Raw genomic sequence first — 72,089 nt, forward strand, 5'->3', positions numbered from 1 at the left:
TTATGAAAGTACCTTCTTCATTTTTCTTGACTTGAAGTCTCAGAAAATAGATAAGTTCTCCCATCATACTCATTTGATATCTTGACTGCATTAGCTTTGCAAACCTTTCACAGAGTTTGGCATTTGTAGAACCAAATATGATATCATCAACATATATATGTACCAAAAGTAAGTCCTTTCCATGGTTGAGGTAGAACAATGTTTTATCAATTGTACCTCTGTAAAATCCACTTTCCAGAAGGAATTGAGCTAAAGTCTCATACCATGCTCTTGGAGCTTGCTTAAGGGCATAAAGTGCTTTGTCTAATCGGTAGACATGATTTGTAAATTTTGGATCTACAAATCCTGGAGGTTGTTCAACATATACCTATTCTTCCAATTCTCCATTGAGAAAAGCACTTTTCACATCCATTTGAAAGACTTTAAACTTCTTGTGAGCAACATAAGCTAAAAAGATTCTTATGGCTTCCAGTCTAGCAACTGGTGCAAATGTTTCATCATAATCAATACCCTCCTGTTGAGAGTAACCTTTAGCAACCAGCCTTGCTTTATTTCTTGTAATTATGCCATCACTGTCAGTTTTGTTTTTGAACACCCATTTTGTGCCAACAACTGATCTATTCTTTGGTCTTGACACTAGGGTCCAGACTTTATTTCTTTCAAATTAATTTAACTCTTCCTGCATTGCTTGCACCCAATCAGCATCTTGAAGAGCTTCTTCTACTTTCTTTGGTTCAGTATGAGATAGAAAGGAATGATAGAGACATTTATTTGATGTTGATGTTCTAGTTCTGACACCTGCTTCAGGATCTCCAATTATTAAGTCAAGTGTATGTGATTTGGTCCACTTCCTTGCAGATGGAAGTTGATTTCTAGAACTGGATCCTCCCCCATGATCCATGTTGTCTCCATCAGCATTTTCTGATGCTCCCCCTGTAGATATGCTCTCTGAGACTTCAGAATTAGAGTTGGATCCTTCAGGATTTGAAGAATCAGAGTTTCCAGAATTATCAGAGTTTGGCTCATCAGAACTTGATGAATCAGAACTTGAAGAGCAAGTGACAGGTTCTGATGCTTCTTGAGAGTCTTGAGTTGTGGTAGGATCTTCAGCTTGCTCCCCCTGAACAGGTGCAGTTTCCTTTGGAGTAGTTACCACAGTTTCAATGACATCAGAATTTAACCCGTCAGAACTTACAGGATCAGGATTTAATCCATCAGAATTTGCAGAATCAGAATTTAAATCTTCATTTTCAAATCTCAGCTGATCATGATCATTGAAATCTTCAAGTCCAGTAATATTTTTATCATCAAAAGATGCATTGATAGATTCCATGACAACCCTTGTTCTTAAATTGTAGACTCTGAAGGCTTTTGTGGAAAGTGGATATCCAACAAAAATTCCTTCATCAGCTTTTAGATCAAACTAGGGACCTTTGCCCGCGCGCTACGCGTGCTAGCCAAAAAAAATATTTTTATTATTTTTTACGATTAGCACCAAATAAATTATTTTACTACTTCTTTTTATAATTTGAATATTTTATTTTTAGCCGGATATCATGTTGTTGAGTTTAGTTAAAAGTATCTCAAATAATATTGTCACGAATAGTTGCAATATGATGTTAGTTAAACTTTTTTGTTGCTAATATATAAGAGAAAAACAAAATTTTCAAATTAGACAAATAACATGAATTACTTAATGTGGTTTAATTTTATGAAAAAAATGTATAGATACCAAATTGTGGCCAGATTAAAATACAATTGACACATCTCCTATTATTTTATCAGGTACCAAAAAGTTTTAGTTTTTATTTTTACTACAACTACAGAGTAACTATCACTTGAATAAAAACAGAGGTATTATTGTTATTCACCGGGTCCATTTTGTTACTTCCTCCTCTATATGCACCCTTACATCATTGATTTTTTTTCCACATATGGTATTACATATGATACTTCTGTGTATATCTTTAATTTTGTTGAACATTAGTGATGAGTGATTAAGTAATTGTTTGAATCTGATTTCATTCATCCATGCATGTTCTTCATATCATAAAATCAAATAACTATTAAGTAAACATATAATGATTTAACATTTATAGATGAAATGAATTATATTTAAAACTTGGGGATTGAGTTTGAGTTGATAGAATATTTTATATCAATTGTTACAATTATGCATTTGAGCAATCCATACTATAGCGACTGGGATTTTCGCGACGTGATTAAGTGAATAAAGTATAATTCAGTATTGTAATTATAAATTAAGTGCAAAATGAATTTTGTTGGTTAATTATCTTTATTGTATATTAGTAACCGGGAATGTAAAATGACCTTTCCAGTTTGATGAGTCAGCTATGCATGCTAGCATTTTTTTTATTAATTTTTACGATTCGCACCAAATGAATATTTTTACCATTTGAATAGTTTATTTTTCACTGAAATATAATGGTGTCGAGTTTAGGTAAAACTTTGTCAAATAATATTGCCATGAATAGTTTAGATAATACCAAAATTAAATAATGTGATTTAATTTAATGAAAAAAAGATATACATACAATACAATACTCACATTCATTCTTAGATGACATCACATATTCTGCATCTAAAAAAGTATGTACAGCGGCAAGTTATTAAAGATTTTCTAAACTTATGTACTGTATTGATATAAAGCATAATTATAGAATTTTTTTATTTTAATTAAAATACGTTAATAGAGCATTTATATTTCCATTCAATTTATAAGGAAAAGTAAAATATGAATTTAACATTTAAAATTAGGTTTTTAGGATGGACAAAATAGTTGAATAATACACAAACATAGTCCAAAAACAAAAAGAAAAAGCAAATCAGCATAGCTCAATTATAACTCATACACTCTCAATTTGAACCAGACAAAACTCACTTAAAATTCACAATTCACACACTCTCTCTTTCAATTTGAAGCTGATTCAAGTAATTTATGCTTAGAGCTTGAAGTGTTGCATTCAGTACAATAACTAATCCATACCATTTCATCGGGGGTACTCATTCCGAAAGAAGTAAGTTGTTCAATTATATTTTACGTATTCTCATTGTTAGAATAATAATTTGATGTTCGATTGATCGTTGAATGTAAATTGATGCAGAATGGATATAAAAGAAGTTCAGGTATATTTTGTTTGTACAAATATGGGTGATTTTTACAGAAAGGGGGAATTGGTATGTATTAGAATGTAGCTCTGTACTTTGTTAAAGTTCAATTGCTCATTATGTAATAATTGTAATTGTTATATATAAGAGTATCTATTTTGCTTACTTTGTTCAAATTATGCAGTTTCTGGCATTGCCATTTTATGTAAACTATGGGAGTCACCTCCCTGGTGAGGTTAAGTTATTAGGACCCTTGAATATTGTTTGGACGGGAAAATATCCGAGAAACTCTAAGAGCATCAAAAATCTGTCTGATATGATGAATTTCTACTTAATAAAGCCCTACCATATGGTTCTACTGGAATATGAAGGAGGAGCGCAGTTTAAATATCAAGTATATAATCCGTATGCGGTGGAAATGAAATATACAGAAGTGGCATGGGATTCTGACTTGACCTGGACTGATACCGAGTTAGAAAGACTGAGTACCACTTTTTGTTGTAATGCTACAACTAATTTATGCATTGTTCAGCACATACTTATTGAAGGCAAACATTTGTTGGGCATATCATTCACAGAGGTAACAAATAGACGTCCATATTTCAAAATTTATTTTAAAACATTATCATTTATTTAATGTGTTATCTCTAATAGTTTTGTTCCTTCTAGGTTATCAATTCAGATACTTGCGACAAATTGGGGTTATGTGAAAAGTCTCCAGTCATTACATTTTGTTTTGAGGATCAAGAATGGCCTATACATGTAAAATGGGTTACTGACGCAGTCCTTTTTACTAATGAGTGGAATTGGTTCATTCGAGATACACAAATAAAAATTGGTGATACCATTGCTCTCTACCATACTGATGAAGCACTGAAGTTTAAAATATGTGTTTTTGATGAATCCGTCATTCCAAAAGATGGAACTTATGGAGGTATCTTGTCATTAACAGCTTCTATTTAAAAACCTGAGATTTTGAAATTGTTTCCCATGTTGCATTTTAACAGGTGAGCCAGATGATGTTCAGCATTATGCCAAATTTTTCAAGGTTATTACAGATCATACGTTACAGTTCGGGGAACTGGTATGTTTGTACTTATATCTTGTTTTATAAGGAGTCAATCACTAAAATGAGTTCTTGTAGTAATTGATAATCTTACTATGTAGGAAGTACCACATGTGTTTTACTGTCTTCATGGTACAAAACTTGCCAATAACTTAAAGATTTTTCTCGGTGGGGGATGAGTGCAAAATTTAAATTCTGTTTTGCGGAAAAGAAGATTTATGGGATGAATCAGTTTTTACGAAAGTATGTTGTACGTGAGGGTTATATTATGTTTTTTAAATATTTCGGTAATTCAGACTTCCATATTTCTGTTTATGATATGGCATGCGTGAATCACGTTCGTCATTGTTGTGGAACATACCGCTTTGAAGATTTCATGTTTCCTTCATGTTCTGAAGAAGTAATTGAGATTGATGATAGTTTCGATGTAAAATCATAAGCACTTACTATTTTCTCTGTATGATACCAAAAATATAAGAATGGTTTATGCGTTTGTGTCATAGTACTTTTCATCATAAAAGTCTTTTTGTGTTTCATATTTGAACCTGTTTACATTTGGTCATAAATTTTTACATTTGTGAGTATTTTGATGATGAATTGGGAATTGTATGTTGGTTGTCAAAGACTCACTCACAGAGAACTGTTTATGGTGAGAGTTATGGAGACTTGCAGTTACCAAAGTTTTAGGTAATTGACTTGCAGTTATTTAACTGAACATTATAGAACAGGAAGTTATCAAAGTTTGATGCTTATATAAGGGAAAGGTACATGACCTCACACATACAATCACATTAACACAAACACCATTTCTTACACCTTCTCTTATATAGCGTGAAAAATGACTTCACGCAGCGCAAAGAGGAAACGATGGTCAGGGATTAAAAATGTGGCAATGGAGGAGTTGAACCAATTGGCTGTCACTTGCGCAGATTTCAACACTGATCTGGAAGATGCAAATATTTTCTTCTCAGAGTTGTATGCATCCATGGAAAGCAGGCAATCTGATTTGTTTGCTCGTTCGGTTGGCCTCCAGGAACAGTTAAAGTATTCTTTACATGTTTGTTTCTTTTCATGTCTTACCAATTTCTGGACATTTGCTTCATAATTTTATCTCTATCCTTTACAGCAATATAGAAGATATTTTGCAGAATGGATCAAGGAAAACACGCGGAGAATCATCCCAAAGCAGTGACGAAATTCCACCATCTTATATGGGAAATCCACTCAGATTCCTAGGTGATACGTCCACCTCCCTACGTGGTCATGAGACAACCTTGAAACTAAACGCTGCAGAGATGGTGAATGGCTTTCAAAAGTTTGGCGATGGGTGGAAGGAGCATCTTGCTAATTTGAATGGCCAGGCTGGTCAGTTGATTGAAGCAATTGGTAGAATTCGCATATTAGTGGATGATTATGGTCACAATATATGATTCATATTCCAGTGTATTATTAGAAGAATGTTAGTATGTTAATGTTTAATCAACGTTACTATAAATTAGTGACAATATTATTCTGCAGAAAGTGTTTGTAAGATTATTGGATCAAAGTGAACATTGTTGTTATCTATATTCAAATTACAACATTGTCTTCCAATCTACATGGAAAAGAGTATCATTTATTTTGTATGTTATTCCCATTTGTAATAGCAATATCAAAATTATATTCACATGTCATAAGTAAACATTGATTTCGGCAATGACATATAACAAATGATTAGATGAGTAAAACATTCATATGAGTCTACATTAAAATTTATTCCAATTCATAAGAGAAAGTTTGGCTGAATACTAAAATCTCAAAACAATTATCTTTAAGATGACAAAAACTCAAATGTAATGCAAAATAGCAGACATTTCAGAACACAATCTGGCTAAATCTTATTATGAATAAATTGATTGCAAATGTGTAGGGAAGACTTCACGCTAAAAGTATTTTATTTAGACTGCTCCACCAAGTATGTTGTAGACACAATAGTACACAACATGTTTATTAGAGTTTATACAATTCAATCATGTTTATATCTCTCCCAGTACTAAAAATTTACATTACCCAAAAAGTGTTTATACCTTTGCCTTAACACCTCAACAGCCGGATGATTAATATTGAAATAAATCTGTGAACATGATGAACTTCTTATCTGCAGTGAACCTATTAGAAGCAATTTACCAATAAGAGTTAGTTTTCACCATGAAAAATAATTATAGTTTCTAGTAAAGATATGTAGATTGACAGTGGAACCATTATGGATTAGTGGCCTCATTGTTGTCAAGATCACTATTGGAGGATACACAACATTTCCTTCTAGCGCCGTTGCTACATGATCAGTAAATTGATCCCAAGCACAAATCTGAACCACGTTGCTGATATGGAAAACAAAGATAGACAATCATATTGGAATTGGAAAACACTGATCGAAACTACATTTATTGGGAAAGCATGGTTTTACCTGCCATCAAATAACTCAAAACGAAGAAACTTTTTCTCACCAAACCGTGTATAAACTTGCTTTACTGGTTCAATATTTTGAGCCATGCCAACATTATCTATGCAATGTCATCTAATTAGAATTTGTAAAGGATTATTTTAAATAAAAACAATTATGTGATAAGATACAGAAATACCTATAGCATGTACAGGGACCTCATGCTCAGAAAGTGACATTGCAAGTTCAGAAATCTTAGGAATAGTCTTAAGCTCAAACTTGTGCCTTGGAATGGTATTTATTTCAAAAGGAACTGGATGGACAATGGTATCATGTGCGAAAACAATAATCTTATCAGAAGATACCGGTCTCAAAAGTCCTGCAGGCTCCATTACTATAAAGTTGTGAATATCATATGCATTTCCTTCAAGTATGATATTGCTAACATCATGCCAAATCACACGATTCACAAATGCAAAGACATGACAATCCTGCATAACATTGGCTAATTAAAAAACTCTTCTATATAAACATTGATCATATACTACTACTTTATAAACTGAACGACATTACCTCAGAATCAAGCAAAATTAGATTAACACCTCGGAATTGCTGACTGCCAGAAAATGAAGGCCACATCTGAGTAATACGTACACGAACCCTCCAATCATTCCTAGTGCTATCAACTGATGTAAGATTATTTTCCATGCCAGCCATGACAAAGATGAACAACAACCAAATGATTATTAAAAGGCTACACAATTTAAACACTCATAGAACATATGTTAACCATATATGTAGAAGGATTACTATGTCAACCATGAATTTAGGTACATGATTGATGTTAATCCAGTTAGCGTAATCTTTACATATGAGTTTGTTAGGATTAAGATTCTGCATAAGTAATCCAATATTCTGAAAATAATTATAATAACTTCACATGGTATAACAATGTCTACGACCTTCAAATTAGAATAAATCGTCTAGTACAATATTTTCGGTAGTGATTTCTTCCTAAACATCTATTGTAACAATTAAAAGCTTAACAGGAACGGAAATTAAGACAAAATATGATAAATATTTTACTTTTAATTCTACTTAGATTTTGTAATTCATCAATTTGATGTTACCATTTTTTTAAGTTAAAATACCAAAAGTAGAAGGCAATCAGACATGATTAAGTCTGTTTTGTTATGCATATCGTGTCTCATGATTTTCTTTCAATATTATCTAAAACCATTTACTAAGTTTTTACAGTTAAACGTTGAGAAAATATTAAGCATCAAATGTTACAATCAAGGATTTGAGCAATCCATTTAATAGTTAAACACAAAACAAACATGTTGTGTTAGATAATCATGCGAACAATGAAGAGTCAGTTGATTTGCATATAGAAGATGCAGTACAAAATACAGAAAATGAACAGGATGATAATAAGGCTAGGGAACTCCAACAATAAGCAGAAATCAGCAAGGGCATACATTCAAACCATCTACAAATCCAACATAAAGTTTTAAACATAAACAATGACTTGTCTCTAAAACTTATTTAGATATCCTTTACGAAAATTCTGATTGAAATAAAAAGTTTTCTTTCATGCGACATCTGTGTAATGCATTCTCTTTCCAAATATCAAAAACCACCTTCGACTATCTCCTCCTGCAAAGGAAACAATAAGAAATATATTAGAATATTTAATTTCATATATCTAGTCATTTGTGTTCAATCTTATGGGACATTACTTCTGTAACAAATGCTATATTTACCTTATTTAATTCATCAATCACTATTGGCACCATCATATCCCATGCCCTCAAGCCTGTAACACACATAAATGTATTAAGAGATTTATACCCAAAAACAGTTAACATACAAAGTTTTCAAAACAATATTTTTACACATACCAATGCCTAAAGTTAAAAACCTCCTGTACTCCGGGGTTAATGTAGAATTTGGAGGCCGGAGTATTAGTGATAATAGCGATGCCTTAACAACCAAAAATAACATGTTACAAACGTACAATGTGCTTGTCTAAGTAAATAATATAATAAACTATATTAACTCCATAAATTTAACCTTTGTACATGATAACTTTGGCACTTGACAGAACAATAATGATCGGTGTCTCTTCACCATCTTCATACAGTGAAGTCATACTTTCAGTCAATGCACCCCATATATCCACTTTGAAAGAAACACTTGTAACAAAACACATAGAAATAAACAAAATTTAAATTTAAGTAGATACATTAGTTCAATAAATTTCTACACGTGTAACTTAATTCTTACTCTGGTCCTTGAGTAACATTGAATCGTATAAGAGGCTGAGTTCCAAAAATTGTCTCAATGTTCACCCTTGGCCGGAGATCAGCAACAACTCCTATGATATCTGATAAAGAACAATGTTAGATATATTTGATAATGTCATGGCTAATATGATTTATGTTTAGTTTTCAGATTTTACTTAAACAGGATAAATCAGTACTTACTGGAAGTCAGGACTTAAGGATATCAGTACTTATATTATCAGGAGATAATCATCAGAAGATGGATATCAGAACTTAAGTGCTGAAGTATGTTCAGATAAGGATAGTAGCTGATTAAAGGAAAGAAGATCGAGATAAGCATAAGAAGAGATATGCATGAAGAAGGAGTTCCGTGAAGAATGGAATACTTGGAAGAAAAGATATCTGATTGATATATTTTAGGAAGCAGAATTATATTCCATATCAATTAGCGATTATCTTGTAACTGTGTAGTATATAAACACAGACATAGGGTTTACACTAGAAGTGTTATCATATTCGAGAAGATTATTCATTGTAAACCTATCAGCTCTCGTGATATTTGTTCATCACTGAGAGGTAACAGTTCCATACTGTAACAGAGTTTATTGTTTCAATAAAGTTTGTTTTATGTTACTTGAAATATTAAAAGTTCGATTTGATTGTATTTTACACTGTATTCACCCCCTCTACAGTGTGTGTGACCTAACAAACAATGTCATAAACAAATGCACTTTTTACATTGTTGTGTTAGTATAAAGCATATGAAATTTATTGATACCTATGGCGAATGTCCTATCGAGAGCATAAGATTCAGGATTTATAGCCAACTGAGGAAAACTGACAAATTCAAAATTGTGCCTCGCTATGAAAATCCGGTCTAAGTCGCTTGGATACATAGTTTGGACTGTGGTTAAAGGTGTGAAAACAATTTTTAGCGCAGAACGAACATGCCTCAAGATACTAGATGCGTGGGTAGTAATGAAATTTGTTATTTCATACATCTGACCCTCAACAATAGTGTTGTCAAGAGAGTTCCATATATCAGCTCTCACAAAAGCCTGCATATGATCATTCTTACAAACAGGAAAACATGTAGGTTACAATAGTATACTCGCAACTATAAACGTGACAACGTAAAACAATCTGTTTTAAACATCACTTACCCGAGGGTCCAAAAGAATCAAATTATATCCAACAAAGACTCCTTCTCTATTATTAGTATGCCACAATCTTGTGACTCGAACTCTTATCCTTAAGTTTCGGCTGTAAATGTCCAGTGAAGAAAGCGAATGAACTATAACTGGAGCTGAAAGAATTGAATTTTAAAATATATATTAAAAGAGAACATAATAGTAAACTCCAGAATTCATAATCGTTCACCATGTAATACAAATTGTATGCAGAATACTAGCCCATGATGCTTGCAAGATGTGGTATGCAACGTTTCTTCTGCAGCTCTGAGTTATAATACAGGAACAACTATGACAATATCGGAATTAAAACAAAATGCTATGAAAAAGATTTAGATGCATATCTACAACTTTAATTTAGAGATATGATCAGATTACATGTTTTATGCCGCCAAAGTTGTTATATGTGATATGTCAGGCTATTAATATGGAATAAAGTTAGTTACTCTGAAATATGTAAAGTCAATCGTGCAGTGAGAATATGATACTTCTTGATAATTTGATTGTACCAAAATATGTATATTTTAATTGTTAATTTTCTTTAGATGATTTCATAAATCAAATTATTAGTTGTTGCACAGAATCGTGAATATAATGATTGACGAATATTGAATATCATTGTCCTATTATTGAAAAAAAGGAATTAGTATCAAGTACACATACAATATATTTTTCAACCTTAGAAGTTCATAATAGAAGGCTTAATCAATTCATTTTGTAGATTTGATCGAAAGCATAATAATACATTGATTTATAACTTGGTAATTACTTATGCAAATCTGTCAAGAATATTATTTTACCAACAAAACGATTGACGTAGATAGTAGAAATTTATTATTACAATATAACATATCATATTCATATACCTATACAGTGAACACGTAAGTGAGCCGATTACACATTTTAATTTATTAACAATTTCAGATTATGCATGTCTATTAAAGTCAATGGTTATTTGTAATTTGCATTATGATGATATTATAGCGTGAAATACAAATGGCAAAACTTCATAAGAAAATTTATTTTACATATTAATTAGCTCGAATAAGCAGTAATGTCTGTAATCCGTAGTAAGAGCATATTAAATCTTAAAATATCCACAGTTGACAGTTTAATATGTACCAAAATTTCATAATAATATTTTATTTCAAAACATTGTGTTGATCAATAATTAATTTAAATATCTACATTTGTCTTAGACTTATATTATTATTTTTAATCCAATTATAATTAAAAAAACAAATTGCAAAAATATATATAATCCGGCTCCAAATAACGAAAACGATACCAATTGTATATTGGAAACTATTACAAATTTAGCATGGGAAGATAAGTGAACATATATAACAAAAGGGCACATAATAGTCTATTAAAGTCGAAGGACCTTAGTAATGTGTATAGTGAGAATATTATGCCGTAAAATACAAAATTTAAAACTTAATAACAGAATATTAAGAAATTAAAAATCTCGAATAAATAGTAATATTTATAATCCGTAATAAGGGCATATTTAGTCAAATAAACCTTTTGTAACAAAAACACGAATTGTCAACTTCTATGTTAAGATTGCAGCATATTGTTTAACAAAGAATCGTAGTTTTTTGTTATTCTTATATGGGCATAATATTGCGATGATTTTATGGCGTAGAAAATAAAAGTTAAAACTTATTATGCATATTAATTAGCTCAAAGTAAACAGTATTAAGAGCATTTAAGAGCCTGTCGCTTAAATGCGCTTTAACTTCGTTCACCTGGTTTGTCGGCTATTGCGTGAGCCCTTAATGTTTACCCAGTGCGCACCCGAAGAGTAGTGGCTGCGGGATATCTACGATAAAAAAAATATGTATAAATATTTGATAACAATATTTTAATTCAAAATAATTTGTTGATCATTAATTAATTGAAATATCTATGTTTGTTTTAGATGTCTATTATTTTTTTTAATCAAATTACACTTACAAAATATTTTTTTGCAAAATATATATAATCCGGCAAAGAATTATAAAAAAATCAATTTTATTTTTAGCATGGGAAGATGAGTGAACATGTATAACAAATTGACATATAATACTCTATTACGAATTCTGGTTATTTGAACTGTGTATTGTGAAGATATAATGGCGTAAAATACAAAACTGAAAACTTAATCACATAATATTGAGAAATTAAAATTCTCGAATAAATAGTATTGTTTATAAACCGTAATAAGGACATATTCAGTTAAATAAACTTATTGGGAAAAATAATTCATGAATTATTAACTTTTATGATAAGATTGCAGCATATTGTTCTAAAAATAATAAATATTTTTTTGTTAGTAGATAAATGATATTTACTTGCTCTTTTAAATGTTATTTTTAAATTATTAATATATTCATAATTATGTAACTAAATTATGTAATCTTACTTAATATTCATAATTTGTAATAACTTATAATTCTTTTATTACATCTTTCCAACTAATTAAACACAAATCATAATTATACATAGAGATGCGTGCTATTTGACTTTTTAGTGGTTCAATAGTTTTTGGTATATGGATCAAAATAAACCCTTGCATGCAAAGCCCCATTCAAAGTGAATACTACAATTAAACCGCAATACAACTCTGCACGGAGCATCGGCTGATAACTTTTCCATCGGATCATTCAACAGTTGTCATGGAGTTATGTTTATACTCTATCCTTCAATTAGGAACCTGATGATTGAATATCAATATCTAATAGATGTTTACTGTCTTCGATTTGTTCAATCATGCTCATGTTAATATACAAATATGTATAGTGAATAGCCTACATTTATGATTCTATGAAAATAGTTTTTAAGATTAGTTTAGGATTGACAATGTAATCTCATGATAACATTGTGTATCGATTAATATTGGGTATTTTTTTCATATAGTATCATCATATTGTATGTTGACTTATATGGTGAAAAATCAATCCAATTCTTTTAACTATGTCGTTGGTAGTCTTAATCTATTTTGCCTAGCAGTGTATGTTGTGATTTTGGTTATATTGGTTTACTACTGGGACAGCCATTATACATATTCAACTCTGCTGTATTGATTTGTAATAGTATCTGCCATGATTGTATTGAGAGATGTTTAGCATTGCGGCTGGACTTTACATCTGACCTGATTCACAGTATCAAGAGCTACTTCAATATTCTGTAATCCATTAACAAAATGATCACTCTTGGATTAGAAGCCAAAAATATAATAACATTATAATTGTTGTATTGCACAGGTAATATCTGTCGAAAATTGCCTCCAAAAACAACTGTAATACCACCAAAAGGTCTTTTTCCTCGTTTTACATCAACGGCAGCCATTATGTCTCGCAAGTTTCTGTCCACGGCTTCAAATGTATAGCGATGCTGCATTGGAGCTTCATCCCATATTATAATACTTGTGTGCTGCATCAACTCTGCAATGTATGTACCATGTTTTATTCCAGCAATAGAACTCTGTTCTAATTTAAGCGGTATTTTAAACCTAGAATGAGCTGTTCGGCCACCAGGAAGAAGTGTAGCAGCAATTCCTGAGCCTGCAACAGGAGGAACAATCTTTCCTTCTGATCGAAAACGTGAACAAAGAGTTTACCAAAGAAACGTTTTACCGCATCCACCGCTCCCGTAAACAAAAAACATTCCACCTTTATTTTTGTTTACATTATCAACAAGTGCATTATATATATCCAGCTGCCTTGAGTTCAGATTTTTATGAGCTTTGTCATGATTAAGTCTCAATTCTTCTTTATTGTAGCTAGTTTCCTCAACAATAAGACGATTGACAAAAGTGTGGAAAAATCGTTCGTCAGGAAATGACATCATATGAAAATCTCTTAAGGACTTACCAACATCATTTAACAACTTTTCAATCTCTGCACAAAAAAAATGGTAAATGTTCCGAAATCTAAATAAAAATAATAAAAATAATACTACAAAGTAACAAACGTATCATGTATTTAATATTGAACACACACCTGCTAAAGCATAGTTCTGGATTTCATACTCGAACAGTGTTAAATGAATGTTATCTGAAATCTTACGCCTAATATAAAGAACATCGTCTGACAATGTTGGCCAGTCTTTTTTCCATAGCGCAAGCGGATCAGACACTGAACAATATGCCAGTATGTTAACAAACATAGCCCGAATTTGGGTTGACATAGCTGAGAATGCATTTTCTTCCAAAGCATCATGCCATTGCCTGTCATTATTCAACAGACCAAGAGCACCACATGCTTCCTTAAATGTATCATATGTAGTTCCATCAATAGTGCGCAACTGAGAGAAAGATAAAGCACCATTACATCTTGTCACACCCCCAACTTAAACAGCAAAATAAATATAGCTATTACATCTTTTTAATGAAGAATACACAACCAAAATCCAAGATCTTACAGTTTAGGGTTTGGAACAGCCCAACACTACCAACTATTACATCTGATTACAAATACCGAGTGCTCACACAACTATTATTACTTATTCTACCTGAGCTCAAACATAAGCATCAGCATCACAGGTCTTACGGGCAGTCTGCTTGAATCTAACCATAGCTGCTAGCTGTAATATCAGGGTAAAGCAAGAAGTGAGCCAAATGCTCAACAAGTGCTAACAGTATGACACAAAATATAAATTGAGATATACTTTTAAGAATGACAATGGAAAGTCATAACCAAAGGTAACGAGAGATAAAAACTATGTGAGATGGCATCATTTTGCTTTCATCAAAACAATTTTAAAATCATGTCTTAATCAAAATCATTTTATGAAGCTACGGATTACAGCCGGTGATCAGCCGCGAAGTAATCCCGAACCTCGCTGGGTTCTAAAACATTAATGGGAATCCCTAGGCAACTTTTAAGCCTAATATAAGTGTGGAAAGGATTCGCGTCTCAGTCCAGATCCACCATTCAAAGAAAACATTTATCCCCCTTTGGGACTGAAAACCCACATTTTATTTATTTCAAAAGCTGATGCCGAATTGTAACAAAATCTCTTTTAACAGTAAAAATTTTTATTAAGGAATTATAGATCAACTCGAAACACGGGAAACAAGGTACTGAATATCAGAGCCATGATTCACAAAACTATTCTCTATTCAAGTAATTGAATGGTTTTCATATATCAAAGATTTGGACAAGAGGATTTAGTGAGGCTAATGGATAATATGAAGGGTAATGCCAATTTGGGCTCAAAGCAATGGTTTCTCATCAAGGTTCAAGTGCTGGATCATCAAGAAGGTAAGCTTCATGAATACTAAGGGTGTTAAGGTATGAAGAATGATCTTTAACTCAGGACATATCAGAATTGTCAAGCTTTAGGATAAGAAAGAGGGTATCAATCAATGAGGAATCAAGCTGGTAAGTATCTGACTATCAGAATTCAAAGTAAGGTTCTATAGGGGTTCAAGTATCAGGATGAGATATTAATACTTAGGAAACATCAACATGTTAATCAAGAGGATCCATCAAGTAATATATCAACTCTTCATTTTATCATGGCATTAAACTATCATGAAAGTCTTTTGAACTACTTGCAATACGTACTCGAGGGTTCATGGCATCTCTATGTAACTCAAAGATAAACAAAAGATACGCTTGATTTAAATATATCAAAATGACTCAGGATAATTGCATCAATATATAAGAACTATTTGTAGTAAATACGAAGGTCAAGTTGAATCACTTGCCTTGAGATAGGCTGGTCTGGTCTGACTGGTAGGAGCAACAACTGGAGCTTCACTCGACTTTTATGGCAAGTTTTCCCTCGTCTCGAGATCCTACATAAATAATAATAATCCTCATTATAATATATTCTCACCAACTTAACCTATTTACAACTCGAAATTAAACACGGATGGCACTTAGGCCTATATGCACTTAATTTATATTCTCCTTTAAATTATAATTGCACACACATAGCCACATATTCACATATCATATATTAACACCAAATAACACCATATACGTATACCATAATGCAACACTAGGCTTGGATGATCTCGACTCACAACTTAAGTCACTTGGTCGCTAAACTAGACAAGGTCTTCTAATTTTGGCTTCCTAACTCGATGTGCCTTTCCTAAATTATCCAAAACCTATTGACCCTCACTTGTGCCTTTTGCTCTACTGACCTTATACTATCTTAAAACTATGGTGGTCGACCTAATACTCACTTCTAAGTGTTCTAAAACTATGTGATAAGTGAAAGTGCTCACTGGTACAAATTTCAGAATGATAACTATGGTTTCTTGAGTACATTAGACACTCTTAAACTACAAGTTTTCCTTCAAAACTTTTACACAAAACTCTCCTGACCTAAGGGCATCTCACAAACTTGATGTGGCTCAAGGGCCTGGCTTGGGCCTTCTTGGGCCTAAGCTAAAAGTCCAAGGTTCCCCTGCTTTTCTGGGCAGAAAACGCCCTGACTTGAATTAACTTGTGACACATGGTTCTAACTCATATCCTATGAACTATGGTTGGAAAAACTTCTCTGATACTCCCTCTAACTAAGGCCCAATTGGGCCTAATGAGGGCCTACCCATGACATGGTCAAATCTCCCTATTTCTATGTTGCAACAAAACTGTCCCCTGCTGGACAGATTTTGTGATTCTACTTGTGCACCTAACCAAATGACATGCAAACCTCCAACCAACTCCTAAAACCTTTTATATACTCCCAATACTAACTTCTGGTAGCTTGGGCCTCAAAGTGCACACCAATGACATGGTCAAAACTCACTCTAAATCTCAGGGTGCTATACTAATTTTTCTGCAGAAACTATAACTCTCATTTTCCAAGGTTTTGACTTGACAAACTCAACTAACAACAACTCAATACTTAAACCAAGACTTATACATGGTAATCTACTGAACTAACTCCCTTATTCTCAAAATAAACTTGGGTGAGATCATCCATGCCCAAAAACAACAACATGTAACTAAATATATAACATACAACTCATGAAAAGCACATAACAAGATTTTGGCTAGGCATAAAGTTGTAAATGCTTGCAAAATCGACTTGCACCTAATACTCATCCTTAATAATCATGAAATATAACTTCTTTTAAGTATTAATAAGAAATTTATCATGGAAACAATCTATTTTAAGCACACATATTTCGAATTTATAGATTTTAAACATAACTACATGATTTCGAAAAGAGTAGCATGCAAAACATGGTTGATCATCATTTTAATGTCTTAAAACTAACATGCATGGCTAAACATAAATATATAATGAAATTTCAGTAGCATGCAAAGGATTTTAAAGCATGATATCTCCATAAAATACTTAGTTAGCACATATACATAATATATCTCATAGAGAGCTCTTGAATTCACAAGAATCAAGAGTTTCTCTTTAGAGATCACATAAGAACTACACATGCATCCATGGAACTTCAACTTCCAAGTCACAAAACACTTGGAAAGTATATAAGATGAATGTAGGTAAAAGATTTACACTTGGGAAGATGAAGAATGAATTGAAAAATGAAAGGGGGTGGGGAATTGGCTTTCGGCCGAGAGCAATGTGGGAGGGGGAGGAGAGAAAATTTGTGGGGTGTTGGAGTGTGGAATGAGAATGACTTCTCCCACTTTGATTTCTTTGTTTTATGCTATTTAGTTTACAAATAATGAGTGGAAGTGAGAACTTACAAAAATATCCCTTGGTTAAAGTTAGGCCATTTTGCATGCAAGGCTAAGGTAGTAATTTGGTAATAATCAAATGAGTTAGTGGGGTTGGAAAAGTCTTGTTTGCCCTTTGAGAGAATAGAAGGGTGATTTGCATGCATGGTCTCTTATGTAATTTGATAAATATGACAACTAAAATTTATAATGATTTATTTTTATAAAATAAAATATAAGTTCAAAAATTATAAAATTTATATCATAAAATAACTTGGATTTTTAGAGACTTTATAAAATCATTTTCAAAATTTGTGAAAAAAATACCTTTTAAAAGAAAAATTTTCCAAAGCTTAGAATATTCCTTATAAATCAAAAATAAAGAAATTAAATAAACTCTTGCTTTGAAAAATCATATACTACACAAAGCAAATTTATAATGCAGAAACTTTCACTCACACTAGCGTACAATCATTGAATATATTTTCATTTGACTTTAATATTATACCCAATCCCCAAATAATATTACATAAAATGCCGGTCGTAACATCCTCTCCCCCTTAAGGGATTCTGTCCCCAGAATCTAAGAGAAAAGATGAGGATGCCGGGAACGCATATCAGACTCTAACTCCCAAGTCGACTCTTCGACCTTAGGGTTCCTCCAAAGTACTTTTACTAACTTTACTGACTTATTTCTAAGACTCTTTACTTGCCAGTCGAGTATTTTAACCGGTTGCTCCACAAATGACAGGTCTGCCTGAATTTCTACAGGTTCATATTCTATCACATGGCTAGCGTCAGGATTGTACTTCTTAAGCAACGATACATGGAACACATTATGCACATGCCGATACTGAGGTGGTAAGGCCAACTCGTAGGCCACCTTTCCCACTTGACTTAAAATCTCAAAAGGACCTATGTATCTAGGTGCTAACTTCCCTTTCTTGCCAAATCTTATCAACCCTTTTCTAGGTGACACCTTCAGCAACACAGCTTCGCCAATTTGGAATTGAACGTCCTTACGCGCTGGATCCGCATACTTCCTCTGTCTATCTTGAGCAGCAAGCAACCTTTTCTGAATTAACTTGACCGAGTCATGCAACTGTTGTACCAAATCCGAGCCGAGAATTCTTCCTTCTCCTACTTCATCCCAACTTGTTGGTGATCTACACTTTCGCCCGTACAAAGCTTCGTATGGTGGCATGCCGATACTGGAATGATAGATGTTGTTGTAAGAGAATTCAATCAACAGCAAATGGTCGTCCCAACTTCCTGCAAAATCGATTGCACAACTGCGCAACATATCTTTAATTGTTTGAATTGTCCTTTCACTCTGGCCATCAGTCTGCGGGTGGTACGCCGTGCTCATATTCAACTTCGTGCGAAGACATTCCTGAAATTGCTTCCAGAATCTCGAGTTAAATCGGGGATCTCTGTCTGAAACTATTGATACGGGTATTCCATGCCTTAGTACGATTTCGCGCACATACAAATGAACCAACTTGTCCAATGACGACTTCTTGTTTATTGGAAGGAAATGCGCCGACTTCGTAAGACGATCAACTATAACCCATATTGCGTCATGTCCGGATTTCATTCGCGGTAGTCCTACTATAAAGTCCATAGCGATATTTTCCCATTTCCATTCTGGAATCTTCAGGGGCTGAATTAATCCGCTTGGTCGTTGATGTTCTGCCTTTACTTTCTGACAAGTATAGCACTTCGCAACCCATTCTGCCTCGTCTCGCTTCATATTTGGCCACCAAAAGTTCTTCTTTAAGTCTCGATACATCTTGGTGCTTCCCGGGTGGATTGAAAATTTCGAATTATAGGCTTCATGGAGGATCTCATTCTTTATTTCAGGTATATGGGGAATCCATATTCTGGATGAAAACCTTAGTATCCCTTGCTCATCCCTTTGAGTGATAATCTCCTCTCCAGATAACTGTTTCTTCTCTTTTTCCATTACTTCCTCTTGACACTTCTTTATCTTTTCCACTAGTGTTGGCTGAAAGGTCATCGCATGACAAACTTCCTCAACTTTTCCATAAGCACAAAGTTCCAATTCCAATTTTTCGATTTCTCCAGTTAAATCTTTTGATGTTATCATCATATTCAATCTCTCCTTCCTACTCAGAGCATCGGCCACTACGTTCGCCTTTCCAGGATGGTAATTTATCGAGCAGTCATAGTCCTTGATCAGTTCCAGCCATCTCCTCTGCCTCATATTGAGCTCTTTCTGAGTAAAAATGTACTTTAAACTCTTGTGATCCGTGTAGATTTCACACTTCTCTCCATAGAGGTAATGTCTCCAGATCTTGAGTGCGAACACTATGGCGGCTAGTTCCAAGTCATGCGTCGGGTACTTTAACTCATGCGGCTTCAACTGTCTTGACGCATATGCGATCACTTTACTGTGTTGCATCAACACACAACCCAAACCCTTATGTGAAGCGTCGCTGAATATTACAAAATTCCCTTGATCATCTGGAAGTACCAACACCGGAGCTGTTACCAACTTCTGCTTTAACTCTTGATAGCTATCTTCACATTCTGCACTCCATTCAAACTTTTGATTCTTTCTGGTTAACTTGGTCAATGGCGTGGCGATCTTCGAGAAATCCTTGACGAATCTTCTATAGTATCCGGCCAATCCTAGAAAACTTCGCACTTCCGTAGGAGTCTTTGGCCTCTCCCAACTCATAACTGTCTCAATCTTTGCCGGATCCACTTTAACTCCCTCATTTCTGAAAGGCATATGTCATAGCCTACTCGTTTATTCGAGTATTTAACTCAACTCAAATAAGAATGTAATAAGTAAATAGTGGATCTATCATCAGAGAGATCTCACAAAGTAACATCTGTCAAAGAATAAAGAAACATTGTTCATCTACAGACTTGAAGATTCACTGGAAGAAGTTCAAGAATTTGATCATGCCTCAGTGATATAAATCAAGATCGTGGATTTAATCAAGTGACAGAGATCTCGTCAGGGTATTATTTATTACAAGGATTCAATCAGAACAACAAAGTCAAGACATGAAGAAACGTCATGAAAGTTAGTCACTCATGAACCAGACAGTACATCGAGTGTCAGCATTGAAGTGGCGGAATTGATTCATAAGTCTCAGTGACTTTCAGAAGATTGTCAGAAGAATGGATGCTGCTCAGGGTTAGTATTAATTCTCTATTAATTAATTAAGTCATATAATTTAATTATGAAAATAAATTATATCTGCAAAGATTAATTTATTTGATTAATTAAATTAATTGATTAATTAATTCTGAATTAATATTAAGGTTTTTCAGAATTTTAATTGGTTAAAATCTGTTTTAATTCTAAAAAGACAACTGATTGTACTAGTATGACAATCGGTATGACAATTGATAGTCATACCGAATGTCATGCTAATTCAGTTGATTGTCTTGATAGAATTATTATTTAGATTAAAATCACTTATTAATTCAGTAAAACAATTTCATTTGAACTAATATGACAATCGGTATGACAATCAATAGTCATACCGAAAGTCTTGCTAGTTCATTTTAATTGTCTTGCTAGCTCTAAAAGATTGTCACACCGAAAGTCTTATTGGACAAAGGATTGTCACACCAGTTCATTAATCTCGGCTGTGTTGATTAAAAGAAGCAGAAGACCAATTCTTTCAAAAAAAGCAATAAAAACAGAAGCCAAGAACAAACAGAGAAAAAGCAGCCAAATATTTCATCTTATCTGCTAATTCAAGATCACAATTTCTAGCTTGTAAAGTTAAATCCAATCAACTAGAAATCACTCTCTTGTTCTTGTGTAACAATCTAGCGGATCAAAATCCCTAGAACTTAATCTCAAATCGCATTTAGCATTTGATCTTTTAATTACAAAAATAGAAAAAGTTCATGTCAAATTTATTCTAGATTTGTAATAATTGATTTGAGATTAATCCCTTGTAACCGATACCGTAGTTGTAACACCTTTCAAGTTTAATAAAAGTTTTATTTAACTTGAATTTTGTTTCACAATTTTATTCCGCATTTTATTCGACTAAACGGTATTGTTTGCATTCAACCCCCCCTTCTACAAACAAATTGGGACCTAACAATTGGTATCAGAGCCTTCTGATTAACGTACAAATCTAGATCCTAGACTTTTGTGTTTCTTTCACTTCTTGAATTTTTTATTCACTCAAAAAATTCATAATGACTACACAAAAAGTTGGAACCGTTAAAATTCCACTTTTCGATAAAGAAAATTATGTTATGTGGAAGAAGAAGATGCTACTGTTTTTACAGGTTGCTAATCCCAAATATTTGCAAGTGTTGAAGAAGGGTCCAAAAATTCCTATGGTTATGGAACCAGAGGTAATAGAAAATGATGTGGTGATCACCAAAGCGAGAACTTATGTGAAGGATCCTGAGGACTTCTCTCCTGCTGAAATAGAAGAAGCTTCCCTGGATGCTAGCCTTCAATTAATCTTAGTAGATTCCCTTAATCCCCTGATGAATAGACATGTGATGAATTGTAAAGATTCCAAACATATCTGGGAAACTATTGAGATTATTAATGAAGGCACAGAGGAAGTTAGGGAGAACAAACTAGAAATCCTAACCTCTGAATATGAATATTTCAAATCAAATCCAGGAGAAGGAATCACTGAAGTGTTTGAGAGGTATAATGCATTGATCAACAACCTGAATATTAATGGTAAATACTATTCCATCAGGGAGGTCAACAAAAAGTTCCTTTTAACACTGCCAACTCATCTCGAACATAGAATCACTGCCATAAGAGAAGCAAGAGATCTGAGTGAGATTTCTTTGAAAAGGCTCTATGGTGTGTTAAAGACTTATGAGCTGGAGCAGATTCAGCAGAAGGAAGTTTACGGGAAAGGAAGAGTGGTCAGCACGTCTACTGCTCTAGTAGCTGATGAACAACAACAACAATCACAATATCAACAACAATCTCAACAGTCAGATAGAATGGTACAGTCTTCCAAGGTTGAAGATAATGTGATAGTAGCAGAATTTGATTCTCCTACTACAAATCAATCAGGAGATGATTATTATTCCTTGGAAGAACTGGAGCAATTGGAGGATGAGTCAATGGCCCTGATTGTCAAGAGATTCTCAAATGTCAGATTCAAAAGGAATCCCAAGTTCAAGTACAAGTCCAACTACAACAGATTCCAGAAAGGTGGATCTTCATCCTCTAACACCAGCAGTGGTGGGTATAAAACAGGGATGGTTGATCGAAGCACCATTCGATGCTTCAACTGTAATGAGTTGGGACACTTTGCCACAGAATGCAGGAAGCCAAAACAAGCTAGGAAGAACTCTTACGATTCTAATCAGAAGAGTAAATCTGAAAGGGCGTACCTGGCAAAGGGAAGAAGCTGGGATGATACTGACAGTGAAGATGAAGAAGTTGGGAATCTTGCTCTCATGGCTAGTAATGCAAGCACCTCATCGTCAAGAAAAGAGGTAAAACTTTCTGATGCTGAAATGGTTTATCATCTAAGAGGTAACTTAGATTGTGCTCGTCGTGATAATGAATTGTTAAATCAACAAATCAAAGACCTTGAGAAAGAGGTCAATGAATTAAGACTTGTGCACATTAATCAAGATAAACTAAAAGAACAAGTATCTTTTCTAGAGAATAGAGTTGACTGTTATAGACAACTCGAAACTATTCTCAAAGACAAGATCACCGGTCTTGAGGCTAAGGTTAAAGCTTACTTTAATTCTCGAAGTCCAAAGAGTTTTACAATAAGCAAGCTGTTAATCAAACACATGGAATAGGTTATGATTACAATGCTGCTATTGGAAAATTAGGCATAAACTCCCCTCCTCATGTATGTGCTAAAGGCAGGGAAGTACCACATGTGCTTAAGGGTGTTGATGAACCCCTCTATAAAGAATCAATTGCCGAACCATTTGATGAGACCTCTTTTATTATTCAAGAAGAAATCCGTGCTGAAGATAATGCTAATGGGAAAGCTGTCTCCAAGTCAAGTGTGTCAAAAGTTCCAGTCAAGGTTGTGAAAGCAACTGAGACTAACTCAGACACACATGAGTTGGATAACACAAATGCCATGTCTACCATGCATAAGTTGCCTATTGTTAATCCTTCTCATAAAGCATGTGGTGTTCCTGATTGTATGTCTTGTGCTTTTAATCTGTTGTTTGCTTATTTTAATGGTAAGCATGTTTCTAATGATAAGACTACTCCTCGTCAGCATGTGAATAATAGAAAGCATGATAGGTCTAAGACTGCTAGTCCTCCTAAAGCTAGAAAGGAGACATTTGTGCCTAAGCCTAAACAGAAATTTGATAAGGCTGTTTTAAAGGTCAAATGTTCAGTCATTGAGAATGTTGAGAATAGTGAAATTAAGAATGTTGTTTTGCCTGATAAAGGCCAATTTTACAAGTATGCCGGACCCAGCCAAGCTTGGGTTCCGAAGAAGTTCTAATCCATTTGTATTGCAGGGCATTAAACAGGTACAACCGGTAGTGTGGATTCTTGACAGCGGATCGTCAAGACATATGACCGGAGATAGAGCCCTGCTATCAAATGTGGTTGAGAAAGTTGGCCCAGTGGTTACCTTTGGAGATAACAGCAAAGGTTTAACGGAGGGATATGGCTGTTTGCAAGCTGGAAATGTTATCATTGAAAATGTATATGTTGTGCAAGGACTTGAACACAATCTGCTTAGCATTAGTCAGTTCTGTGACAACGGCTACAATGTTTTATTCGACAAGCTGAAGTGTCAGATTCTGCACAAGAAAAGTGAAAAACCCTCCTTAATGGGAATCCGGAAAGGAAATCTGTTCGTAGCTGACATGAACTCTGGAAGCAATCTTGAAGTCAATTATTTCTATGCAAAGGCATCGTCAGATGAGAGTTGGCTATGGCACAAGAGACTTTCCCATCTCAATTTCAAAACAATGAATTCTCTTGTCAAAAGAGAATTGGTAAGAGGTCTGCCTCAGCTGGAATTCTCTCCAGAAGGACTATGTGAGGCTTGCCAGAAAGGAAAGTCAAAGAAAGCAAGTCACAAAGGCACTGACACATCTTCCATAACTGGTGTTCTGCAATTATTGCACATGGATTTATTTGGTCCAGTTAATATCCTTTCTATGTCAAAGAAGTGTTACTGTCTTGTGATAGTTGATGACTATTCCAAGTATACGTGGGTTTTATTTCTTCACTCTAAGGATGAAACACCACAAGTTGTGATTGATCATATCAAGATGATTGAGTTAGATTCTAACGTCCCTGTTAGAGCAATAAGGTCAGATAATGGGACAGAATTCAAGAATACACTTCTCAATGGATTCTGTACAGACAAAGGGATTACCAGACAATTTTCAGCTCCTAGAACCCCTCAGCAAAATGGAGTGGTAGAAAGGAAGAATCGTACATTGATTGAAGCTGCAAGAACGATGTTAAATGAATCAGGTCTTCCAATGTACTTTTGGGCTGAAGCTGTCAATACTGCATGTTATACTCAGAATCGAACTCTAATCAACAAAGACTTCATGAAAACTCCTTATGAGATTTTGAATGAACAGAAACCTTCTATCAAATACTTTCATGTATTTGGTGCCAGATGCTTCGTGCTCAAGGATGGAGATGATCGTCGTGGTAAGTTTGAGGCAAAGGCATATGAGGGTATTTTTGTTGGATATGGAAGAAGATCATATAGAGTGTATATCATTGATCAACACAAAGTAACTGAAAGTGTCAATGTTACATTTGATGACACTAAACTCCCTAGTATCCAAACTGAAGATCCTTCTGAGAAACTGAAGTTTGATGATACGTCAGATTCAGAATCAGAACATGGTCAAGAACCTGAAGTTGTTGCTGGTGAAGAACCTGTTAATCCTGATGATACTCAAGGTAATAGTGATGGAAACTTTGGCAACAATGGAGATACCACTGCTACTGACGGAGAATCTTCAAGTCAACATGGCAACAACTCAGGGGGAGATGCTGAAGGATCATCTAGTAGGACACAACATCACAATGAATTTCAAGGCGAATCATCAAGATCAAATCTTCCAAGACAGATTGTCTGGAATAAAGCTCACCCTTTTGAGTTGATTATTGGTGATCCAGATGTTGGAGTCAGAACTAGACGTGCTACTCAAAATGAGTGTCTGTTCTCAGGATTTCTTTCTGAGATGGAACCTAAGAAAATTGAAGAAGCACTGTCTGATCCAGATTGGGTGATTGCTATGCAAGATGAACTCAATCAGTTTGAAAGTCAACAAGTCTGGAAACTAGTACCTAGGCCTGTACACAAGAAAGCTGTTGGTACTAGGTGGGTATTCAGGAATAAACTAGATGAAGATGGTGTGGTTACAAGAAACAAGGCAAGACTGGTAGCTAAAGGGTATTCTCAAGCTGAAGGTATTGATTATGATGAAACCTATGCTCCAGTGGCTAGACTTGAGGCCATCAGGATATTTCTGGCATTCGCAGCATTTTCAAACTTTAAAGTTTATCAAATGGATGTCAAGAGCGCCTTTCTGAATGGAAAGCTGGATGAAGAGGTATATGTAGAGCAACCTCCTGGTTTTGAAGATCCAGATCATTTGGATTTTGTCTTCTTTCTTTTCAAGGCTATCTATGGGCTAAAACAGTCTCCAAGAAAATGGTATGACACTCTCTCTGAATTTCTTATTGAAAATAGCTTTATTAGAGGTGTCATAGACAAAACTCTCTTTTCAAAAAAACATAAGAATGATACTATATTAGTCCAAGTCTATGTGGATGATATAATATTTGGGTCTACTAATGATAATCTCTGTAAGAGATTTGCTAAGTTAATGCACAGCAAGTTTGAAATGAGCATGATGGGAGAGCTGAAGTTCTTTCTTGGATTACAAGTAAATCAAAGGTTAGATGGAACATTTATTTGTCAATCCAAGTATCTCAAGGAACTCCTCAAAAAGTACAATCTAGAGGATTCTGCATCAGCAAGGACTCCATCAACTACAGCTGTCAAGCTTGGACCATGTGAAAACTCCATTAAGGTAGATGTCACAAGCTACATAGGTATGATTGGCTTGTTACTCTATCTTACTGCAAGTAGACCAGATATTATGTATGCTACATGTTTATGTGCAAGGTTCCAAGCGGATCCTAGAGATATTCATCTCGTTGCTGTTAAACGAATCTTAAGATATCTTAAGGGAACACCAAATCTAGGTATTTGGTACCCTAAAGAATCTGGTTTTAACCTTGTCGGATATACAGATTCAGATTATGCAGGAAGTGTTGTTGATAGGAAAAGCACCTCAGGAAGTTGTCAATTCCTAGGAAGCAGGCTAGTCTCATGGTACAGCAAGAAACAGCAAACAGTTTCCAACTCAACGGCCGAGGCTGAATATATTGCTGCTGGAAGCTGCTGTGCTCAGATCTTGTGGATTAGGAACCAACTACGAGACTATGGCTCTGTATTGAACAAGATTCCTATTTTATGTGACAACACAAGTGCAATAGCCATCACCAACAACCCTGTGCAGCACTCGAGGACAAAGCACATTGACATCAGGTATCATTTTATTAGAGAGCACGTCATGAATGGTACTGTTGAACTATTTTTTGTTCCAACAGAAGAACAAATAGCAGATATTTTCACTAAACCACTTGACGAATCCACATTTACCAGATTAGTTGGTAAATTGGGCATGTTGAATAGTTTTAGTGATTAATTTAGTTAATATCTGGGATCTGTTCTTGAATGAATTTACAAATGAATTTTTCATAAATGAAAAATTCATTTGCAAATTTATTTTATCATTTTATCATATTTCTTGCTTATTTCTATGTAATATATATTATCTTATCTATTTTTATTTTCCCTTCTTGTTAATTTAAAATATCTCAGAATATTCTATTTCCTCTAAAAATATTTTTCTATGAATTTTTATTTGCTAAAATTCAATAGAAATCTATTTTTGGAATAAAAATAATAAATTCTGATATATTGTCTTTGATTCAGTATATTTAATTAGAGTCTGTACATATTTGATTGTCTTTCTACTGAAATGACAATCGGCAAGACAATTGAAATTATCTTGCTGAAAATCATTTCAGTACTTATATATATATATATATACTTATTTTCATATTAATTCTGTGTTTAATGCTGATATGACAATCGGCAAGACAATTGAAATTGTCTTGCTGAAAGTCATTTCAGTTTAAATTATGTTTATTATATTCTTCAGTATAGTTTTATACTGGCAAGACAATCGGTATGACTATTGGATTGTCTTGCCAGTTATAAACATTATATATATATTTCATTTTATTATTATACTGGTATGACAATCGGTATGACTATCAGATTGTCATACCAGTTATAATTTTAGTATTTATTCTGTTATTTCTTTTCCTTCTTTTGCCTGGTATGACAATCGGTATGACAATCCCGGATTGTCATACCAGCTGTTATATTAAGGCGTTTGTTGTTTTGTTTTAAACCATCACAACAGTTTCATTTCTTTCAAAAATTTCGAACAGTTTCTTCCTCATTTTCTCTCTTCTCTCTCTTCGAACTAAAACCATCAATCTGATTCCTTCCTTGCTCGAGTTTTTACTCAGCAAACTAATTCATCACTTTGTGATATATACATACAAGTATATATATACAGAGGTGCTGTTGGATTTTTCTTAAATAAAAACAAAAACAAATAAAAATCAGTTTGCCCCTTCAAATTCAATTTGTGTTTGTTGATTTTGAACTTTTTATTTTTATTTTTATTTTCAATTTCTGATTTGTGTCTTTTGGTTTGTCAAAACTATGTTTGTGAGTTAGGAATTTTAACGAGATACATTTCTGTCTAAATTTTTCGATTATAATTAATTTAATTCGAATTATTAAATTAATTTAATTAATTCGAATTTTCTTAATATTATTCTTAAAATTCTGAAAAGCGTGTGTCTTATTATTATTTTAAATGGCTCTCAATTTCCAAATTGTCGCGCATAATCAGGTTGGTTATTTTAATCCGGAAAAATGTGATGTTGAAAAATTTAAGCCATGGATTAGATTTTTAAATGACCATTCGATTGTTAGCTCTGCTATTAAATCAAATGTGATTTTAAACGTCGATCTACTTAGACTGATTTGCACAACTTCTACTGTGGCTGATGATTCAAAATCTTTTTCATTCACCGTCGCAAACACACAGTATGTAGTTGATGAAACAGTCGTCAACCGTGCGTTAAATTTTCCACTAGACAATTTCTGTAATTTACCCTCTGAAAATGATATCACAAATTTTTTCAATGCTATTCACTATCAAGGGGTGATCAATTTAACCAAACTTTCTAAATCAAATTTGGTGTCTGAATGGGATATTTTCTTCGATACACTTTCCAAAGTGTTTGCCAACTGCACAAAATCCAATTTTCATAACATCACTTCCACTCTGTAGTATATTGGTCTTGCGGTTGTTTTCAATCAAAGGATCAATTTTGGCAAACTACTTTTTCCCATTCTCTTGAGACGTCTAACTTCTGCTTTACGTGATCATTCTACAAATCGTAGGGTATCATGTTACTATGCTCGTTTTCTCATGCTTATAGCAGATCATCTACTCACCCCTGAACACAAAGCCCTTTTTGCTAACTCTGCGGTAACCGAACCCCCTCCAGTTAGCAAAAAGATTTACACTCGCCAAGACACAACCTTCAAATTTATGCAAGTTCCAGTACATGTATCTGCTTTCATGGCCAATTATATTCCCTTACCTATTTTCAATCTTCCCGGCCATGAACAGCAACCTCAACCTCCAGTGGTTCAAGCCACCCAGACTCTTCCATTACAGGTAGTAATTCCTCACTCTCACTCTCTTCCTACTTCTGTTGAAAGACCCCCAGTGGTTGATAGGGCTGACCATGAAGTTGTAGAACCACAGCTTCAATCCCAGGTCATAGAGCCAAACACAGAGTCTCATTCTATCTCAACCTCTCCCCCACTGTCTAAAATGTTACCCAGGAGATTACTAGGAAGTAGTACATTGTTAAATATGAGTGAACCCTCAGCTCTGCCTCCTCCTAAGAAAAGAAGAACATATTCGGAGGCATCTGAAAGCCCATCCTTGTCCTCTCAACAGGATATGGACTTTGAAATGGCCAATGAACAGTTACTAGAGGCATTCTCTCAACAGGATGCATCTATTGAAATTCGCCATAGGGCCATGGCATCTTGTACTGAGTCAAGCACAATTCCATTACTCACAATGGAACCATACACTTCCCCAGATCATACTCAGGACACACAGCGAGGAGTGCACGTAGAGTCGGTTACAGTGCCTGCCATAGTTACGGCAGAAGAGCAGTCACATGCTTCAGAGGGAAAATCTGACTCTCCGCCATCTTTAATAGAGTCATTTTCTCCCCTCCCAGATCCAACACCTCTGGCTCCCTTATGGGATTCTCCACTCGCAGATTTATCTGGAGAAAGTGGAGGGCAACTCGGTTAATCTATCCCTGAAGCAATTCAGACATCTATTCCAAAAGATTTGATAGGTTTGACTGAGGATCGGGACTCGCGAATTCCCATTGCACCACCACTGACCTCTCTTGAAGAGGCTAGGGTGATTTTTAATGCAGGTACAGAAGAACAGCAACTGGAAGACTCCTCACGAGCAATTATATTGAGAGAAACACATGCACGTGAGATGAGTGAACCAAACACGAGTGAAATTTAGGTGAGAGCATACACAGACACTGATACTGTAAACCTGTTAGCTCAGATTGATGCCCTAAAAGAAGAACTTGCTAAAAGCCAAGCTGAAGCTCAAGCATTCAAAGCACAAGTGGTTGAACGGTCTTCTTCTTCCACCTCTGTCAACAATCAGCTTGCAATCATAAGGAATGACATCTCAGATCTAAAGACCACTGTAATACCAAAGCTCAATTCTATTCAGGACACTCCAAATTTATCAGCTGATGACATATCCAACTTCTGCTCTCTACATACAAGAATGACTTCTCTTGAAGACTTCGTTGAGATGAATCATTCACTGGACTCCTCAAGATTTCTAAAGATAAAGACGGGCATGGAACATCTCAATGAAGGGATGAAGCACCTATATTACATGATCAAGAATTCTCATTGCCCTAATGAAGAACAAAGAGCTTATTTTGAAGGACCGTCTGGTGGAGGATCAGGCTCTGGAGGTGATGGAGGTTCCAAAGGAAAGTCAGTAGAGGATCCCTCAACTAAGGGGGAGAAGAAAGGGAGTAGTGCCAAAGGGAAGGAAAAAGATACCTCTGCTGGAAACAAAGGAAAGGCTGATGATGTCTACTACAGTGGAGAACAGGATGACTTTGACATTTTTGACATTCCCACTGAACCAGTTCAGGAAGATAAAGATGGGTTATTTGAAGCTGAAGAGGAAAGTGATTTTGAAGATTGGGAAGAGGAAGATACAGTGGATCCTAGGTTTGAGAAATAATTTCAGAAAGAGCAGTCAGAGATGCTAAGAAAAGAAGCTGAACTCAAGAAGGTCTCTCAGATCATTGACAGGAGGAAAGACATACAAAGAACAGAAACTCTTCAAAAGCAACGTCTTCATGACATTAAGGCTCAAGAAAGGAGAAGAGATGTCAGACTAAAGATTGGTGAAAAATGGGATGAAGCTAGGAGAGTACTCGATATGCCTCAGCTAAGCACTAACAATGATAGGCAGTTCTTACATCTTCTTGACAAGCTGGAAATCTCAAATCCTAACAATGACATGTACATGAATGCTATCAAGACTGAAGTCTCAAGGATCACAGCTGCTTTTGATAGATCCCTAAATGAGATGAGCATTTTTGTATATTGTCAGAGTGAAGGATCATTCAAGGTGTCACTTCATCTATTTGAGAATCGTTCTTTGTCAGAGATTTGGATTCTTTTAAACAAAGTCAAAAGAAGCTCAGAATTGAATGAAGTTCTTCGAGAAAGGCTTAAAGAGTTTGCCAGCAGGGCTAGTCCTCAAGTGGTCAACAATCCTCATCAGGTGAGATTCTTTAAGTCTGATTGTCTTCAAATCTGTCAGCTAGATGTACAATCTCTTAAAGACTACTCAGCTAAGCATCTGGTCTGGATGGAACATCATTTGAGAACTGTTGGATATTCATCCATGTTGAAGACTCAAGCTGCTGACTTGATTTAAGCTTATTGTGAAAAGAATGTTAAAAGGTACAATCAACTCAAGAATAAGCTGAAGTCAGTTGGAGTTCAACCAGTCAGACCTGCAAGCTTCATTTCAGAAAAGGATCGTGTCTTTGACAAGGAATTGCTTCAAGATTTAGAAGAAGGTGAAGTCAGAAGAGAAGACAACTGAAGTCAGTTAGCTCAAAACTCAATGTAATATGATTAGAGCTTTATGAATCAAGATAGTCTAATGTAGTTATATGTTCAGGCTAGAGGAACATCTATCTTGTATTCACTTGTAAATTTCATTTGGAATCTGGAAAATGTTAAATATAATCCAGAACTTTTCTGCTATTTACGTTACATTACTGTTTATATCTTTTTCTTATTTGTTAGTTGAGTTATCCTCTAGGTATTTGTTGTTATTGTCTAACAAGCAAATTGAAAGGCATATGTCATAGCCTACTCGTTTATTCGAGTATTTAACTCAACTCAAATAAGAATGTAATAAGTAAATAGTGGATCTATCATCAGAGAGATCTTGTTAGGAATATATGTGCATTAGTTTGATGATATGTTTAACAAAACACTTAAGTAGAAATTCAGTGTCTGTAGCCTCAACGGATAAGACCACTTTGGCTATCCGTTGATGGTGTAGCTTTACTTAGAAATAAGTCTAGTGTTGTAGCATATTTCAGTCTCTGTATTTAAGATGTAATTCTTAGAAGTTGAGAGAAACTATGAGTCATGTTGACTACTAGAAGATATGCAGATAGGAAGGCCAATTGTAAATATTTCATGCCTTGTAATTTTGTATAAATGAAGTGGTATCAACGGATGACTTAAAGACCTTCAACGGATGAGAAGTTAAGCTTCAACGGATGTCTCTAAAGCTTCAACGGATAACATCCTTCAACGGATGAGTGCATCAACGGATGAAAGCTTCAACGGATGTTCTGTTGATTAACCGTTGATAAGTGGTAGTTGTACCTACAAACAGAGGCACGTGGGTGAACAGAGATAACTGAAATGTGGCAGCCTAATTTCAGGAACATCAGAAAAAGCAGCCGTTCTACTCTAGTACAAAGAGGCAATAGTCAACAAAGTACTTGAGTGATATGGAGAAGAAACAAGTGGAGAACTTATTTTATTATTGTATTTTTATCTTTGTCTTCACTTGTACACTTGGTGATATATAAACCAAGTAGTAGCTAGTAATTAGATAAGAATTTTTCCAGAGCTGTTTAGAAAAATCTTGAGAGAAAAATTATCTAGTTTGTACTAGGATGCAGCTGTAATCAAATTCTTAGATCACAGAATTTCTGAAATACCATCTCTGGTGGAACAACAAATCCACCAGAAAAGTTTTTAAAGGTTTATTGTGTTCTTTACATTTGTGTTTGAATATATATCTGTCTGTATCAGCTTAAAGCAATTCACACACTTGTTCATCTTGAACACACAGTCTTTATAAACTACTCAAAACTTGAAAAAGTTTTGAGATTTACATTCAACCCCCCTTCTATAAATCTCATTGTTAGTTCACTAGGAATAACAATTGGTATCAGAGCAGGATCTTGACAAACAAAGAGTTTAAAGATCTTGGAATCTAACAAAGATGAGTAAGAAGGATATTGGAGTAAAAATCCCAGTTCTTGACAGAGACAGTTATCACCACTGGAAGGTGAAAATGCACCTTCATCTACTCTCCCAAGATGAAGGTTATGTAAACTGTATTGAGAATGGTCCTCACATTCCCCACAAAGTAGCCACAGTTGCTACGGCCACAATTGCTGTTGGTCAATCCATTCCAAAACCTAGAGCAGAATGGACAATGGAAGACACAGAAGAAGTCCACAAGGATAAGAAGGCTATGAACATTTTGTTTAATGGTCTTGACAAGGATATGTTTGATAATGTGATAAATTGCTCAACTGCCAAAGAGGTTTGGGACACAGTTCAGCTGCTGTGTGAAGGTACAGAACAAGTAAAAGAGAACAAGATGCAGCTTCTCATTCAACAGTATGAGTATTTTCATTTTGAAGAAAATGAATCTTTAAATGACACATTTAACAGATTCCAAAAGCTGTTGAATGGATTGAAGCTGTATGGTAGAGTGTACCAGGTGAAGGATTCAAATCTTAAATTCTTAAGATCCTTGCCAAAGGAATGGAAACCCATGACTGTCTCCTTAAGAAACTCTCAGGATTATAAGGACTTCACTCTTGAAAGATTATATGGAATCTTGAAGACTTATGAACTAGAGTTGGAACAGGATGAGGTATTGGAGAAGGGGAGAAAGAAAGGAAGTTCAGTTGCATTGGTAGCTGAAAATGAGAGGGAATGCAGACAAGAAACTGTGAGATCTACATCAAACTCCAAAGATGGTACAAGATATCAGGAATCAAGCAAAGGAAAAGAGCAAGTTGCTGAGAATGAAGACAACTCCAGTCAAGATGACTCTGATAGTGTTGATGAGCATCTTGCATTTCTGTCCAGGAGATTTGCAAAGATGAAGTTTAAGAAAAACACTAGAGCCACTAAACCTCATAAGAACATGGTGGACAAATCAAAGTTCAAGTGTTTCAATTGTGGTATAAGTGGACACTTTGCAAGTGAGTGCAGAAAGCCAACTTCTGAAAAGAAGAAATTTGATCAAGTAGATTACAAGAAGAAATATTTTGATCTGCTCAAGCAAAAGGAAAGGGCTTTCATTACTCAAGAAAAAGATTGGGCAGCTGATGGAGAGGAAGAGAATGAAGATGTGGAGTATGTCAACTTAGCTCTCATGGCTGATTCTGAGGAAAATGAAGTTAGTTCATCAAGCAATCAGGTAACAACTCAGGTAATCACTACTGATGTAACACAACTTACTAAAGAAGAGTGCAATGATGCTTTTAATGACATGTCTACTGAATTGTATTATTTGCGTGTGTCTCTTAAATCTCTTGCTAAAGAAAATAGTAGGATTAAAGAGAACAATCTATTTTTAAGTAATAGAAATGCTATGTTAGAAGATAAGTTGATTGACCTAGAGAAAACCAAGCTGCATTGTATATCTGTTGAGAATGAACTAGCTGAATCTATTAAGAAAGTAGAAATACTTTCTAATCAATTAAAGAGAGAGCAAGAGGTGATTAAAGCCTGGAAAACATCTAGGGATGTTAGTGCTCAAATTGCCAAGGTCCAAGGAATTGAATCATTCTGTGAAACTGCCTGGGATAAAAACAAAAAGAAACTGGAATTAATTGATGGGCTGTCAACGGATGTGGAATCAACGGATGATGAAGGTTATCCGTTGAAGGAAGAAAATGAGCATCCGTTGAAGGTTCCTCAATTAAAACAGGCAGATGTTTCTAATAGTAAAAATCTAAAGAAACTCAACAAAAAGTTTGGTTCAACTTCCAAGAACTTTGTTAAAGAAGAAGCAAGCACATCCAAAGATGTCAGTAAGGTGAATATAGGGCACATGACCTTAGAACAGTTAAATAATAGGCTCAAGATGGTTGAGGATAAAAAGGAAACTAAAAGAAAATCTAACAGAAATGGGAAGGTAGGTGTTAACAAACATAACAATTACACACCTGATAGGTATGCTCCTAGAAAAAGCTGTGTGCATTGTAGTAGTGTTAATCATCTATCTGCTAATTGCAAATCTATTAAGAAAACCCCCATAACTGTACCCTCTTCCATGCCTAACATGTCTGCATCATCTCTACATGCTATGCCTACTATGTCTCAACAGAATCCTTATGCACATTTTGCAAACATGCCATATTTTAACAATCCTTATCTTGCTGCATTTAGTATGCCTCAAATGCCATACAATATGCCTATGTGGAATAACATGTATGCACAATCCATGCCTTATCATATTCCAAATGTGCTAAATGATTCTGTGACTAACCCTACACCTCAACCAACTACATCCAAGACCAAGGTTGACTCAAAGTTACCTAAGTCTAGAGATGCAGGAGGAATGAAGTCTAGGAGAAAGGCTAACAAGAATGGACCCAAGGAAACTTGGGTACCAAAATCAAATTGATTGATTTTATGGTGTGCAGAGAAATAGAAGAAATCTATGGTACTTGGACAGTGGCTATTCAAGACACATGACAGGAGATTTCTCCCTGCTCACAGAGTTTAAGGAAAGAGCTGGCCCTAGCATAACCTTTGGAGATGACAGCAAAGGGTTTACTATGGGATATGGCTTGATTTCAACAAGGAATGTCATCATTGATGAAGTTGCATTAGTTGATGGTCTCAAACATAACTTACTGAGCATCAGTCAACTATGTGATAAAGGGAATACAGTTTCCTTCAATTCTGAAGCCTGTGTTGTCACTAGTAAGAAAGACAACAAAGTGGTTCTAACTGGAGTTAGAAAAGGAAATGTGTACTTAGCTGACTTCAACTCTGCAAATGCAGAATCTATTACTTGTCTCTTCAGCAAAGCAAGTTCAGTTGAGAGTTGGCTATGGCACAAGAAGCTATCCCATTTGAATTTCAAGACAATGAATGATCTAGTCAAAAAGGACCTAGTAAGAGGAATTCCTCTTGTTGAATTCTCAAGGGATGGTTTGTGTGATGCTTGTCAGAAAGGCAAACAAAGGAAAGCATCATTCAAAAAGAAGCTTGAAATAACAATTGATGAACCATTACAGCTGCTACATATGGATTTGTTTGGACCAGTCAATGTATTGTCAATTGCAAGAAAAAGATATTGCTTAGTGATTGTAGATGATTTCTCAAAGTTTTCATGGGTCTATTTTCTTGGATCAAAGAATGAAGCAAGTGAAATCATTATCAATCACATCAGGCAAGTCAATAATCATCCTGACCTGAAGGTTAGGAATATCAGGAGTGACAATGGAACTGAGTTCAAGAATTTATCAATGAGGCTGTTCTGTGAAGAAAATGGAATCATGCATGAGTTCTCAGCTCCAAGAACACCTCAGCAAAATGGGGTAGTTGAAAGAAAGAACAGATCTTTAATTGAGGCTGCCAGAACAATGCTTGAAGAATCAAAGTTACCAACATATTTCTGGGCTGAAGCTGTTAATTGTGCCTGTTTCACTCAAAATATCTCTTTGATCAATCAAGCTAAAGGCATGACTCCTTATCAGTTGTTCAAGAGAAGAAAACCAACTCTAAACTTTCTTCATGTCTTTGGATGTAAATGCTTTATACTAAGGAATCAATCTGACCATAAAGGGAAGTTTGATGCAAAGGCTGATGAAGGGATATTTGTTGGTTATTCAGCTGGAAAATCTTATAGGGTCTACAATCTAAGAACCAACATTGTTATGGAATCTGTGCATGTTGTGTTTGATGATAAAAAGATTGATGGACTAACAGATGAGGGACAATATGAGAGACTCAAATTTGACAACATTGAGATATATTGTGATGATAGTGAAGAGGAGACTGATGGAGATAACACTTCAAAAGGGATTCAAAACATGCCCTTAGATAATGCACAAAATACTGCATCCGTTGAAAGTCAGAATTCTGCATCCGTTGATAGAGGCAATGCAGTATCCGTTGAAAGATATGGTGTATCATCCGTTGAAGTACTAAATGAAGCATCCGTTGATCATAGTTTATCAACGGATAATCGATTTACATCATCAGTTGATAGAACTCCAAGTTCCCTGCAAAGGACCAACAACTCAGGGGGAGTTTCAACTAGTCAACACTCTGTCTCACATCATGACAATACTGAGGCCACCTCATCTAGAGCACATCTTCCACTTCAAAGGAAATGGACCAAGAATCATCCCTTTGAACTGATCATTGGTGATGCATCATCTAAAGTGCAAACAAGAAGAGCTACTCAAGATGAATGTCTGTATAGTAGTTTTCTATCTCAGGAGGAACCTAAGAAAGTGGGAGAAGCCTTATTGGATCCAGATTGGATATTAGCTATGCAGGAAGAGCTAAACCAATTTGAGAGAAACCAAGTTTGGAAGCTGGTACCCAAACCAAAGAACAAGAGTCCTATTGACACAAAATGGGTATTCAGAAACAAGATGGATGAAAATGGCATTATCATAAGGAATAAAGCCAGATTGGTTGCTAAAGGCTATTCTCAGCAAGAGGGAATAGATTTTGATGAGACATATGCTCCTGTTGCAAGACTTGAAGCCATCAGAATTTTTCTAGCCTATGCAGCTCATGCCAATTTCAAAGTCTATCAAATGGATGTCAAGAGTGCATTTCTAAATGGGAAATTAGAGGAAGAAGTCTATGTAAGTCAACCTCCATGATTTGAAGATCCAAATTTTCCAGACTATGTATATTATCTGTTGAAAGCACTCTATGGACTGAAGCAAGCACCTAGAGCCTGGTATGAAACCTTATCAAAATTTCTTTTGGAGAATCACTTCACTAGAGGTACTGTTGATAAAACTCTCTTCTTTAGGAATGTTAATGGCTCTAGTATACTTGTTCAAATTTATGTAGACGACATAATATTTGGTTCTAAAGATGATAAACTTTGTAAAAAGTTTGCTAAGCTAATGCAAAGTAATTATGAAATGAGCCTTATGGGAGAACTAACCTATTTTCTTGGTTTACAAATTAAACAAGTTAGTAATGGAATTTTCATTAGTCAAACTAAATATATTCATGATCTTTTAAAGAAGTTTGACTTAATGGAATGTTCATTTGCAAAAACTCCCATGGCCACTGCCACCAAACTTGAATTAAATAAGACTGAAAGGTCTGTGGACATTACAAGTTATAGAGGCATGGTTGGTTCACTTTTATATTTAACTGCTAGCAGACCAGATATAATGTTTGCTACATATCTGTGTGCTAGATTTCAAGCTGATCCTAGGGAGTCTCACTTAATAGCTATCAAAAGGATTTTCAGATATCTCAAGGGTACACCAAATTTAGGTATTTGGTATCCTAGAGAATCTGGCTTTGATCTAATTGGTTATTCAGATGCAGACTATGCAGGTTGCAAAATAGACAGGAAAAGTACAACAGGCTCCTGCCAATTCCTGGGAAACAAGCTTGTATCATGGTTTAGCAAAAAGCAAAATTCAGTCTCTACTTCTACAGCTGAGGCTGAATACATTGCTGCTGGAAGTTGCTGCTCTCAAGTGTTATGGATGAGAAATCAACTCCTTGACTATGGACTTCATGTTGATAGAATTCCTATCTTTTGTGACAACACAAGTGCCATAGCCATAACAGAGAATCCTGTACAGCACTCAAGAACCAAGCACATTGATATCAAGTACCACTTCATTAGGGAGCATGTCATGAATGGTACAGTGGAACTACATTTTGTTCCAAGTGAACAACAAATTGCAGACATATTTACCAAGCCACTTGATGAATCAACATTCACAAGATTAGTAAGTGAGCTAGGTATGCTTAATTACTCTTAAAATTCATGTCCTTATTGCAATTTGAATTGAAGCCTGAAATATATTAGTTGCTAGAACAAATTTGACTTTTAACAAAGTTTATACCATCAACGGATGTTTCCTATCCGTTGAAAGTCAAAATTGCTCTATCAACGGATATTCATTATCCGTTGAAAGACAAATACATTTCTGGAATTTTTATCCGTCAACGGATAAAACTGAAGTACCTTTCAACGGATGACAATTTGCCTTATCCGTTGAAATGTCACATCAGTCGATTCAGGTGTTTCACAGCCGTTGATTCTATTTTCTTAACCGTTGATACTCATACATACATCTGTATGTATTGGTTTTAAAGGTAGTTGTTAGAATACTTACAGTTTATTCTTAAACGGCTGAAATTCACTAACATATACTTATTGATTAATCTTTTACTAATTTTTTTTTTTTTTTTGAAAGCATATAAGCCCTTCTGATTTTTCATTTTTACTTTACGCTTTCTTAAAATTTCAAGCATTTACCATTTTCTCTCTGCAAAACCTTCAAGTTATTCTCTGCAATTTCTACTCACAACAATGGCACCAGTCGTGAAAATTATGTCTCAATCTGGGTTCATCTATGAGAAGAACAATTTCATAGCTTTGGTAGAAAAGAATGAAGCCCATTCAGACTATCACAAAATGATGGACTTCATCAAAAACTGTAAACTTAGCTATGCAATGCTGGAAGCCCCAACGATTTACTGTGAAGTAGTTGAGGAGATTTGGACAACTGCTGAGTTCAACTCCATAGATATGACTATCTCCTTCACTCTCAAAGGTAAAAATCACTGTATTAACTGTGATGATTTACAAGCATGTTTTAAATTACCTGAGAACAATGCCATGACACCACACACTGATAATGATGTATCCAGCATGTTAGATTCCATGGGTTATTCTCTTAACTCTGCTAGTTTAGGGAGTATTAGAAGAAAAGGCCTTAGGAAAGAATGGAGTTTTCTTGGGGATGCCTTTATAAAGGTTTTCTCTGGGAAAATTAGTAATTTTGATGCCATAACTTCATCTCTTGTTAATATGCTCTATATGCTTGTTTCTGATAGGTATTTTAACCTTAGCAACTATGTGATGCTAGAATTGGGTACTAGATTAGGTAACAAAGCTAATAGACCTAATAACATCTATTATGCTAGATTCTTTATGTTATTGGCTAACCATGTTGCTGAAGGTTTGGTCATAATCAATGAGAATAATAAACTCAAGTGCTGGGCACAAGAGAAAAGAGTTCTTGCAGATTTATTGAGAATGGATCTCAACAGCAGTGTGCCATTGGTATATTTACCAATCATGAATGCACCTCAGGTAGGTGAGGTAATTGCTTCTACAACTCCTACTTCTTCCAACCCCTCTATTTCTTTATCTTCTAGTGTGGCCATGAAATCTGTGACAATGCCCCAACATATTTCTACCAAGGTCACCAAAACTAAACTTTCAAAATCAAAGACAAAGAAAACCACCTCTGTTGTTTCTCAAAAGACAACAGTTGTAACACCAACCATTAACCATGAGGGGAGTGAACAGGGTGTGAGTGGTGAGGGGAGGGGTGAACATCAAAGAAACCCCCAGGATAAGGAAGGAGAGTTAAGTGCTTCCCAAGCTAGCCAAGCCACAGTTTCTCAAAAAGCTGTGGTGGTTGAAAAGGTATCTAGCACATCCCTAGTTGCATCCTCCCAAAAGGATGTTACTATTGAAAATAGTTCCCAACCAGGAACACAGAACAAACGAGGGAGGGACACTGAAGCCAAACACTCACCAACAAAAGCTTTTATTAGAAGAAAGAAGGCTAGAACCCAATCTTCTACACAGGGTGCACACACTGCACAGATACATCCATCTGTATCTATGCCTTCTCAAACTCAGTTTGATGTGGCTCCAATAAATGTGGAGTCACAGCCCCATTCTCTCACAATAATCACACATCAATCACCAAACACTTCATCACCATCTCTGGATGTGGATATGTTATTCCCATCAATTCCTGATTCTCCCTCTTTACAACTCAGGGAGGAGCCCCACTCAAATACAGGTGATCATCATCTCTTAGATGATTTGTTGGATCACCCGCAAATTCTTTCAGATATAATTGAAGGATCTGTGTCACCACATCTCAAATCAATCTACACAGATTCAACAGTTATATCACTTTCAATTTCAACTTCTTTTCCTTCTTCAACGGATATCACTCATCCGTTGACAAGTGGTTACTCTTCAACGGATAAGCTTAACAGCAGTTATCCGTTGATAACATCAGTTTCACCTTCAACGGATATTCCACATCCGTTGATAGTCTCTCCACACATAACTGAATCAATTCCAAGTGTAGAAGACATGAATACTGTGCAATCACTCTTAGGATTGAGGGAAGGGAGTGAAAATTTGAGTGAGAGGCTGGGTTGCTCCCAGGCAAAAGGAGAGATTGAGAGCTCAAAAATGCATGCTATTTCTTCCAGCATGGCAAAAGTAAGTGAGAGGAGTACCACCTTAGTAGGTGAAGGTGAGGGAGTGAGTTGTGTGAGCCAGGGGGAGCCCCTGATGCAAGAAAATAGAGAAAAAGAGAGAAAGGCAGGTACAGTAGATACAAGGGTGGAACCAGCCATTGCTAGTGAGTCAATGATTGTGGATGATGCTGAAAAGGAAAGATAATTTCAGCAACATTACAAAGCTGTAATTGATAACATTTCCTTGGATGCTGACACTTTTACTCATCCTGTGTCAGCCTATCAAATGTTGGCTGCTCAGGGCAATGAGGAGGCAGAAAAGACACTACATCTAGTACACACAACAGAATCTCTTCAAAGGGATAAAGCTGCTATTAACAAGATGCCTTCTAAAGCTGGTGAGCCATCTGAGGAATTTGGAGTAAATTCTGATGATGATGACTCTGTTTCTTTTGATGGAAGCATGAACTTAGGGGGAGATGAAGGCCCTAGTTCAATTCCAAATCTACCTGAATGGGCTTTGACAAAGGAGTATAGATCAGGGGAATTCAATGTCTCCTTAGTCAAACAAATCAACACTATTCAACAGGCCATTCAGAACACTTCACATGCAAGTATCAAGGCTATCCTTCAAGCTCACCTGGACTCACTGCATCTCATGAAGTTGCAGCAAGTAAAGCAGAATCTGAGTATGGATGATCTCAGGAAGGATATTGCTGACTTGAAATCCTACAGTTCTGAAAAATTGGATTCAGTCATGCCCTATGGTACATTGCAGGACTTGGTTTTGAGATTGAAAAAGGAATCAGTTACTGAGAAAAGGCTGACCAAGTTGGAAGACAGAGTTCAAGTTATTGAAGATTCTGTGGCCACCATTCTTCACAACCAACAATCTCAAACCAGTCTCCTAATGCAGCTGGCAAAAGCACAAGGCTTGACCCCTCTCCTTGATGATAACAAAAAGGGGGAGAGTAAAAGGGAAGGGGAAGGAGAGCCATCTACAAAAATCAAAATATCTAAAGTGCTAGTTCCTGCCATCACTACTTCTCCAATCATTCAAATCAAAGGAAAGCCTGATGGAATTGATTTGATTCAGCTAGCAGCAGCTGAAATTCAAGTGAAAGAGCAAAGGAGGAGAATTGATGAAAGGTTGCAACTGTTGTTTGGCTCTACACAAGATAAATCAACATCTGTGAAATATAGCACAAAGATTGAACCAATCAACATGGAGCTCAAGCCAGTAGGGAGACATAAGGATGGAGAAGCTTCTTCCAAAGAACTACAAGCTATAATTCTCAAGCCCAATAAAAGATCCAATAAGGACTCTACAAAGAATCCTTTAAAAGAAGTGGACTTTCCTCCTCCAAAAGCTGATGAGAACAAGCTTTTAGGTAGGAGTATTGCTTATCTCAAAGAGACCATGGATGAGGCTGTAAGGAGAAATAGGGCTATTATCTCTAGAGAGGGAAAGAGCATATGTGTGATGCAAGGACATCCCAAATTCTCAATAGCCAAGAAGGAAGAAGTCAAGCAACTAAAGGCTGACAAAAGAGCACAAGCAAAGCTTGAACAACAGCTAAAGTCAAGTCAAGTTGAAGAAGAGAAAGGAATTGAAGTCAGGGGTGAAGACAAGATTGCAAACCTAGATGAGGTTTTTGGGAGTATATTTGGTGAGAGTATGGAAGAAAGAGAGGAATGGCAGAAGGGAAACAGAAGAAAGGCCAAGGCACATAGAAGGAGTGAAGATAATACTGAAGTAACCAAATCTATATCTAAACCACTACCTTCCATACCTGAACCTCTTGTTGCTAATCCCACTATAAACATCCATGGTGAACCAATCATTCCAAAAGAGGAACCTATTGATTGGGACACCATCAAATTGCCTACCTTTCTAACCACTCTTCCACTACCAAAGAAACAGAAAAGAAAACCCAAATCTACACCTCCCATAACCTCTAAGAAATTCACTCAAAAACAAAAGCCTAAGCCTAAGCCATCCATTTCTAAAGATGATTATGTTCACATCTGTGACATAAAAGAAATTTCAGACATTGAACTCTATCTGGATGAGCTGGAGGATGTAAGAGGAATAGCTGCTTACAGACAGCTACCAGAGAGATTAGTGTTCAGATACAAAGGAGCTGGGGAAAGAACATGGCCTCTCCACAGGATTCTGAATGAAGGCTACTCTACCTTGATTAGAGTCTTTTCAGCTATACAAAAGGATTCTGGCTTTACCAGAACTGCCAAGACTGAAATTCTCAACAAGATTGCCAATATAAGGAAAACTTGGAGGGAGCCCAATGCTTTACCCAGGACTTTACTCATTCAAGAAAGGGGAATTATAATTCACAAATCACCTCATTGGTTGATGGAATTTAGAGATGATAAAGGAGTCAGAAGATTTTTCAGACTTGAAGACCAACTCAAGATTGCCAGCAATGAAACTGTCAAGGAAATGCAATCTAAGTTGGATATCAGTGTTGAAGATGAAGCTGAATTCTTCAGACAACTCCAACTCCAAATTGAGGAAAATGACAAAGGGCTAGGAAAGAAAACCAGGGAACAAAGAAGAAAAAGATGATTTGCTCAGGCTAAAGGAGTATCCTTGGAAATACTGTAAATCTTCAATTTCCTCCTAGTACATACATTTTTGCAGCATTTTCAAATTTCTACTTAGTTTCAATTCATATATCTGTTAAGTGTTTTGTTATCATCAAGTTAACCCTGAATTTATGCCTACAATTCTTATAGACATAAATAGGGGGAGATTGTTAGGAATATATGTGCATTAGTTTGATGATATGTTTAACAAAACACTTAAGTAGAAATTCAGTGTCTGTAGCCTCAACGGATAAGACCACTTTGGCTATCCGTTGATGGTGTAGCTTTACTTAGAAATAAGTCTAGTGTTGTAGCATATTTCAGTCTCTGTATTTAAGATGTAATTCTTAGAAGTTGAGAGAAACTATGAGTCATGTTGACTACTAGAAGATATGCAGATAGGAAGGCCAATTGTAAATATTTCATGCCTTGTAATTTTGTATAAATGAAGTGGTATCAACGGATGACTTAAAGACCTTCAACGGATGAGAAGCTAAGCTTCAACGGATGTCTCTAAAGCTTCAACGGATAACATCCTTCAACGGATGAGTGCATCAACGGATGAAAGCTTCAACGGATGTTCTGTTGATTAACCGTTGATAAGTGGTAGTTGTACCTACAAACAGAGGCACGTGGGTGAACAGAGATAACTGAAATGTGGCAGCCTAATTTCAGGAACATCAGAAAAAGCAGCCGTTCTACTCTAGTACAAAGAGGCAATAGTCAACAAAGTACTTGAGTGATATGGAGAAGAAACAAGTGGAGAACTTATTTTATTATTGTATTTTATCTTTGTCTTCACTTGTACACTTGGTGATATATAAACCAAGTAGTAGCTAGTAATTAGATAAGAATTTTTCCAGAGCTGTTTAGAAAAATCTTGAGAGAAAAATTATCTAGTTTGTACTAGGATGCAGCTGTGATCAAATTCTTAGATCACAGAATTTCTGAAATACCATCTCTGGTGGAACAACAAATCCACCAGAAAAGTTTTTAAAGGTTTATTGTGTTCTTTACATTTGTATTTGAATATATATCTGTCTGTATCAGCTTAAAGCAATTCACACACTTGTTCATCTTGAACACACAGTCTTTATAAACTACTCAAAACTTGAAAAAGTTTTGAGATTTACATTCAACCCCCCTTCTGTAAATCTCATTGTTAGTTCACTAGGAATAACAGATCTCACAAAGTAACATATGTCAAAGAATAAAGAAACATTGTTCATCTGCAGACTTGAAGATTCACTGGAAGAAGTTCAAGAATTTGATCATGCCTCAGTGATATAAATCAAGATCGTGGATTTAATCAAGTGACAGAGATCTCGTCAGGGTATTATTTATTACAAGGATTCAATCAGAACAACAAAGTCAAGACATGAAGAAACGTCACGAAAGTTAGTCACTCATGAACCAGACAGTACATCGAGTGTCAGCATTGAAGTGGCGGAATTGATTCATAAGTCTCAGTGACTTTCAGAAGATTGTCAGAAGAATGGATGCTGCTCAGGGTTAGTATTAATTCTCTATTAATTAATTAAGTCATATAATTTAATTATGAAAATAAATTATATCTGCAAAGATTAATTTATTTGATTAATTAAATTAATTGATTAATTAATTCTGAATTAATATTAAGGTTTTTCAGAATTTTAATTGGTTAAAATCTGTTTTAATTCTAAAAAGACAACTGATTGTACTAGTATGACAATCGGTATGACAATTGATAGTCATACCGAATGTCATGCTAATTCAGTTGATTGTCTTGATAGAATTATTATTTAGATTAAAATCACTTATTAATTCAGTAAAATAATTTCATTTGAACTAATATGACAATCGGTATGACAATCAATAGTCATACCGAAAGTCTTGCTAGTTCATTTTAATTGTCTTGCTAGCTCTAAAAGATTGTCACACCGAAAGTCTTATTGGACAAAGGATTGTCACACCAGTTCATTAATCTCGGCTGTGTTGATTAAAAGAAGCAGAAGACCAATTCTTTCAAAAAAAGCAATAAAAACAGAAGCCAAGAACAAACAGAGAAAAAGCAGCCAAATATTTCATCTTATCTGCTAATTCAAGATCACAATTTCTAGCTTGTAAAGTTAAATCCAATCAACTAGAAATCACTCTCTTGTTCTTGTGTAACAATCTAGCGGATCAAAATCCCTAGAACTTAATCTCAAATCGCATTTAGCATTTGATCTTTTAATTACAAAAATAGAAAAAGTTCATGTCGAATTTATTCTAGATTTGTAATAATTGATTTGAGATTAATCCCTTGTAACCGATACCGTAGTTGTAACACCTTTCAAGTTTAATAAAAGTTTTATTTAACTTGAATTTTGTTTCACAATTTTATTCCGCATTTTATTCGACTAAACGGTATTGTTTGCATTCAACCCCCCCTTCTACAAACAAATTGGGACCTAACAATTTCCAATAACATGCCCCAAAAATTGAACTTCCTTTAACCAAAACTCACATTTGGTGAACTTGGCATACAACTTCTCTTGTCGGAGTATCTCCAAGGCTATCTAGAGGTGCTGCTTATGTTCTTCTTCCGACTTAGAATAAATAAGGATGTCATCAATAAATACCACGACAAATTTGTCCAAATACTTCTTAAATACTCGATTCATCAGATCCATAAATGCGGCCGGAGCGTTGGTCAATCCAAACGGCATTACTAGGAATTCATAATGCCCATATCTGGTCCTAAATGCGGTCTTAGGAATATCTTCTTTTTTGATCTTTAATTGATGGTATCCCGATCTCAAATCAATCTTCGAAAAGCATTTTGCTCCCTTCAACTGATCAAAAAGGTCATCTATCCTTGGTAGCGGGTAGCGGTTCTTGATCGTCACCTTATTCAACTCCCAGTAATCTATGCATAGACGCATACTCCCATCTTTCTTCTTTACAAACAAAACAGGTGCTCCCCATGGCGACGTACTTGGTCGTATCACTCCTTTATCCAATAATTCTTGTAGCTGGCTCGCCAACTCTTTCATTTCTGCTGGTGCCATCCTATATGGGGCCTTTGAAACTGGTTCCGTGCCTGGAGCAAGGTTGATCTCAAACTCAATTTGTCGATCTGGTGGTAAGCCTGGTAGTTCGTCGGGAAACACATCGGGAAACTCACTAACTACAGGAATATCTTCCATGCTGAGGCTGCCTCTCTCTGAATCCACTACATATGCTAGGAATGACTCACAACCTTTTCTAAGCAACTTCTTAGCCTGAACGATTGTAAGAAATAGTTGCTCTTGCCTCTGCCCCTTAAATACTACCTTCTCTCCACTCTTCGTCTTTAAATACACTCTCTTGGTCTTACAATTTATCTGAGCGCTATTCTCTCCTAACCAATCCATTCCTAAAATTATGTCAAACTCTCCCAACTTGAAGAGTATCAAGTCGGCTGAAAACTTATATCCCGAAATATCGATCTCACACTTTGGACAAAATTGATTCACAGGAATCTTCTCTTGGTTCGCAATTACCACATTTACTACCTCACTCATAACCATTTTCTCACATTGAAGCTTATCAACAAAAGATTCTGATATGAAAGATCTTGTTGCTCCCGAATCAATCAATACTTTAGCTTTGACATTATTGAGTAAAAGTGTACCTGCTATCACCTCAGAATTCTGAACAGCATCTTTCATCTTTAGATCAAATGTCCTTGCTGTTGCTTGCGGGGTTGGTGCGGGTGGTGGAGGTAATGCCAATACCTCAGCTGGCACGCTTGCACTGGTACTTGCCACGTTCATCAGAGCTTTGACTGGTCATGTTGCCTTACACTCCCTAGCCATGTGTCCAGTCTTCCCGCACTTGTAGCACGTAACTCCTGGCTTCGGCATCTTGCACTCGTTTGCCAAATGTCCCTTCTGATTGCACCTATAACAGGTCATGCTCAGCTTATTGCATACTCCGGGGTGCCTTCTTCCACAGTGCTTGCATTCCGGTCTCTGGAACCTGTTTTCTCCAACTTGCCCTTGGCTTGCCTGGTTGTTTCCTTTTGATTCTTGCCTTTTGCCCAAATTTCCCTTCTTTTGAAAATTTCCGCCCTTCTGAAAACCAATCCTCTTTACATTCCGATCTTGCGAACTTCCATCTTCAGACTTTTCTCCATAAAATGGAACCTTCCTCTTCTTGTTATCCCTCTCTTTCCTTGACTGCATCCCATTATTCTCAATCAGAGCAGCTTTCTGTACTACTCCCGCATAAGTTTCAAGCTCAAACATAGCCACCCTATCTCTGATCCAAGGCTCCAATCCTTGCTGAAATTTCTTTGCTTTTTCCTCCTCAGTGCTGGTATACTTTGTCACAAACCTTGACAACTCAGTGAACTTCTTCTCATACTCCAATACAGTCATGTTCCCTTACTTCAACTCAAGAAATTTTAGCTCCATATGATTCTGCATGTACTTAGGGTAATACTTGTCCAAAAATAACTTTTTAAATCTCTCCCAAGAAACCTGCTGAGTGACTTCCATGGCCTTTACTGATTCCCACCAATAGATAACTTCTCCCTTCAAGAAGTATGTAGCATACGGCGTCTTCTGATCGTCTCCTAACTGTACCAACTCAAAAGCCCTTTCCATCTCCTTGATCCATGTGTTAGCTATCACTGGATCAGTGGTATCATGAAATACAGGTGGATTCACATTCTGAAAAGCCTTGAAAGTGACAATTTGTCTAGGTGGTACTGGTGGTTCAGGTGGTTGGTGTGGCTCACGGTTATCTTGGTTTTCAATTCGTTGTTGAAGAGTTAGTTGTTGTTGAGCTATAGCATTGGTTTGCTGTTGCAAGGTTTCCAGTAGTCGAAGAATATTTGGGTCTGTGGTGAAGGTGGTTGTTGGGTTCTTCTTTTTGGGAGGCATGATCCTGAAATAAGAGTTGTGTCAAAACAGATATGAATGATAAAATGATTCGAGGGTATCGCATGGCATTCTCATTTTCATATGGGGTCAAGTTTCTAAATTAAGCAGATATGATGATAAAAACATAAAATAACAGTTGAGAGCAAATGGAACAATAGCACATAATTATTGAAATTTTAAAGGTCACAGTACATAGGATTGGGACATAGTCTGTTTCTAGGAATAACAGGCTTATTTAAAGGAAAAACGGAAACAACTGGGGATTCCATAGAGTCTGATAGTACAACAACATGAAAGGTAAATGGAAAGAACTAAGGCTCCACTCCATCTGAACGGGGCTTGGTAGTCTTTTCCTCTCGAAGCGTCTTCACAATGCTCTGGAGCTCATCCGTCACCATCTGAATGACATACTGGCTGGTACGGTCCCGGTGTGCTGGCATCTCCTCAAGCTTAGTGTTGACGTACTGAACCAAGGTCTCAAATCTCGCAGTCATCTGCTCCTTGGGCTTCCCTTCGTAGTTTCGGCTGTCCGGATACACGTTCTTCAGTCGGTCTATCAGTCGGTCGTACTTGCCCTGAAGCATGTCGAACTCGCGCCTCAACTCAGCATACACGGAGAAAGCAATAGTGTCGTCCGACCCAGAGGATGACGAGGAATGCGCCCTTTGCTGACAACCAATAAGAGGAGTATTAATAATAATTTACTTAACCTACTCTCTCGCATAATATCTATAACCTACACACAAATCCTATAACCTATTTGGGCTGTCTAGGGACTCTAAACCGGAGCTCTGATACCAAAACCTGTCACACCCCCAACTTAAACAGCAAAATAAATATAGCTATTACATCTTTTTAATGAAGAATACACAACCAAAATCTAAGATCTTACAGTTTAGGGTTTGGAACAGCCCAACACTACCAACTATTACATCTGATTACAAATACCGAGTCCTCACACAACTATTATTACTTATTCTACCTGAGCTCGAACATAAGCATCAGCATCACAGGTCTTACGGGCAGTCTGCTTGAATCTAACCATAGCTGCTAGCTGTAATATCGGGGTAAAGCAAGAAGTGAGCCAAATGCTCAACAAGTGCTAACAGTACGACACAAAATATAAATTGAGATATACTTTTAAGAATGACAATGGAAAGTTATAACCAAAGGTAACGAGAGATAAAAACTATGTGAGATGGCATCATTTTGCTTTCATCAAAACAATTTTAAAATCATGTCTTAATCAAAATCATTTTATAACGCTACGGATTACAGTCGGTGATCAGCCGCGAAGTAATCCCGAACCTCGTTGGGTTCTAAAACATTAATGGGAATCCCTAGGCAACTTTTAAGCCTAATATAAGTATGGAAAGGACTCGCGTCTCAGTCCAGATCCACCATTCAAAGAAAACATTTATCCCCCTTTGGGACTGAAAACCCACATTTTATTTATTTCAAAAGATGATGCCAAATTGTAACAAAATCTCTTTTAACAGTAAACATTTTTATTAAGGAATTATAGATCAACTCGAAACACGGGAAACAAGGTACTGAATATCAGATCCATGATTCACAAAACTATTCTCTATTCAAGTAATTGAATGGTTTTCATATATCAAAGATTTGGAAAAGAGGATTTAGTGAGGCTAATGGATAATATGAAGGGTAATGCCAATTTGGGCTCAAAGCAATGGTTTCTCATCAAGGTTCAAGTGCTGGATCATCAAGAAGGTAAGCTTCATGAATACTAAGGGTGTTAAGGTATGAAGAATGATCTTTAACTCAGGACATATCAGAATTGTCAAGCTTTAGGATAAGAAAGAGGGTATCAATCAATGAGGAATCAAGCTGGTAAGTATCTGACTATCAGAATTCAAAGTAAGGTTCTATAGGGGTTCAAGTATCAGGATGAGATATTAATACTTAGGAAACATCAACATGTTAATCAAGAGGATCCATCAAGTAATATATCAACTCTTCATTTTATCATGGCATTAAACTATCATGAAAGACTTTTGAACTACTTGCAATACGTACTCGAGGGTTCATGGCATCTCTATGTAACTCAAAGATAAACAAAAGATACGCTTGATTTAAATATATCAAAATGACTCAGGATAATTGCATCAATATATAAGAACTATTTGTAGTAAATACGATGGTCAAGTTGAATCACTTGCCTTGAGATAGGCTGGTCTGGTCAGACTGGTAGGAGCAACAACTGGAGCTTCACTCGACTTTTATGGCAAGTTTTCCCTCGTCTCGAGATCCTACATAAATAATAATAATCCTCATTATGATATATTCTCACCAACTTAACCTATTTACAACTCGAAATTAAACACGGATGGCACTTAGACCTATATGCACTTAATTTATATTCTCCTTTAAATTATAATTGCACACACATAGCCACATATTCACATATCATATATTAACACCAAATAACACCATATATATCATAATGCAACACTAGGCTTGGATGATCTCGACTCACCACTTAAGTCACTTGGTCGCTAAACTGGACAAGGTCTTCTAATTTTGGCTTCCTAACTCGATGTGCCTTTCCTAAATTATCCAAAACCTATTGACCCTCACTTGTGCCTTTTGCTCTACTGACCTTATACTATCTTACAACTATGGTGGTCGACCTAATACTCACTTCTAAGTGTTCTAAAACTATGTGATAAGTGATAGTGCTCACTGGTACAAATTTCAGAATGATAACTATGGTTTCTTGAGTACATTAGACACTCTTAAACTACAATTTTTCCTTCAAAACTTTTACAAAAGACTCTCCTGACCTAAGGTCATCTCACGAACTTGATGTGGCTCAAGGGCCTGGCTTGGGCCTTCTTGGGCCTAAGCTAAAAGTCCAAGGTTCCCCTGTTTTTCTGGGCAGAAAATGCCCTGACTTGAATTAACTTGTGACACATGGTTCTAACTCATATCTTATGAACTATGGTTGGAAAAACTTCTCTGACACTCCCTCTAACTAAGGCCCAATTGGTCCTAATGAGGGCCTACCCATGACATGGTCAAATCTCCCTATTTCTAAGTTGCAACAAAACTGTCCCCTGCTGGACAGATTTTGTGATTCTACTTGTGCACCTAACCAAATGACATGCAAACCTCCAACCAACTCCTAAAACCTTTTATATACTCCCAATACTAACTTCTGGTAGCTTGGGCCTCAAAGTGCACACCAATGACATGGTCAAAACTCACTCTAAACCTCAGGGTGCTATACTGATTTTTCTGCAGAAACTATAACTCTCATTTTCCAAGGTTTTGACTTGACAAACTCAACTAACAACAACTCAATACTTAAACCAAGACTTATACATGGTAATCTACTGAACTAACTCCCTTATTCTCAAAATAAACTTGGGTGAGATCATCCATGCCCAAAAACAATAACATGCAACTAAATATATAACATGCAACTCATGGAAAGCACATAACAAGATTTCGGCTAGGCATAAAGTTGTAAATGCTTGCAAAATCGACTTGCACCTAATACTCATCCTTAATAATCATGAAATATAACTTCTTTTAAGTATTAATAAGAAATTTATCATGGAAACAATCTATTTTAAGCACACATATTTCGAATTTATAGATTTTAAATATAACTACATAATTTCGAAAAGAGTAGCATGCAAACCATGGTTGATCATCATTTTAATGTCTTAAAACTAACATGCATGGCTAAACATAAATATATAATGAAATTTCAGTAGCATGCAAAGGATTTTAAAGCATGATATCTCCATAAAACACTTAGTTAGCACATATACATAATATATCTCATAGAGAGCTCTTGAATTCACAAGAATCAAGAGTTTCTCTTTGGAGATCACATAAGAACTACACATGCATCCATGGAACTTCAACTTCCAAGTCACAAAACACTTGGAAAGTATATAAGATGAATATAGGTAAAAGATTTACACTTGTGAAGATGAAGAATGAATTGAAAAATGAAAGGGGGTGGGGAATTGGCCTTCGGCCGAGAGCAATGTGGGAGGGGGAGGAGAGAAAATTTGTGGGGTGTTGGAGTGTGGAATGAGAATGACTTCTCCCACTTTGATTTCTTTGTTTTATGCTATTTAGTTTACAAATGATGAGTGGAAGTGAGAACTTACAAAAATGTCCCTTGGTTAAAGTTAGGCCATTTTGCAGGCAAGGCTAAGGTAGTAATTTGGTAATAATCAAATGAGTTAGTGGGGTTGGAAAAGTCTTGTTTGCCCTTTGAGAGAATAGAAGGGTGATTTGCATGCATGGTCTCTTATGTAATTTGATAAATATGACAACTAAAATTTATAATGATTTATTTTTATAAAATAAAATATAAGTTCAAAAATTATAAAATTTATATCATAAAATAACTTGGATTTTAGAGACTTTATAAAATCATTTTCAAAATTTGTGAACAAAATACCTTTTAAAAGAAAATTTTTCCAAAGCTTAGAATATTTCTTATAAATCAAAAATAAAAAAATTAAATAAACTCTTGCTTTGAAAAATCATATACTACACAAAGCAAATTTATAATGCAGAAACTTTCACTCACACTAGCGTACAATCATTGAATATATTTTCATTTGACTTTAATATTATACCCAATCCCCAAATAATATTACATAAAATGCCGGTCGTAACACATCTAAGTAACAGCATTCGAAGATACAATAATTCACCAGTTGTTGCATGAACCTCTGCTAACCTCCCAACCACATCACATCTTTGTCTAAGCTTCCATTTAGCAGTTTTCTTTATCCATGTAAACTGGGTGGGAAAGTCAGAATACGTAAAATTTTGAGCTTGTGGAAATTCACTGTTAGCTACAAACCAAGCCTCTAGTTTAATTTTTTTGGAAGTCGCGTTATTGCACACATTCTCCAAATTTGCAGAACTCTGAAAATTCAAGTACTTTTGACCGGGCAATTGTATTGGTAAGCGTTCAACACTTGGGGAACGATGGTGAATGTCAAACCCAAAAATCCTCCACGATGCCTCAGATGCACAAACATATCTACCATCAAGAAAATTCTTTACCTCATCCAAATTCTTCACGGATCTTGCAGTTTGTTCACTCCCTGATTTGTTACTTTTCTTCTTCAACAACATTGTAGCAGTGTCATAACCCTTTAAACAGTACTTGAAGAGATATTTCAACGATCTTGAACTGTTGCAAATTTCCAGATTTATATGACACTGAAACCGCAACAGAAGATCTCGATTGTATGGAACTACATATTGATTTTCAAGGTTGATCCCTTTTTTGTTGATAATTGTACCAGTGTTACGCCTCCGATAAACAGGAAAACCACAATCGTCAAAATAGGTATTACCATTAAACCTGCAAAACAAAACATTACATGTGTCGACATTAATAATAAAATAGACTTATTATAGAACATATGTATCATTCTATTTATTAACACCTTTTTGGAAAATGACGCATGCATTTTCCTTTAACCATACATGGAGATGTGTATAAGTCTTTACCACAGGGTCCATGCATCATGTAGTTTTTAACAGCTTCATATGCTATTGGATCAGAATTCTTATCTGGTATTTCAGCAGAAACCAACTGGTCAACCTTTTTAATAGAATTAGGTCTGCTTTCAGGGCTCAGCCAGATTCGCATATGTACGTGTGGCAAACCACGCTTCTGGAATTCAATTACATGCATAACTGTGTAAAACATAAGTAAAGAAAATATTAAATCTATGCATGTGTGTAGATATGATTAAAAAAATTAAATGTAAAATTGTCGGTGTCCAGAAAAATAAAATTACCTCCTATACACTTTCTAAAGTAGTTCTTCTTTTTAATCAAATCTAATAGCTGATCAAGCTTCAGTTTAAACACGCAAGAAATTATATCTGGTGCATCAACAGGATCAAAATTTGGCAACAATTTAAGCATTTCTTGTATCTCTGGCCACTTTGAGTTGCAAGTCATGGTGAGAAATAAGGATGGATGACCAATTGCACGACATATCGCCAAGGAATCCTTAAAGTATTGAGACATGTATCATTGGGATCCAGTGAATGAAGCAGGCAGTATAACAGCTTTTCCAACATGCATTGGATCATTGTCTCCTTTACTGAGAGCATCACACACAGAATTATACAAATCAGCACGGATGGTAGTTTGATGCGTTGAAACCCAGTCTAATCTATATTGTTAAATGGCAGCAAACCGATCCACAACATATTGTTGCCACAAATGTCCTGCAAGGTGTGGCGTTAAACCTGAAATTAATGATACGATGGTGAGAATATGCACATAGCCATTACGCATTTTATATTCTAATCACATTGCTTACTTTTAATAAATACCTTCAGAAGTGCGTATCATAATCTTGTAACAATAATATTCTCTTAGTGAAACATGTCGCCTCTGTGTTGAGTCAGGATCAAGGTCTTCATCATCTAAATTCTCTATTTCAGAGTATTTATTGCTTATCAGAGGTATACGTTTATGATAACCCTCGGTTCCCCAAGGAAACAGTAGTGGATATTGCAACTGCATGAAATGTGGATCTATTTCATATATCCTCTTCAATCCTTCTTGTTTGGAATTCCCAATCGTGTCTCTAAAACCACCGGTATCCGTATCATCACTAACAATGAAAGCAACAACTTCATCAGATGGAGTAATATGGTTTGGTCTACCGCTAGAAGATTGAGATGATATGAGGACTAACTTAAACTCATCCAGCTCTTCATTTTCAAACCGATTCCGAGCCATGCGAAAAGCTTTGACTAACTCATTGTTCTTGTCTAACATACCTAAAAGTTCCTCGACAATATATGTTTCAACATTGTCAGAAGCACCTCCCATTGCATTAATTTTATTCTCAACCTCATTCTGCGTGTCGTATATGTAGAGCTGGCAGAATTTGGGTGAATATCCATCTAACGGTACTAAACTCCCAACCAAATGATAGTTTTGACCTTGTAAGCAAAAACAATACAGAGAGCTACCTCTGTTTATTGAGTTATCAATCTTACCACTGGTGGAAGTGAATTGGAACATGCAGTTGTACACTCTTATGTACTGTTTAAAATGCCTCGATTTCTCACCACCAAGTAACAAAGAAGTTAGGGGTTCTGGTGGCGGCCTTTCTTTTGGCAAATGTATCTGACCATTACGACAACACATAAAAAATGTGGGCTCTTTACGCGGACATGATTTATTAATACGCTCTTTGTTCCACATAGTAGCACCATATTTATTGCACAACTTTGACGGAGGACCAAGATCCATATATCCACGCCACAAATTCTGATTCAATATTACCTCTTCCATGTCATCATGATACATATCATCAATTCCAACATCTGAATCACTTGACTCTGAATCCACAAATTCAACCACAATGTCAAAATCTGATATCAAATTCCTCTTTTCTGGAGATGCTTGTTCTTTATCCTTTCCTTTACTCTTTCTTGACTTCAGTTCATGGGGATTATGAAAACTTGACCGTAAAGGAGACGTCGGAGGTTGACATATTCATCCATGTTCAAATATTTTATTAGACTTTGACAATGCGTCACCACTATTCATAGAGGATGTACCAGGTCTTTTTCCTATCACTGCTGAAGAGTGAACAAATACTTCAGCATACAAATCAGTGAATGGTAATAATGGGATCAATCCCAGCAAGGTGAAAATTTTTATAAATTCGCATATCAGGAAACATGTAATAACAAAACGTATACATGGGATCTGTATAAATCTTCTCAATATTAGGGCCACGTACCCTGCATTTCTTAGCTGCAACAAAATACACAAATAGATTTTTAATTGTTTTCACAACAATAAAAACATTAAATCTTATAAATGAACATGCATAATCATGTATTAATGTGCATCACACAAAACTTACTATGTGGTATTGTCTTCCTATTATCAACATTAGGACCACGTAATCTACATTTCTTAGCTGCAGCAAGAAATAACAATGGATTCTTGTTGGTCGTAATAGCAAATAAAATATAAAATATTACAAATTTTATAAATTAGAAAATTCATAAACTGATTAATAGGTAACACACATGATTCTTCTGAAGGCGTAATTTTCTTTTCTTGGTTATTCGTTAAAACACTATTATTAATAGCTAAAATATTCTCAATAGTGCGACCACGTACTCTACGTTTCACAGCTGTAACAAACAACATAATATAATGTTAGCAATTTAGTAAACACAACAGAGCATACAAAAATCTTTATTTCAGTATAAAGTTATAATATAACGTACACGGCAAATTGGAAATATCTGAGAGTGTAGCAGGTTGATCCATGCACCTAGCAATTGGAGTGTTATTCTCTTCAACTGTAATCCCCGAAATAGGTGAAATTTGTACACTGACAGGCGTGGTATTTGATCCACCAAGAGGTCTCAAACCCACACTTCTGCTCATACGTTTCAAATCTACAACACAAAAAAACAGAACAAATAGTCATACAAACATTCCCACTTCTGCACTTTACATTGGTAAAAAAAATCCAAATACCTGTGAAGGAAGTTCGGGTGGTTCTACTAGACGAAACATCAGCAACAAAATTAGATGGATTGTGTGGACTGGAATCTTGCAATACATTTGTATTACTATTGAATAATGGCTGTAAAGGAGACCTAAATCCAACTACAAAATGCATATGAATCATGAGTTCCCAACATTCACTAATGTAACAGATAATAAAAAAATATAATGGAAAACATACCAGATGATAATGCAGAACCTGGTGACTGTGTATTCGAGACTATAACATTGGGACTCTTATTTTCTTTTTCAACACATACGTTTCTAAGCTTCACAACTGATTCAATGAGACGAATATAAGAACATGAATTAGATTACAATCTACATACAAAATGTAAGAGGAAGAATGATATTCACCATTTGACTCAGAAACAGGAAAACTTGGGATAGCCTGCAATAGAGAAGATTGATTTGAGCCCTGATCTGATGAATCTTGGCTACGAATCAAACGTTTCAACCCTACGGACAAAAATATAAAATCATTCAAAATCATATAACACTTAACGTGCATGATAGTTAACAGTTATTCATGATGAAATCAAACCTAAAAGTGATGTCCTTGCAGAGCCTGAGCCTTCCAGGGAGCGTGAATCCATGCTTGACAGGAGATCGGTGGAGCAAAATCGTTCGATTGAGAAGAACAGCAGAGGAAACCTATTAATCAGTTACTACATTTAGCACCAGTTTGAGAGAAAAAAAATTCAAAAAAATTTGAACGTACTAATCAGTTGCTACAATTAGGGGGGTCTAGCTGTATAATAGGTTAGTTTGTATATGGGTTATAAAATATTTAAATCTTAAAAGATCCATGGATATGTGTATAATATAATGTTTTATGTGTAAAAAAATTAAATGGGTCATGGATAGTGGGTCATGGGTAAATTTAGGTGGGTAAATTCTAAATGGGCAATAGTAGCCTTTAAGATAATATAGATTCTGACAGCTGTTCAGGATGAGTCTTAAGAACAAAACACTTACATCCAAATACATGAAAGTATTTCATATTTGGCTTCTTTTTCTTCACCATCTCATATGGTGTTTTTCCATGCTTGTTTATGAGTGTAGTATTCTAAGTAAAATAAGAAATCTGCACAACTTCAGCCCAAAAGTAGGTTGGTAGCTTTGCTTCATCAAGCATAGTTCGTGCAGCCTCAATGAGAGTCATGTGCTTTCTTTCTACAACTCCATTTTGATGTGGAGTTCCAGGTGTAGAAAATTCATGCATAAATCCATGCTCTTTGCAGAACTTTTTCATGATTGAATTCTTGAACTCAGTGCCATTATCACTTCTTATAATTTTAACAGAATCTTTGACCAATTTATCCAGCTGTTTGACATGATCAGTTAGAGTTGATGCAGTTTCATACTTCTTGTGCAAGAAATATACCCAAGTGTATCTTGTGAACTCATCCACTATAACCATATCATATTTCTTCTTTGCAATTGACATGACCTTGACTAGACCAAATAGATCAATATGCAGTAAGTAATAAGGCTCAAGAATTGAGGATTCAGTTTTGCTCTTAAATGAAGATTTTCTTTATTTTGCCTTTTGACATGAATCACAAAGGCCATCAGGAGCAAATACTGATTTTCGCAGTCCTCTCACAAGATTTTTCATTACTAGCTCATTTATGTTGTTGAAATTTAAATGAGAGAGTCTCTTGTGCCAATTCCAGCTTTCTTCAATTGATGCTCTACTTAACAAACAGATTGCAGAACCATCAGAGTTTGTTGAAAGTCTGGCTTCATAAATGTTACCTTGCCTATAACCTTTCAGAACCACTTTGCCTGTAGAATTACTTACAACTTCACAGTGTTCTTCAAAGAAATCCACATGATAACCTCTGTCACAAATTTGACTCACACTTAGCAGATTGTGTTTAAGTCCTAAGACAAGAGCTACTGTTTCAATGATGACTATCCCAAGATTGATATTGCCATATCCTAGAGTTTTTCCCATGTTGCCATCTCCATAAGAAACTCCTGGGCCAGATTTCTCCATAAAGTATGATAGCAGGGCTTTATTTCCAGTCATATGTCCAAAACATCCAATGTCCAGAACTAGGATTTTTTCCTATTGCCCTGTAATCACAAAGACCCCTATTGGTTAGTTTTAAGGACCCAGGCTTGCTTGGATCCTTTGGCCTTATTAAGTTTGTTAGCATTTGCAGCGGATTTAGTTTCAGAGTTTATGCTAACATGCTGTTTATCAGAATTTATATCAGACTTTGCATCAGACTTTACACTAGAAGGAATTAAACTAACTTTCTTCAAAGAAGGTTTTATTTGATAATAATCATAGTACAAACTATGATATTCCTTACAAGTATAAATGGAATGCCATAAACTACCACAATGAAAACAAGGATTTTATGGTTTAAACCTAACAGACTGAAACAGACTGACTCTTAACTCCTGATCTAGGAGGTAAAGAGTTTATATCTTTATTTTTCCTGCAAAAAGAAGCAAGATGATTAGAGTTTCCACAGTTATAATATTTCTTTCTAGGAGCATCAGGAGCAGGCACATAATTATTGCTTTTATTCACACCTTCCTTTCCATTCCTATTTTTCCTAGCTTCATTTACCTTGTTCACATTTCTAATCCCTTTCAGCTTATGCTTAAGCTGCTTCTTTTTCATTAAGCCTATGTTTACTTCAGCTGGTTTATCCTGTTTTAATTTGTCAGAAATTGACTTTTCTTTGACTTATGTCCTAGATTCTTTCATCTTTTCAGAATCAGACTTTACAATTTTTGCTACAAACTTAACAAGATTTACCTTTGGCTTAGCAGTCTGTTTAACAACAATTGGCTCAATTTGCACAGTTCCTTTCTCACTTTTATCATCTCCATAACCTAAGCCCTCTTTCCAGTTTCCACTACTTAGTAAATTCTGAGTTGTTCTTCTAGAGTTAGTCCAAGTTCTGATAATCTCCCTTTCCTTTTATAAGTCAGCTTTTAGAGATTTATTCAATTTTAACACTTCATCTCTAACATACGAAGCATCATCTCTTTCTTTCTTAGTTTGATGAAGAAAAACTAACTCCTTTTCTAAATAGTCATTTCTATTTTTAAAGGCAAGATTTTAGATGTTAATCTTTCACATGTTAAAGTCTAATCTCTATAACTAATGAACATGGTTTTAAGATATAATCTCAACTCAGTAATATCATCAGTATGAAAAGCATAAGTTGTTTGAGGTAACTTCAATTCAGCAGTTTCAGTACTGCTATCAGCATTTACCATCAAGGCATAGTTCACCTCATTTTCAGAATCTGAAGTGTCTGTCCAGCTTTTCTTCTTTGTGACAAGTTCCTTGCCTTTGTCACTTTTTCCTTTCTTGCAGTCAGGAGATATGTGGCCTCTTTCACCACAATTGTAGCATTTGACATTTGAGTTATCTCATCTGTCAGACTTTCCTCCTTTGCCTTTAGACTTTCTGAATCCTTTCTTATCAGAACTTCCACCTTTCCTAGAAAAATTCTTGCCCTTTCTGAATTTCCTGTAGGCTATCTTTATGATACCCTTCACCATAAGAGCACACAGTTGCATCATCTCTGCATCAACATCAATTTCAGGTAAACTTTCAGTTTCTGAATCATCATCATCAGAATATGATTACTCTGAATCAGACTTTATGATGAGAGCCTTTCCTTTGACCCTCTTTGAGGAAACCACTTTAGGAGATTCCTCCTCAGCTTTAAGAGCAACTGTCCTTGACTTTCTTCCATTCCTCTTGATCCTTCGATCCATCTCAAGTTCATAAGTCTTGAGCATGCCATAAATTTCATCAAGAGTAGTTTCAGTAAGGTCATAGTTGTCTCTTATGGTAGTAGACTTCAAATCCCAATTTTTAGGAAGAGCTAAAAGGAATTTTATATTTGAATCTTCAAGATCATATTCCTTGTCCACCAGTGACAGATCATTCAAGAGTTTGACAAACCTGTCATATAAGTCAGTTAGTGACTCATCAGCTTTTGAGTCAAAGTGTTCATACTCTTGAGTGAGTATAGTCCTCCTGTTCTTTTTGATTGCATCAGTTCCCTGGCATCTTGTCTCCAAAGTATCCCATATCTCATTTGCAGTCTTGCATCCAATTACCCTGTTTGACATGACATTATCAATGGCACTATGCACCAAATGTCTTACCCTTGCATCCTTGGCAATAGATGAGATGTCTTCAGCTGTGTAATCACCTTTCTCCATTGGTATGGACTTTATTGCTTGATCAGCAACTGCAATAGAGAGCTTGGTAGGCTTGTATGGTCCTTCATTTATTCTGTCAGGGTATTCTTGATCTATAGCTTCCGGAAATATAGCTATCTTCACTTTCCATATGGGATACTCAGAAGGTCTCAGTATGGGAACCCTAATAGTCTCATATTGATTGTGGGTTTGAGTGTTTTGAGTTTCTTGAGTTTTGGTGGGCTTAGTTGGGGTTTATGTTTCTTCAGACATGATTGTTTGGAACTTTACTGTATGTGTGTTAACAGAAAGGCTCTGATACCAATTGTTAGGTCACACAACACTGTAGAAGGGGGTTGAATACAGTATTTATACAATCAATCGATTTCAACACAAGTATGTAACAAAAATTTAGTATATTCAATAAACTATGTTACAATATGAACTGTTGTTCTCTCTCAGTGATGAACAAATATCACTAAGAGCTGCTAGGTTACAATGTATAATCTTCTCGATAATGATAACACATATAGTGTAAACCCTAAGTTGTGTTTATATAGTACACAGTTACAAGATATATTCTAATTGATATGGAATATAATTCTGTACCCTAAAATATATCAATTAGATATCTTCTACAAGTCTTCTAGTCTTCTAACTCTTTCCATGCATATCTTTTATTGTTTTAGTCCAGATCATCTCCTGTAAATCAGTCTCATTCCTTATCTGGAAGTCTTCCCGCACTTAAGTACTGATATGTATCTTCTGACGCCTTAAGTTCTGATATTAAGTTCTAACTTCAGTAAGTCCTGATTTCAGTAAGTCCTGATATGTCCTGTTGTTAAGTTCTGAAAACTAAACATAAATCATATTAGACATGACATCTCAAATATATCTAACAATATATGCCAACCCAATCTACTACCTCAAGTCAAACAGCCATGCCCACAATGGAGCAGGCTAAATTCAAGGTTTATCCTGACATGAATTTCCATGGTGAAACCATAATTCCCAAGGATGAACCTATATATTGGGAAAGCTTACCACTTCTTGATCTGAACATTCCAATCCAAACCAAGCCAAGGAAAATAAAGAAGAGAGCAATCAAAAAGGTCAAGACTGGCGGACTTTAATCCAAAACATTAGTCGAGCCCAAACCAACTGTTAACAAGGGAGATCAACTCTTCATCTATGACATCAAGGAATTCTCTGACATAAATTTCTATCTGGATGAGCTAGAAGAAGTTAGAGCCATTGATGATTAGAGACATCTTCCAGAAAGATTAGTCTTCAGGTGCAAGGGTGGAAAAGAGCTAACTTAGCCTCTTCACAGAATTCTCAATGAAGGCTATTCTATTTTGGTGAAGATTTTCTCCTCAATCAAGAATAATTTTGGGTTCAACATTGTTGCCAAAAAGTTGGTGCTGAATAAAATTGAGGAGATATTGAACAGCGGAAGAAAACCAAATGCACTCCCAAGAGTCCTAACAATTCCATACATAGGAAGTAGAGTGCATTTGAGGCCCTACTGATTGATGGAGTTAAAAGATGAGAAATGCACTAGAAGATTCTTCAGATTGGAAGATCAGCTAAAAATTTCAAGCAATGAAACTCTCATGGAGATGCAAGGAATGCTGGATTAGATAAATAAGGATGAATCTGAATTCTACAGGTAACTTCAACACCAGATTGAAGAAACAATGAGAAGTTGAGAAAGAAGTTCAGACAGTCAAGGAAATAATCTAAATCTGCTCAGTCTAGAGGAGCACCTTGAAAATGGCTTGTGAGACTCTCTGTAAACCTTCCTTTATATTACTTTCAATAAAATTTGCAGCACTTGTAAATTTTCTCTACTATAAATCAGTCTGTATTCATAGGATGTTTTGTTATCATCAAGTTTCTCTTAAATTTATGGCTACAATTCTAGTAGACATAAATTGGGGGAGATTGTTAGGAATATGTTGTGTACTTGATGATAAGTTAAACAAAATATCTTAGTAGATTTAATTTAGTGATTTTGTAGCTTTCAACCAATGATCACTTTAACATCCGTTGAAAGGGTAACTTATGTATTAATAAGTTTAGTAGCACATTTATGCATATTGTAATGCCTTAGAGAACTAGATGTTGTAGAATATTTTAAGTCATGTTGACTACTAGATTGATATGCAAGATAGGTTGGCTAACTGTAAATATTAGATGCCTTGTAATCTTGTATAAATGAAATGGAGTAAACTGTTATGAAGATAGTCTCAACGGATATTCCACAAGGCTTCAACGTATGTTCAACTAAAGCTTCAATGGATGATCAACCAGACTCTCAACAGATGATCCAACATAGTCTTAACGAATGATCTAATTAAGTTTCAACGGAAGAACAAATTCAAAAGAGCAGTTGATAGTGACTTGACAATCACATGCGTTGATTATATGCAAATGGAATGTGGCAGCCTATTTACAGGTTTTAGAGAACAAAGAAGCATTTCCATTTCCATGCTAAACTGAAGATATTCAAAGATGCTAGATTGAGAAATAAAGGAGCATGAAATTAGACTGGAAATATTTTGTCTTATTTGTTTGTCTTTTTATCATGTAACTTGGTGATATATAAACCAAGGGTAGCAAGTAGAACTGTATCCAAGTTAGTAAGCAATTACCAGAGAAATAGATAAAGCCATATCTATAAATAATTTCTCTGTTCTTGTAAGTTCAACTTGGAAGCAATTGTGTGCAAAAACATTGCATCACAGAGTTCTCATATTAATATATATCTCTGGTGGATAAATTCAATCCACCAGAAAGTTTTTAAATACTTGTATTTGATTAATTTGTGTTTGATTTCTTCAATACTTTCATTCCGCATTTTAGCTAAATCAAACACTGTTATATATTCATAGTAGAACAGTTCTTAAAATTGAAAAAGTAGCCAAAATTACATTCACCCCCCTTATTTAATTCTTCGTTAGATTGTTTGTAAATAACAGTAGTGCCTACCTGATTCTGCCTACGGTAATTGTACAAGGTCCAACAAGTTTGATACCACATCTATTACTGAGATTGAAACAAATTAAAATAATGTGGAAAATAGAAAGAATAATATGTGGATCCCTAGAGGACTATATTTCTAGATATATACTTACTCAGAATAATTATCGAATTTTACTCTTTATTAATAAGAAAAAATAGAGGGTTGTTAGGCTTATCTAGCTTCAGAAAATAGAGGGTTGTTAGGCCTATCTTTCCAATTGCCAAAAACTGAAGGTTGTCAATCTTTATTCCTAAAAAAGAGAGAAGCAAGACAATTAAAAAGATTTAACTATAAAATAAATGCAATTAAAGTGTAAATATGACAAGAAAAGACTCATTGACGCTTGTAAGTGCCAAACTTTTTTTACCGGTTGTGCCACATCCTGGAGGTGCATGCTTTCGAGCTCGCAGCTTCATATGCAGCTACTCACGAGGTGCTCCGTGCTCCTCTGCAAGCTGTTCAGTTGGTTGCCGGTGTGTTGCCATTATCTTCTGTTGCATTGCCATTGGCTGCTACTCTATTAAAGGTTGTACTGTGTTAGTGGTGGCTGCTCCTGCAATGGGGCCTGATGCTGAGGTTGTCCTCCTAATGGGTCTGGGGACTGAGTGAATAAGAAAAATCTAGGATATGACAATGGAGGACTTTGGTTGACCTCAGCCTGATCAGTATGCTCGCATGGATATGACACTAGTATGGAGTCATTCGAGGGCAACAAATTAAATTTTGGACAAAGCGCAAGATCTCTTGCCTCACTTGCCTCTAACTCATTATCATCATCCAAATTCACACCACCTTCATCTTGTGTAGGAACACATATATCATCATCAACATGACTATCTTGAATACTAGGAAAAACTCTTCGCATTCGTGAAAGCTTGATCTTTGCACGACCTCTTTTAGGAAGCCGTTTAGGCTTCCCTTTTAGCTCAACTTCCTTAGCTCTACGCTCTTCACATGGAAAATCTTGATAGTACCCAGAAGAGAACTGATCTTGTAGAACACTCCTAGCTTCATAAATTATACCCGGTATATCTCCAACTACGTCACCCTTATATACTGACTCTATGTGATCCAACAAATCCATCTGCAACAAAACATAACACACATATATATATAGATCAGTACAATAAAGCATAAAATATTAGAGAAATCATACTCAATAATTAAATATATTTATTGTATAACAATGACCACCACCAATACGAGTGATGTATCGAAGAGTAATGGAAGAAAACCAATGACGATAGGCATCAGATACACCATCACCTTCATCTATAACAAATAAATTTTCTACTATGATCCCATTTGTCTAAATGATCACGGTGCGTGGTAGCCCAATCAATATCCATCTCCCCCTTCAAATCAATTTTATGAAGATCATGTGAGTAAGTACAAGGAGATGGTATATCCTGAAACATGCCAAACTGGCGTACACATCTCTCGGGAAGATGTGGCTCCACAATATAGAAACAAATCAAAGGTCCCTAGTACTTCCATATAGAACTAACTACTATACAAGACTCAGGTAATGCATCAAGAACCTTATCTGTATATGGCTGTCATGTAAAATAGGACTCGATAAGAACATCCAACGATAACCGAAAGTGAGCCAATGTATGTGAACCACTATCATTGAAAGATAGACTAGCACACCACCTAATTACATATTAAAATTAAAAAAACACATTATAATCAATCCTATAAAATTTATAAATAATGGTTGTTAGTCCCTAACAATGCAACAAGAATTACAGAAGGGGGTTGAATAGAATTCTTTAAACTTTTTCTCAATTATAAAATGTTCTAATTTAAAATATATATGTTAGTGTTTTAATTTGCGAAGTGCAGAATGACAAGTTAAATATGAATCAAAACACAAAATAATAAAAACACAAGTTTTTAAAACTTTCTGGTAGATTTGAATGTATCCACCAGATATATATATATATATATCAAGAGAACTCTGTGAAGCTTGAATAGCTCACAGTTGCTTACAAATAAGAACAACTAGACTTACAGAGAAATGCTAAAGAATTCAGCTTACAATTGTTTCTCTGAAAAAATATTTGCTTAGTCTTGTAGTTATTCTACTTGCTACTCTTGGTTTTTATATCACCAAGATTACACAGTAATAAGACAAGATAATAAAAAAAACCTATTAAGTCTAATACTATGCTACTTCATTACTCTATTCCAACATCTTTGAATATCTTCATAATAGCATGGAAATGACAATGCTTCTTTGTTCTCAAAAACCCAGTTGAATAGGCTGCCACATTCCTTTTGCATACACTCGACGTATGTGACTGTGTTGTCACTGTCAACAAATGTTTGAATTGATTATCCGTCGGGTACATGATCATCCATCGGGTTGCCTTGTTGATCATCCGTCGGGTAGCTTTGTTGATCATCCGTCAGGTAGCTATTTGGCACTTGACTCCATTTCATTTATGCAGAATTACAAGACATCATCTATTTACATTAAATCAACCTATTCTGCACATCTACTAGTAGTCTACATGATTCATAAGCTACTACAGAATCTATACAAAGGTGTTTGCAGAAATGTGCTACATGACTCACTCGATGGATATCAAATCATCATCCATCGAGACTATATTGAGTCATCCGTCGGGACTATATTCCTTATCCAGTCGAGTGCTACATAATTCACTAAGTTGAATCTACTAAGGTGTTTTGTTAATGAAATCATCAATTTCACAACATATTCCCAACAATCTCCCCCAGTTTATGTCTACTAGAATTGTAGCCATAAATTAAGAGAAACTTGATGATAACAAAACACTCTAAAAATATAGATTTAAGAAGCAGTAGATAAAACTAAACAGTGCTGCTATTATTACTTGAAAAATTTACAAGGCAAGGTGTACAAAGATTTGCTCACAATCTTTTTCAAGGTACTCCTTTAGCCTGAGCAGATTGATCTATTTTCTTGATGATCTGGATCTCTTTCCAAGCTTTCTGTTGTTTTTTTCTATCTGATTTTTGGAGCTGTCTGTGAAATTCCAATTCATCAGATTCTGAGAGATTTAGCATTCCTTGCATTTTCAAAAGAGTCTCATTGCTAGAGATGCTTAACTAGTCTTCTAATCTGAAGAATCTTCTAACTCCCTTATCATCCATGAATTCCATCAGCCAGTAGGGCCTTAGAAGCACTCTACTTCCAGTGTAAGGAATAGTTAGAGTCTTTGGGAGTGCATCATTGGCTTTAATACTCCTCAGTTCTTCAATCTTCTTTAGAACTAGTCTTCTAGCTGTCACATTGAATCCAAAATTCTTCTTGAAGGATGAATAAACCTTTATCAGCACAGATTGGCTTTCTTGAAGGATCCTGTGAAGTGGCCATTATATCTATTTTCCTCCCTTGTACTTGAATACTAACCTTTCAGGTAGATTCCTATAAGCATCAATCCCTCTAACTTCTTCCAGTTCATCTAGGTAGAGGTTTAGATCTGAGAATTCATTGATGTCATAGATGTACATGATATCTCCCTTGTTAACTTTGGTTAGGGACTTGGATCTAAGAGTTGAGGGCTTCACTTTCTTGACTGCTCTGGTCTTTGTCTTCTTTGGCTTCATGAAGTGAGGTAGATTGAGTTCAGGAATTGGTAGACTATCCCAGTCTATTGGCTCATCCTTTGGAATGATAGGTTCACCGTGGAAATTCTTGGATGGATCTATCTTGAATTCTTCATGTGCCACAGAGGGCATGGATGTTTGAGTTGTTGTAGAAGTAGACTCTTTAGGAAAGTATCCTTCTATCTCCTCATCACTGAAATCCAATTTTCTCTTGATTCTTTGCTTGTACCTTCGCTTCTTTATCTGTGGAGGTTCATTTTGCATTACTTGATCTTGAGATTCAGCAATTGTAGATGGTTGTGCAGAAATTTGTTGTGTGGGTTTCACAGCTTGTAACTTGGCCAAGATAGCAGCTTGCTCCTTCTTTTGTTTGAGCTTTTTAGCATCTAGAGCAGCTTGCTTCTTTTCTTACTTTAGTCTTACCTTTTCTTCCCTTTTTGTTTCAGCAAAATGAGGGTATCCAGCCACCACACAGATTTCCTTACCATTTCTAAAAAACTTGGCTATTCTCCTTTTTAGAACTGAATCTGCAGGATCCTTGTAGAATGCTATAGACCTGGCCAACAGCTTCTTCTCATCAGGCTTTGGTGTCTCATATACTGTGTCCAAGAGGTTCTTTAGTGAAGATTTTGGATAGTTCACCTTTGGCTTCAAAATTAGCTCAGCCTTTGGAGATTTGATGCAGGATGGTTGTCCTCTTTCCAGATTATTCATGCTCATATCATTCACAGAGATTTGCCTGACTTGAGAGTGATGAATGGCTGATTTTTTTGGCTTCTTTGCTAACCCAAACCTCTTTTGAATATCCTCATCAATTTTCTCCCAGTTGATTGGGCTCAACTGCTTCTTTTCAGCTGCTCTCAATGTGGCTGCTGCTTCATTAATCAGATCAATGTTATCCTTAGTTGGTGGCTTGGTGAAAGCAATTGTAGGCACAATTACTTTGCTAACTTAAATATTAAGTTATTGATCCCCCTCACTTGAGCCTTTCTCCCCTTTTTGTTATCATCAAGTTGTGTGGGAGGGAGTTGAGCAGCCACCAACTGTTGGAGTAGTGTAGTCTGAGTTTCTTGATTGTTAAGTATCTTGGCCATTGACTTATTTACAGCAGATAAACTTGAATCCATGGCCTCAACTTTCCTATTGAGATCAGCCTCCTTCCTTAGCTTTTGAACAATTTCAGTCATGATGGTTGCAGGGAGTCTAGCATCCATCATTTCTATTACATCTTGCTTGACTTCAAAAATTTCTTGCTTGATTGTATCCACACTCTGACTGTGTTGGAGGGCTTGAATTTTATGCAGCTGGAGTGCTTAGAGATGTGTTGTGAGTAGTTTCTTTGTGATGGCATTAGTAGATGCCTGAATGGCTGCTTGGGTGTCATGAATTAGCTTGAATAATGTTGATTGGAGATGTGAGTAGGAGCATTCTTTTGTTAGCATCCAGGCAGGAATATCTGTATCTCCCCCTATATTCATGATATCTTCCTCATCATCCCCACCAGCATCCCCAAAAGAGCTTTCATCCAGTTCAAAATCACTGCCAATGTTGGAAGGCATAGCAGTGATTGCATCATTTGCTCTTTGTAAAGATTGTGTAGTATGCACCAAGTTCAGCAATCTTTCAGCCTCCTCATTGCCCTGTACAGCTAGAGTTTGGTAAGCTGTTACAGGGTGAGTAAATATCTCAGCATCTAGGGAAATAGATACTATAACAGCTTGATATTCTTGCTGAAATAGCCTTTTCCTTTCTGCATCACTGACATTCATTGACTCACTTGCAATGGCTTCCGTCCTTATCACTCCTGTACCTGTATTTCTCTCATGATCTCTCTTTTATTGCATCAAGGTCTCACCTTGGCTCCCCACCCTCACCTTCACCATCTAAGGTGGGACTCCTCACACTCACTTTTGCCAATCCTGAAGAAATGGACTGCATATTTTAACTCTTTTCCTCTCCTTTTTCCTGGGAGCAACCCAGACTCTCACTCATTTCACTCCCTTCCCTCAGTCCTAAGAGTGATTGCACTACTACTAAGTCTTCTGCACTTGTAAGAATTGAAGAAATTTTAAGCTGTGTAGAGACAGTCGATGGATAAGAGATATCCATCGGGGTAGTAATTTGGCTAACTGACGGATGACTGCTGTTAGGCACATCCGTCGGGATACAATCACTACTCGACAGATGAATAATATCCATCGAGTGAGTAGAAATGAATGAGTTTGGAGTGGAAACTATTGTGGACTCTGTGCAGATTGATGAAAATTTTGGCACAGATGTCTCAACAGTTTCAGAAAGAAATGGCAAGTAAGCCAACAAATCATCTAGAAGATGATGCTCACTTGCTTGAATTTTTGGCTTCTCCAAGAGAGTTAAAGATGGAGAATTTGGAAGCGATGTGTTTATCATGTCAACATCCAAAGAGTGTGTGGGAGAATTTGGTGTTTCAGGGGCTTCAATTGTTAGAGATTTTGGCTGTGACTCCATATTTATTGGAGCCACATCAACCTGACTTTGAGAAGGTGCAGTGACTGTGTCTTTAGCACCAGTTTGCACAGTGTGTGAACCCTGTGCATCCCCAAGTATCTTTGATTTCTTCTTTCTAGTGTAAGTTTGGGGTGAGCTTGTATCCCTTACCCTTTTGTCATGTGCTCTTGGCTGAGAGCTATGTTCAATAGTCACATCCTTTTGGGAGGATGCAACTAGTAATGAGCTTATATCCTTATTAAGCACTGCAGTTTGTTGGGAAACTACAGTATGGCTAGGCTGGGAAACACTCACCTCTCCAACCTTATCCTTAGGGTTTCTTTGATGTTCACCCTGTCCCTCACCTTTCTTACCCACCTTCACACTCCCCTCTTTTGGTTTGGTGGATTTTACAACTGCCATATTTTGAAAGACACCAGAGGGGGCTTTCTTTGTCTTTGTTTTTGAAATTTTGGATTTGGTAGCTTGGGTAGGCAACTGTTGGGTCAATGATACAGTTGTCATAGCTACAATAGAATGCAAAGAAGTTTGTGATGTTGGAAGAGTAGAGACAGTTGAAATTACCTCACTTACCTGAGGTGCCTCCATAACTGGAAAATAGAATAGTGGCACCTCTTTGTGATGGTTTTCCCTGTTCAAATCTGTAATGATTCTCCTTTCTTGAACCCAACAATCTAATTTGTTGGTTGGGTTCTTAAGCATAATACCCTCAGAGAGGTGGTTAGCAAGCATCATTAAAAATCTAGCATAGTAAACATTTTTACCCCTCATATTTAGCTCCACTAACTTAAACCCAAACTTAAATATGACAAAATCACTAAAGTTGAAAAATTTATCAGTTACTACCATGTAAAGCATGTTGAGCATAGAGATATTAACTGAATCAAAATTGCTAATTTTACCAGAAAATACCTTAGTAACTACATCACACAGATAACTA

At 35.8% G+C, this 72,089-nt stretch overlaps 1 protein-coding gene across 1 annotated transcript; it reads right to left on the reverse strand.

Annotated features, from left to right (window-relative positions):
• Window positions 1-8,249: 8,249 nt before the first annotated feature.
• LOC141714638 (uncharacterized) lies at window positions 8,250-55,323 on the reverse strand. The gene is made up of 13 exons (XM_074518146.1): window positions 55,089-55,323; window positions 54,732-54,984; window positions 53,985-54,646; window positions 14,082-14,429; window positions 13,716-13,979; window positions 13,365-13,670; window positions 10,069-10,211; window positions 9,684-9,963; window positions 8,907-9,006; window positions 8,710-8,815; window positions 8,522-8,603; window positions 8,384-8,436; window positions 8,250-8,276 (listed from the first exon to the last, which is right to left on the reverse strand). Exons 1-13 carry the CDS (start codon window positions 55,321-55,323, stop codon window positions 8,250-8,252), a joined length of 2,859 nt encoding a protein of 952 aa, XP_074374247.1.
• Window positions 55,324-72,089: the final 16,766 nt, after the last annotated feature.

Source organism: Apium graveolens, chromosome 3 (assembly GCF_009905375.1).
Source record: "Apium graveolens cultivar Ventura chromosome 3, ASM990537v1, whole genome shotgun sequence".
NCBI classification, from domain to species: Eukaryota; Viridiplantae; Streptophyta; class Magnoliopsida; order Apiales; family Apiaceae; genus Apium; species Apium graveolens.

Excerpts from the sequence above, each read along its gene's own strand:
- LOC141714638 (XM_074518146.1), bottom strand. The coding sequence starts at position 55,323 with ATGTCTCAATACTTTAAGGATTCCTTGGCGATATGTCGTGCAATTGGT. Across the intron at positions 54,647-54,731 it reads ATGCGTCATTTTCCAAAAAG|GTTTAATGGTAATACCTATT; the intron begins GTGTTAATAAAT and ends TTTGTTTTGCAG. Across the intron at positions 8,604-8,709 it reads TTGTTCTGTCAAGTGCCAAA|GCATCGCTATTATCACTAAT; the intron begins GTTATCATGTAC and ends TTGGTTGTTAAG.